Here is a 52,894-nt window from a genome sequence, read left to right as displayed (position 1 = left end):
CTGGCGTGCCCAAGGGACGCAACTCTTCACAGCGAATCGCGGCGCCTTAGACGACTGGGCCACCCGTGCACCCCGACCCATGTTTGATGGTGGTTAGAAATGAAACAAACTTTCCGATGGTGATGTATTTGCTACGGGTATCATGGGTAGTGTTTTGGACCTTAAGTATGCAGCGTTTCGGCGACAGTTCTCAGCCGAGTAACGTTTTTATAACGTTTGTAAGCTTTTGTTCAAATCCATTTTCAAGTACAGTAAACTACGGTTATAACGAACACGCTTATAACGAACTGACGGATATAACGAACTTACTTTTTGGTCCCGACTACTTGCTGTAGTCATGCTGTATATGTACTTATAACGAACTACGGTTATAACGAACTAAAAATAGTAGTCCCTTTGAGTTCGTTATAACCGTAGTTTACTGTATATTCTTTTGGATAGTTGATACATAAAGGTGTTTTTTGTATTGGGCGGAGGTTGGGGTAGGGTAGGTGCTGGTTTGCTGGTTGCTAAAAAATGATATTCAAATTAACCTTTAAAGTCATCAAGTCAAGGCTGACCTATCATTACAATTCAGCATATAAGGGCGGACCCATCCTCTCAGTTCATTATATCAGGACGCACTTATTCACCTAATTCATAAACCCGTGAAGACCCGGGTTAGAGTAAGTCTTCACTGCCCATGCTTGTCGTAAAAGGCGACTATGCTTGTCGTAACAGTCGACTAACGGGATCGGGTGGTCAGGCTCGCTGACTTGGTTGATGCATGTCATCGTACCCTAATTGCGTGGATCGATGCTCATGATGTCAATCACTGGATTGTCTGGTCCTGACTTGATTATTTACTGACCGCCGTCATATAGCTGGAATATTGCTGAGTGCGGCGTTAAACAACAAACAAACCAAACAAACAATCGTATTTATTAAATGAAGCCAGAAAAGTATTATGCTTGCATTTTCGACAGTACTTGTTTTAGCAGCACATTATTTTTCAGAAATTCAAGTATGTCCGTGAAGGCTTGTTTTTCAAATTTCAATCTAAAGTGTGTTTTTTTTCTACCAGCATGTTTGACCTGTCTGGAAAACACATAGTATACACCCCTTTGTGTCAAAGAGCGCCTAGACTGTATAGGCTTTAAGTTGCTGCTGGGGGCACGGGTGGCCCAGTCGTCTAAGGCGCCGCGATTCGCTGTGCAGAGTTGCGTCCCTTGGGCACGCCAGAAACCTATGATTGTGGGTTCGAATCCCGGTTCGCCCCAATTATGTTTCTAGGTTTGTCAGCACCATACCCGTGCTCGTGGGTTTCACCGAAGTGGTAAACGTCTGAGGCCTGCATCACTTCGGGCTTTCCTCCCACATTAAGCTGACACGCCGTGATATAACTGGAATAATGTTAAAAGCGGCGTTAAACCCAACTCACTCACTCACTCACTCAAGTTGCTGCTCTGGTAGGTGCCTGTGGACAGTGATTCTCCAAGATTCTCAACAGCGGATGGTGGTGACAACGACGACACTGACACTGCTTCATTGTAACTTTATTTTGCGACATCAACAGTTACGTGTTTACACACTGCAGGCACCCGTAAAGATCCGGGGTAGAATAGGTCTTTAGCAACCCATCCTTGCCGTAAAAGGCGACTATGCTTGTCGTAACAGGCGACTAACGGGATCGGACGGTCAGGCTCGATGACTTGGTTGATGCATGTCATCGATTCCCAAATGCGTAGATCGATGCTCATGTTGTCAATCATCGGATTGCCTGGTCCAGACTCCACTATATACAGACCGCTGTCATATAACTGGAATATTGCTGAGTGAGGCGCTGGGGTGTTGAAAGGCGAGCCGTGGTCTGTTCAGTATCCCGAGAAACCGGAAATGTGACTGGTAGGATAGGATGAAGACTTGTCCATGTCAGGGGGCTCTTTCTTCGCCAACGTCAGGGTGTCGGCATCCGGGTCTTTCGCCTTGCACGCGCCGAACGTGACAAACGATGATAACTCGATGAGCAGCTGCACGACCTCGAAAACACTGAGGACGGAGAGCCCCACCCACAGGCCTAGGGTGCCACCCACGTCAGACACAAACTGAGTCAGCTGGACAACAAACACACAGGTCTGCATTAGTGAGTGAGTTGGGTTTAATGCCAATTTAAACAATATGTCGTTGTGTGATGTTTGTTTGTTTGTTTGTTGTTTAACGCCGTACACAGCAATATTCCAGCTATATGACGGCGGTCTGTAAATAATCGAGTCTGGACCAGACAATCAAGTGATTGACATCATGAGCATCGATCCACGCAACTGGGACACGATGACATGCATCAACCAAGTCAGCGAGCCTGACCACCCGATACCGTTAGTCGCCTCTCGCAACAAGCATAGTCGCACTTTACGGCAAGCATTGGTTGTTGAGGACCTATTCTACCCGGATCCTCACGGGTCAAAACAACAAACACAAACCCATAATCCGTATATAAAAAAAAAACACTTGGGAATTCCGGGGCGGAATACGGGTACTTCATTTAGGGTGAGAATATGTAAAAATGTCACTCACTTCTTTACATTCATAGGTATGGCTATTAACAACTTCGCCCTTTACTGAAGGGTGCTGGGGCGGTCGGGTAGCCTAGTGGTTAAAGTGTTCGCTCATCACGCCGAAGACCCGGGTACAATGTGTGAAGCCCATTTCTGGTGTCCCCCGCCGTGATATTGCTGGAATATTGCTAAAAGCGGCGTAACACCATACTCACTCACTCACTGAAGGGTGCTATTTAATTTACATAACGACCATCACTTAGTCTTGCTTCCAGAGCCTCGAAAATAAATTGAGAAAGTGAACCCAGTTCAAGTATAGTGTGAGTGAGTGAGTTGGGTTTAACGCAGCTTTTAACAGTATTCCAGTTATATCAGGGCGTGTCAGCTTAATGTGGGAGGAAAGCCCGAAGTGATGCAGGTCTCAGACGTTTACCACTTCGGTGAAACCCACGAGCACGGGTATGGTGCTGACAAACCTAGAAACATAATCGGGGCGAACCAGGATTCGAACCCACAATGATAGGTTTCTGGCGTGCCCAAGGGACGCAACTCTGCACAGCGAATCGCGGCGCCTTAGACGACTGGGCCACCCGTGCCCCCAGTTCAAGTATAGAATGACTCCTGAAAGTAAGAATTGTTATGGGCTCCATATGGATTTTATTTTTTACTTTGTAGATATATACTTTTAAATATTTAACTTTATTTCTGGGACTTAATTCAGGTCTAGTGCATCCTGCTTCGTGCCGTGTAGGGTAGTCTAGTGGTTAAAGCGTTCCGTCGTCACGCCGAAGCCCGGGTTCGATTCCCAACATGGGTACAATGTATGAAGCAAATTTCTGGTGTCCCCCGCCGTGATAATGCTGGAATATTGCTAAAAGCGGCGTAAAACCACACTCACTCACTCACTCGTGCCATGTGTACCTCGTAATCAGGCTCCTCGTTGATTATTTCGTAGTTGAGGTCTTCGAAGAAGATGTTCAATTTAGCGAAGTTTAACCTAGAAATGCAAGTATTAGATAGCATAAACTCCTGTTGTTCAAACACAAGGTATGGGATAAACCACGTCTGGCGGTGTGTTCGTGCTTTAGTACGTTTTGTTTTTGATAATGTACAAGAATTTATTTAGTTTTCCAAACTTAGTGCCCTTGGCAGGCAAATTTCAAAACGTTAGTTATAAGAATATAAACTGGGAAATTCTTATTCCCTATGAGCTGCAGACTCGGGCTGAATATCGGTCTCCAGGTAGTCTAGATTAATCAGTGTAATGTACATCCGTCGGTTGTTTTTGTTTTAAGGGACTGATAAACATCAAATGCACGTGCATGCAAAACACATTCCTATAAGAAATACTGTCGGTGGTACATTTTAATTTAATATACGTGATTATATGTTGACGTTTCATTGGACAGGATTTGTCTCTAAAATAGACCTTTATCCATTTAGTTCATGAATGTTTCATGAATTCTCTACGGGGTAATATGTGAAGACAGCAGAACCTGCGTTACCTAAGAAGCCTCGGGTCGGTTGTGTAGTTGTGTTTCAGGTTTTGGCAGTCGACGGCAGACCTCGTCTCGCATAGCCTCTCCAGCAGCACCTTCTGCAACACCGGGCGTCAGTACAATCACTAGACACTCTAAGGAGGATGGAGAGCGCATCTCGTGCACGGCCAATGGCAAGGTGTGGGGGGCATTGCCGAATAGTTACCATACACACAAAGGTCTTGGGGGCGAATGTTAATGGTAAGTATATTAAAGTCATCTTGTTCATTGGGTATTAAATTCAAGGTGAATTTTGAGAACATTTAAAGCAAAAGCATATATGAGGTGTGAATACTGCACTGTGAAAAGCCTTTCTAAATATCATCATCATCATCATACCTGTCCAACGGCCATCATCATCCTCATTATCATCATCATCATCATCCTTATTATTATTATTATAATTCTTACCGCATAGCTGTCCGACGGCCATTGGCGGGAGGAAATGCTCTTCTCGTACTTTATTTCCCTAATAAGAAAAAACAAGATTTGCATGATTTAAGGGATCACGGATATTTTCAGGTATTAATTACATTTTTTTGGTGTAACATGATTATTATGTGTGGTGTTTGCAACTAATCCTTACGACGTCTTTAACTTCGATCTGATGTCTGTTTCAACCGAGAACCTACGACGCCCCCCTCACGATAACAACGAATCCCCGCGACCCTGCAGAGAGGAATCGCTTATCATGTCATGACTCGTAAGATAAACGACGTCGTTCAAATGACCCAGAATATTGTGTTCAGACAATGGAATCTCCCAGTCTATGCCATCACTTCGGGCTTTCCTCCCACATTAAGCTGACACGCCGTGATATAACTGGAATAACGTTAAAAGCGGCGTTAAACCCAACCCACTCACTCACTCACTCCCAGTCTATGCCATAGTATTGTGAGGCCTGTGCTACATATATCCAGTCGGGGCGGTCGGGTAGCCTAGTGGTTAAAGCGTTCGCTCGTCACGCCGAAGACCCGGGTTCGATTCTCCACATGGGTACAATGTGTGAAGCCCATATCTGGTGTCTCCCCTCCGTGATATTGCTGGAATATTGCTAAAAGCGGCGTAAACCTATACTCATTCACTCACTTACCTGCAAGGATTCCCACAAGTGCAGTTGAGCGCGAAGTTTTCAAATACCCACATCTGGCCAAACATACACTTAACTTCTACAAAGAAAAGGATATAAAAAACAACATTTATAGGCTTTATATATCCATCGTGCACTTGCTCTGTGCCATTCGCCGAAATTAATAATGTCAGATGTTAACAATTCCATTCTACACATGTTGCGAGACGGAGAAATCATGAAATTCTACTTTCGGTTTCAATAGATTCGAGTGATTTCTCTGGCGTTTACCATGTTATGGTTGATGTAAAATTTATCGAACATTTCGCATAGTGACTTTTATACTCAGTTATACTTGTTTAAAATACACACTCAGGACGGCCAGTGAATTCCTGGCTCAGAATCAACTGCAAGAACAATAGCATGACGTCCTCAAACAGGTTTATATGTAATGTGAATTAGTTGGTAAACATGGTGATGAATGCAGATCATTCAATGTTTATATTTGAGGCCTGGCTAATAGACCAGCATTACAACAACTCAAGGCCTTTCATTAGTCTGCTTGCTTTACGGATCCGCCGATCACTAAATCGAAAATAAATATAATCAGAATCACAAGGTGTATGTATAACACCAACGGCAAAAATCGCTTTGACTATAAAAATAAATCGTCGTTATAAGTTAAATATAAATGTGAAACCCTAATTAACTGTCACACCAACCAATCAATAAAATTAGAATGTCGCTGTCAGATTTCAGATTAATTAAGGACCCGATTCAGACAAAAAAATATTAACCTCCTGATCCAAATCAAACTTTAAGATGAATAAGTGTTTTCACTATAAAAATAAATAATCCGTAAAGCAAACATACGGAAGCGTAGTAGGGCCACGGTGAAATCTTCTTTTGTCTAAGTATCTCCTACGTGGGACTTATTATTTTCTACGTAAAACTTAGTATCTCCTACGTAGGACTTAGTATCTCCTACGTGGGACTTATTATTTTCTACGTAAAACTTAGTATCTCCTACGTAGGACTTAGTATCTCCTACGTAGGACTTAGTATGGACTGGAATAACTATCTCCTACGTAGGACTTAGTATCTCCCACGTAGGAGATAGGAAGTCCTACGTAGGAGATAATAAGTCCTACGTAGGAGATAGTGATTCTAGGCCATACTAAGTCCTACGTAAGAGATACTAAGTCCTACGTAGGAGATACTTAGACAAAATAAAATGTTCACCGTGGCCCTACTACGCTTCCGTACAAACAAGTATGTGGTTGCTGTTGACCTACGTTTCTTGGACCGGCATGCAGGGTGAGGGTTAGTGGTGTTTAGAATCAAGGTTATCTCTTCCTCTGCCACATTGTAACACTTGCACACGTTGGCGATCATTTCCTGCTCACACACAAGCTGACAAGTCTGTAGAACATAGAATATAGTACATTATTCAACACGGGGGCAGAAAATAGACAGAGACATAGGAGACACAGGTGAGGCAGGTGAGACGTGGAGACACACACGACACAGAGACATGGAGATACAGGTGACACAGGTGATACAGAGACACAGATGACGCAGTGACACAGGTGACACAGGTGAGACATGGAGACACAGGTGATACAGAGACACAGGTGATGCAGAGACACAGGTCACACAGAGACACATATGACGCAGTGACACAGGTGACACAGAGACACTTATGACGCAGTGACACAGGTGACACAGAGACACAGGTGACACAGGTGATGCAGAGACACAGGTGATGCAGAGACACAGGTGACACAGAGACACAGGTGACACAGAGACACATATGACGCAGTGACACAGATGACACAGAGACACATATGACGCAGGGACACAGGTGGCACAGAGACGCATATGACGCAGTGACACAGGTGACACAGAGACACATATGACGCAGTGACACAGGTGACACAGAGACACATATGACGCAGTGACACAGGTGACACAGAGACACATATGACGCAGTGACACAGGTGGCACAGAGACACATATGACGCAGTGACACAGGTGACACAGAGACACATATGACGCAGTGACACAGGTGACACAGGTGACACAGGTGACACAGGTGACACAGGTGACACAGGTGACAGAGACACATATGACGTAGAGACACAGGTGACACAGGTGACAGAGACACAGGTGACACAGAGACATGGAGACACAGGTAACACAGATACATAGGTGACACAGAGACACATAAGACACAGGTGACACAGGTGAGACATGGAGACAAAGGTGACACAGAGACACAGGTGACACAAGGGAGACATGGAGACACAGGTGACACACGTGACACAGGTGAGACATGGAGACACGGGTGACACTGAGACACAAATATGATAGGAAACAAATAGGAGACACAGAGACACAGAAGCCAGAGAGACACATGTGACACAGAGACACATGTGATCTAGAAACAGAGACAGGAGACGCTATAAACTATGCATCACTCATACAGTGATCTAATCGGTATGTTTCACTGTAACTGAAAAAACCCAGATAGCTCTGGGTTCGAATCCAAGATTCGACCCGATTGAGACTCGTATGTTTGTGAAGCGCCATGTGGGTACCCGGTAGTGCCACCATCAGGGTAAAATTCAAAGGCCTTTCTTGCCACATAAAGCCAACATTTTACATGCCGTAATGTAATGAAACCCAGTTCAAATATCTTTTGTTTGTTTGTTTTTTTGTTTGTTGTTTAACGCCGCACTCAGCAATATTCCAGCTATATGACGGTGGTCTGTAAATAATCGAGTCTGGAACTAGACAATCCAGTGTTTAATATCATGAGCATCGATCCACGCAATTGGGATCGATGACATGCATCAACCAAGTCAGCGAGCCTGACCACCCGATCCCGTTAGTCGCCCCTTACGACAAGCATAGTCGTCTTTTACGGCAGGCATGGGTTGCTGAAGACCTATTCTACCCCGGAATCTTCCCGGGTAGTTCAATTATCTACTCACTTTAAAAAAACAACTACGTTATAAAACCACCACCTGCACAGAGTAAGTGATGTTGTATCTGCGTTGAAACATCAGCCCATCTTCGCAATCCCATTTCGGTGGACCCAGTCGCTTGATCTGCAACTACAAACGATACACACGTGTAGTGATGGGGAATCTTATATGAATGAACGAATATAATTTACAATGTATTAACTTTTTAATGCTTCCACGGTGGAGTGGATAGAGTGTTCGCCGGGAGAGCGGAAGGTTCGATCCCCTGTCTGCGGCATATCAAAAGATGGTAAAAGATGGTACTTGATTTTGCCCTACCTTGCGTTCGACATTAAGGGCATAAAAAAGGATTTGCGGCTTAAGACTTTAGAAAGCCCATTTCACCAAACCTCTCATCACCTCACCTTCTTTAGAGCTACATTCGTTTCTTTTCCAGCATCGATGGTAAGTCCATCATGAACTGGGAGGGGCAGCACGCCGTGGGGGTTGACCACCAGTTGGAACCCGTTACCCGTCGTGATGCCTTCAAGCTGCTCAGCGTTCTCTAGGTAAAGGATCAGCTGCAGACCTGTGAAGAGATATGCCGGACACTAAATACAGGATCAGCTGCAGACCTGTGAAGAGATATGCCGGACACTAGATACAGGGTCACCTGCAGACCTGTGAAGAGATATGCCGGACACTAGATACAGGGTGACCTGCAGACCTGTGAAGAGATATGCCCGACACTAGATACAGGGTCACCTGCAGACCTGTGAAGAGATATGCCGAACACTAGATACAGGGTCACCTGCAGATCTGTGAAGAGATATTTCGGACAATAGATACAGGGTCACCTGCATATCTGTGAAGAGATATGCCGGACACTAGATACAGGGTCACCTGCAGACCTGTGAAGAGATATGCCGGACACTAGATACAGGGTCACCTGCAGACCTGTGAAGAGATATGCCGGACACTAGATACAGGGTCACCTGCAGACCTGTGAAGAGATATGCCCGACACTAGATACAGGGTCACCTGCAGACCTGTGAAGAGATATGCCCGACACTAGATACAGGGTTACCTGCAGACCTGTGAAGAGATATACCGGACACTAGATACAGGGTCACCTGCAGACCTGTGAAGAGATATACCGGACACTAGATACAGGGTCACCTGCAGACCTGTGAAGAGATATGCCCGACACTAGATACAGGGTCACCTGCAGACCTGTGAAGAGATATGCCGGGCACTAGATACAGGGTCACCTGCAGACCTGTGAAGAGATATGCCGGACACTAGATACAGGGTCACCTGCAGACCTGTGAAGAGATATACCGGACACTAGATACAGGGTCACCTGCAGACCTGTGAAGAGATATGCCGGACACTAGATACAGGGTCACCTGCAGACCTGTGAAGAGATATACCGGACACTAGATACAGGGTCACCTGCAGACCTGTGAAGAGATATGCCGGGCACTAGATACAGGGTCACCTGCAGACCTGTGAAGAGATATACCGGACACTAGATACAGGGTCACCTGCAGACCTGTGAAGAGATATGCCGGACACTAGATACAGGGTCACCTGCAGACCTGTGAAGAGATATGCCGGACACTAGATACAGGGTCACCTGCAGACCTGTGAAGAGATATGCCGGACACTAGATACAGGGTCACCTGCAGACCTGTGAAGAGATATACCGGACACTTGATACAGGGTCACCTGCAGACCTGTGAAGAGATATATTGCTGAGTGCAGCGTTAAACAAGAAATAAAAAAAACAAAAAACAAACCATTGCCGGACCCTGTATCAATGCCGGATACAGGGTCACCTGTAGATATGTTTATATATAGTATATACAGATTCATCTTGAGACATATGTCGGACACTAAATTCCATGTCATCTGCTAAATACAGATTCATGGCGGTCACCAGACACCCTCCCCGTCAGGTGGCCAGGGTCAGTAGTGTTCCTCCCCGGGGGTCGAGATGACCCTGTGTCCAGGTCCCCTAGTATCTGTTATCTGTAAATGGAGGAGTAAACTGATCACCTTTTGTTTGACCGCTCCTCTTGCTGATGAACTTGTTGTGCTCCAAGGTGTAGCAGTTGCCGAATGTAGAAGACGTTTGCATGATGAAATGCCTGATGACAAAACAATTTGAAAGCAATAATGAAGTTATTTTGTTTCATGTTGATTGAGTTTCTAGCGTACTATATGAGTGAGTGAGTGAGTGAGTGAGTAAGTGAGTGAGTGAGTGAGTGAGTGAGTGAGTGGGTGGGTGGGTGAGTGAGTGAGTGAGTGAGTGAGTGAGTGTGTAGGTGGATAAGTGAGTGGGTGGGTGAGTGAGTGAGTGAGTGAGTGGGTGAGTGAGTGGGTGAGTGAGTGAGTGAGTGGGTGGGTGGGTGGGTGAGTGAGTGAGTGAGTGGGTGGGTGGGTGGGTGGGTGGGTGAGTGAGTGAGTGGGTAGGTGGATGAGTGAGTCTGTGGGTGAGTGAGTGAGTGAGTGAGTGAGTGAGTGAGTGAGTGAGTGAGTGAGTGAGTGAGTGGGTGGGTGGGTGGGTGAGTGAGTGAGTGAGTGAGTGGGTGGGTGGGTGGGTGAGTGAGTGAGTGAGTGAGTTAGTGGGTAGGTGGATGAGTGAGTGGGTGGGTGAGTGGGTGAGTGAGTGGGTGAGTGAGTGAGTGAGTGGGTGGGTGGGTGGGTGGGTGGGTGAGTGAGTGAGTGGGTAGGTGGATGAGTGAGTCTGTGGGTGAGTGAGTGAGTGAGTGAGTGAGTGAGTGAGTGAGTGAGTGAGTGAGTGAGTGAGTGAGTGGGTGAGTGAGTGAGTGGGTAGGTGGATGAGTGAGTGGGTGGGTGAGTGAGTGAGTGAGTGAGTGAGTGAGTGAGTGAGTTATCGAACTCGGTCGTCTTGGTCTGGTAACTCTAGTTTCGTTCGTTTACGTTCGCTACCTCTCGCCGTGCCTCATATCTCTGCTGTATTTACCTGGGACTACATGTTTGGCAGGAGAAAGAACAATCCATCAGCATGTCGTCCAGTTGATGTCCAATATTTATTCTCGTCTGCCTGCAAACATTTTTCAATATATTATTTACGTGGATACAGGTAGATACATTTGTAGATAGTAAATGATCGCTACATTCATGGCCTTGTGAAGAAGTGAATAGGAGAGGTAGGTGTTACGCCATTATCCAGACACAGCATGGAGCACGAAGACTAGACTTCACATTAACAGTTTTATATGGCACCCCAAGGCCTTATTCGTCCGATTAAAAACACGATAATATTTAGTCTTATTAAGCACTTATTACGGACCCCGATCACATCACCTGTACTCGAAAAATATATACTGACCCCTTCACATGTACCGCAAATAACCTAACGTGGCTTCTTCACATGTTCAGAAGATAATCTCACCTGGCCTCCTTACCTGTCCCGCAGAGAGCCACACCCGCTCTCTTCACCTGTACCGCAAACAACTTTACCTGCTCTCTTCACATGTACCGCAGATAACCTCATCTACTCTCTTCACCTGTACCGCAAATAACTTTACCTGCTCGCTTCACCTGTACCGCAGAAAACCTCACCCACTCTCTTCACCTGTACCGCAAATAACTTTACCTGCTCTCTTCACATGTACCGCAGATAACCTCACCCGCTCTCTATACCTGTACCGCAGATAACGTTATCTACTCTCTTCACCTGTATCGCAGATAACCTCACCCACTCTCTTCACCTGTACCGCAGAAAACCTCACCCGCTCTCTTCACCTGTATCGCAGATAACCTCATCTACTCTCTTCACCTGTACCGCAGATAACCTCATCCACTCTCTTCACCTGTACCACAAATAACTTTACCTGCTCTCTTCACATTTACCGCAGATAACCTCACCCGCTCTCTATACCTGTTCCGCAGATAACGTTATCTACTCTCTTCACCTGTACCGCAGATAACAACACCAGACCTGTACCACATATAACCTCACCCGCTCCTTTCTTACCTGTACCGTAGAAAACCTCATCTAGTCTCTTCGGGTGTACCACATATAACCTCACCCGCTCTCTTTACCTGTACCGCAGTTGACATCACCAGACCTTTACCACTGTCAACCTCACCTGCTCTCTTCACCTGTACCACACTTAGCCTCACCTGCTCTCTTCACCTGTACCACACTTAGCCTCACCTGCTCTCTTCACCTGTACCACACTTAGCCTCACCTGCTCTCTTCACCTGTACCACACTTAGCCTCACCTGCTCTCTTCACCTGTACCACACTTAGCCTCACCTGCTCTCTTCACCTGTACCACACTTAGCCTCACCTGCTCTCTTCACCTGTACCACATTTAGCCACACCTGCTCTCTTCACCTGTACCGCAGACAACTCCACCTACTCTGTTCACCTGTACTCCTGTAACCTCACCTTACCTCTTTCATAAAGAGGACCTGGAATTGAAGCTGAATGGTCGCAGTGGTTGAACTTTCATTGAGACCCATTTCCCGTCCATCCTCCTGCGCCTGAACAGTAGTGATGTTCATCTGATAGTCACTGGTAGTAAAGTTTCCGTTGAACAATCCGTTCAACGCTGGTTCGCTGCCATTTATCTGAAAAAACAAACAGAAGTAGGTTACACCTGTAGACAAATCGTTCCCTTTAACCGTTAACTTAGTTCAGTTTGACGCCGCCTTTACCAACGAGAAGACAGCGAAAACATTATAACATGTGCTTGACCAACGAGAAGACAGCGAAAACATTATAACATGTGCTTTACCAACGAGGAGACAGTGAAACCATTATACCATGAACCTCACCTTCGAGAAGAAAGCGAAACTATTACAAAATGTACGTCACCAACGAAAAGACAGCGAAAATATTATAACATGTGCTTGGCCAACGAGAAGACAGTGAAACCATTATACCATGAACCTCACCTTCGAGAAGAAAGCGAAACTATTATAAAATGCACGTCACCAACGAAAAGACAGCGAAAACATTATAACTTGTTCCTTACCAACGAGAAGACAGTGAAAACATTAAACCATGTGCTTGACCAACGAGAAGGCAGTGAAACTTATAACATAAACTTTACCAACAAGAAGACAGAAAGACCATTATAACATGTACTTTACGTACGTGAAAACAGCGAAAACATTATAACATGTGCTTGACCAACGAGAAGACAGTGAAACCATTATACCATGAACCTCCCCTTCGAGAAGAAAGCGAAACTATTATAAAATGCACGTCACCAACGAAAAGACAGCGAAAACATTATAACTTGTTCCTTACCAACGAGAAGACAGTGAAAACATTATAACATGTGCTTGACCAACGAGAAGGCAGTGAAACCGTTATAACATAAACTTTACCAACAAGAAGACAGTGAAACGATTATAACATGTACTTTACGAACGTGAAAACAGCGAAAACATTATAACATGTGCTTGACCCACGAGAAGACAGTGAAAACATTTTAACATGTGCTTGTCCAACGCAAAGACAGTGAAATCATTATAACATGTGCTTGGCCAACGAGAAGACAGTGAAACCGTAATAACATAAACTTTACCAACAAGAAGACAGTGAAACGATTATAACAATGTACTTTACGAACGTGAAAACAGCGAAAACATTATAACATGTGCTTGACCCAAGAGAAGACAGTGAAAGCATTATAACATGTGCTTGGCCAACGAGAAGACAGTGAAACCATTATACCATGAACCTCACCTTCGAGAAGAAAGCGAAACTATTATAAAATGTACGTCACCAACGAAAAGACAGTGAAAACATTATAACTTGTGCTTTACCAACGAAAAGACAGCGAAAACATTATAACATGTGCTTGACCAACGAGAGGGCAGTGAAACCGTTATAACATAAACTTTACCAACAAGAAGACAGTGAAACGATTATAACATGTACTTTACGAACGTGAAAACAGCGAAAACGTTATAACATGTGCTTGACCCACGAGAAGACAGCGAAACTATTATAACATGTGCTTCACCATCGAAAAGACAGCGACACCATTATAACATACTATTTTTCCAACGAGAAGACAGTGAAACCATTATTACATGTACTTGACCAATAAAAAGACAGTGAAACCATTATAACAATGTACTTTTCCAGCGAGAAGGCAGTGAAACCATTATAACATGTACTCCATCAACGAGAAGACAGTTAAAACATTATAACATGTACTTTTCTAACGAGAAGACGGCGAAACCATTATAACACGTACTTCACCTTCGAGAAGACAGCGAAAATTATTATAACATGTACTTCACCTACGAGATGACAGTTAAACAATTATAACATATACTTTTCCAACGAGAATGCAGTGAAACCATTATAACACGCACTTTACCAACGAGAAGACAGTGAAAACATTATAACAATGTACCTCACCAACGAGAAGACAGCGAAAACATTATAACATGTGCGTGACCAACGAGAAGACATTGAAACCATTATAACAGACATTAACCAAGAACGAAGTAAAACCATTAGAACATGAAAATCACCAACAAAAAGAAAGCGAAACCATTATGGCATCAGTTTCACCCAAAACGAAGAGTGTTAAACCATTATTACATGACTTTCGCCGAGGAGAAGGAATTAACAAACAGAGTTGACCCGACCGCCCCCATTATTAAATGAAATTCACGAACAAGAAGACTTTGAAATAACTAAAACCAGAAATTCATCAAGAAGAAGGTGAAAGCGTTATTAAGTGAAGTTCACACAAGAAGAAAACAGTGGAACAATCATTACATAGACCGTCAACACGGGGAAGACAGTTGAGCCATGATAACATCAGTCTCATCAAACAACAAATGCAAAATTTATCAATTTGTTGTCATTAAAATGTAAGATATACTGAAGGGCTATTTGAGCATACACACGCTCATGTTATCTCTCATATTGCTATCCGCGATACAGCTGCTTGTATGGCTGTTAGTGTAGACATGAAAGCACAAGTACTACATGAACTTATGTATTCATCCTTCTAGGATATAAATAGTGATATACAAATTTAATAAACTTACATTCACTTTGTGCGAGTTCATTAAAGAAACAGACACGAAAGAAGGGGAGCACAAATACTTCTTGCCTGAATGTCTTACCCCCAAATTTTACAAAGATGTTATCAAAGAGGAAGTCAAACATTTCACATATTGTTTTTTTTTTTTGGCATTTGCTTTCATTTTGGACAAATTGGCCTGAACCTCTGAATACATGTATATGAAGTATATAATGAAGTTCTTCCTTAACTTTGTTTTGTGGTAAAGTGGTGTACAAAGTTGAAAAATCAAATGCTTTTTGACAGAATTGAACCTGGTTCTTTTCTGAGATGGTAGAATGTCAAACAAATCTTTTTAGTTTTTGAAAATCCACATGGTATTAATTCCACTTGTCTCAAATACTTTCTGTGAATAAAAGGAAACTCCTTCTTTGATTGTATTAAGGATTACGGTTAACCGTTGAGACAGGGATTTGGTGGTACATTTGCTGGACCCAGCAAAATCTCTCTCTTTGTATGGATTTTTATGGAGCTTTGAAATCAAGTACAAAAGTGGAATTCCGTTCCGTTCGACATTCCTGTTCACAAACATCCGTGACGGTATGTATTAATCCACAACTGACCGTTGGCATTGCCTCAGCTCATCGAGTCATGTTTCTGATTATTCCTGCTATCTTTATTCAAGATGAGATCGATCCCATGTATTCTTTTGGTCAATTTGATCAGCGAATAAAAATATATTGGTACTGAGTATGATTGAGGAAAAGGATGTGACCGAGGACCGGCAAATCAGGAACCGAAAACCTAACATTGTTACAATGGTTGTTTTGGCGAATCCAGAGAGTTTCAAACTAAAATTTTATCGTTGCGATATTATTATTCGGTGAAACAGTAAATTTCCAAAGTATGAAATTTAAAGAATTGAACTTCGTTAAACCCATCCAAGCTGACGTTCAATTCTTAAATGAACTCACACAAAGTACATAAACATTAATACACAAACTTGACCAACACATACAATATCAATTTTCTATATGTCCTTTATATTGCTATTCTATTGTACAGCTACGCACATTCACGACAGACTAACAGGATCAGGTGGTCAGGCTCGCTGACTTGGTTGATGCATGTCATCGTATCCCAACTGCGTGGATCGATGCTCATGTTATCAATCAAAGGATTGTCAGGTCCAGACTCGATTATTTACACATCGCCGTCATACAGCTGGAACATTGCTGAGTGCGTGTTAAACAACAAACAAATCATTCACGACATGAAGACAGCACAGAAGTAAAGACTCAAACCAAAGTCTGCCATTGAGCCAAATACTTTGAACCTATGATGGTTTTCAGTTAACTATATCCCTAAAAAGTCATTGATAATACATACCCTTCGCTGCTGTTGTTCCTTGACGAGAGTGGAAGGGTTGGCCTTATAGAGGAAGCTATACAGTTCGTTGGAAACGTGCCCTAGTTTACTCTGCTTCACAGGGTTGGTATTGCAGATGGTGATTGTTGGAAACGGCAAGGGGCTGAACCCCAGGCTGACGGACGTTTGTTTAGGCCAACTGTAGTAGATCTGCATCAGGTAGGTCAGGTGATAAAACAGCATTGACAAGGACGTCAGGAGGAGACAACTCCAGATTATCCTGGCATACCAGCTCCTTGAGGTACTCAGAAAAGATACACCTTGCATAGATGTTCTCTCTGCAAATCGCTTCACAATAGAGCGAAGGGACTTCCCATTGGAAACCTGGTCGCATACATCTATCGCCATTGTGTCGGACTTCAAGTTCCACTGACTCGAGCCGGCAAGCCGAAGCTGTGTCAGACACAGCGGCTTCACCCGATATCCCCGATATATATAGTACCTTTCATGCACGGATAGTGCTCGGTAAATTTATTATTCGATCTTGTAAACATAGGATCTAATACTAGTGCCAAACGTTTAATTACTTTCAATCATTGTCATTATCCAGGCATTGCTAATTGAGATCGTGTTGCTGTCGATTATCCGTGTTTGCACAATGTATAGTCTGTCACGATTATGGGGGACACATGTTGGTGTTAAACCCAGCATTGATATTCTTAACAAGGACGACGTAAATTGATTATTTACCGAGTGCTCGAATCCCGGGCTGTAATGTTCTGTTTTGGTCACACAAAAGTTTTAGACAACGAGGTACTCACCCGGCGCTATGTTTACAGCATATCCTGCTGAAGCTCTGCACCAGATATATAAACATGCATTAATGTGTTTGAATCTTACATTACATTGTTAAATATTACATTAGGCACCTCATTTATGGTTTTACGTTTACCGACAATGTGCATATTTATACAACGCTAAATCCACAACCTAAAAATTACCAAAGAGCTGAACTTTTACCCCGATCGATGGAACAATTTGCACTCGATTTCATTCTCAGCTCCATGAGCGTTATAGAAGCCAAGCTGATTATCGGGGTTTTGGGGTTAACAGCCACATTATCATCTCATCCTACCGGGTACCCACTCACTGCTGGTTGACCAAAGTCATAATTCGAATAAAGTCACTTGCCAAAGGTGACACCACATTTGCCACATGTACTTCAGCGTAGGGCAGGACCAAAGCCCAAGAAACTCTCAGGAGTCAAACACCCCAACGCAGTCACCCATCCAGCTTATCTCCATGACCTACATTGCTGAACTTCACTTGATTTGTAACCTGTGCGCTGTGCACGGGGCCACGTGCAACCACGCCATGCAGTGCAGGGCATGGTTGACGTGGTCAGCGGGGCCGGAAGACTTTCCATGATTCAAATACATAAGTATTGTGAGCGTGAGCGTGACTAAATAAAAACTGATTCATTGTCAGATATGCTCGAATGAACACTGTTTCCATTCCGTGTCAGCTTAATGGAGGAATAAAGGTAACCCAATGTATACACCACTCCAGACATAACTATAATTCATGCGTTGTTCTATACAGCTGATGTATACTCCACTCCAGGCATAACTATAATTCATACCTGGTTCTATATAGGTAATGTATACTCCACTCCAGGCATAGCTATAACTCATACCTTGTTCTATACAGGTAATGTATACTCCACTCCAGGCATAACTATAATTCATACCTTATTCTAAATAACTAATGTATACTCCACTCCAGGAATAACTATAATTCATGCCTTGTTCTATATAGCTAATGTATACTCCACTCCAGGCATAACTATAATTCATGCCTTGTTCTATATACCTAATGTATACTTCACTCCAGGCATAGCTATAATTCATACCTGGTTCTATGTGATATAGCTAATGTATGCCCCACCCCAGGAATAACTATAATTCATACCTTGTTCTATATAGCTAATGTATACTCCACTCCAGGTATAACTATAATTCATACCTTGTTCTATATGGATAATGTATACCCCACTACAGGTATAACTATAATTGATACCGTTTCTATATAGCTAATGTATACCCCACACCAGACATAACTATAATTCTACCATGACATTGATGAATGCTTGATTCTGATTGGTTTAAAAGAGGTTTCCTTTTTGCTACACAAACTTCTTTCAAATATATTAAGAATTTCACAAAAAACGTGCGTATGAATACATAGATAGCCTACATATCGATTCATAGAAAATTGCTGCCGATCGATCACCCCCATATGAACTGTAAAACATATCTATATTTCCACTAATACACGCTGGGTCTCCAATACCAGCCAGGTCTCTAATATACGCCGAGTCAAGGGCTCTCGCGAAATTAATAATGGATTAATTAATGGATTTGAAAGTCCACGAAAACAATGTCCCAGCTGAAGTGACAACTAATCAAACTTGATGAAATTCATTTCAGAACACGCACAATTAAGAAAATCATACACGATCCACTATTTCTGTGACACAAATGTTTAAGTTCTGTCACTGTTTGGCTTTTGATCCGTGAAATCTTAAATTTAATAGGCCACCCCATGCAAATTCCTCGTTTCAAAATACCCGGCTCGTCTGCAGCCTAAAAAGCGGCTGTTCAGTCATACTCAGTCACATTGGTCATAATATGGATGTACCAGCAGGCTCGATCAACCCAAGATAATCTACCTGTTAATGTTGAACCACATCATAGATCAGGGTGGTCATCTTGCTTCATTCTATAACTCGTTACGGAGAATGTAAACACAGATTGTCAGCCAATGACAGCTGTGAGGTGTGAGTAACCGTGATGTAGGTCAAGTTCTGCAACATCCAAGTTCGGGGTGGAGAGGCATTTATTTTGATTTTATTATTGGTTACTGGGGGTAATTGCTAACTAACTAATAACACTTACACATGTTAAATGTATAATAGAATGTTTATTCTTAAGTTTGCTGTAGAAATATATTCGTTGAGCACTTTAAAACCTTTTTCTATTACCTGTCACCCCTACAATAGAAATGATGGCATGTGCGATTTCCAAGAAATCACCTCTCTCACAAAATTCCGAGAAATGACCGTCAGTCCACAGTGTACAACAAAGTACAACAGTTTGGTAGAAATTAAAACATCTCTCTTTGGACTAAGTTTGGAGTGTTATTTGTCAACTTATTTTGAAAAACTATGTGTTTTGAACACTTTTTATGAACTACTCACGACTATGGTGTTTTTTAATCTTGATACCTCTTGATGTTTTTAATCTAGATACCTCTTTATTATAATTTGGAACCTCTCGCTAAAGCGCTCGGTTCAAAATTATAATAAAGAGGTATCTATTCTACACTGGGACTACATCAAATTTAAAAACACAGTAGGTTTATCTCCTATTCATACCTCGTTATATATAACTAGTGTATACCCCACGCCAGGCATAGCTATAATTCATACTTCATTCTATATAACTAATGTATACCCCACTCCAAGCATAACTATAATTCAGGCCTCGTTGTATATAGCTAATGTATAACCAACTCCAAGCATAACTATAATTCATACTTCATTCTATATAACTAATGTATTCCCCACTCCAAGCATAACTAATCCTGCTCAGGATATAACAAAATGAACTGATAGTCCAGGGAAGGGAAGTGTAAAGAGAAGTGCAAGGGGATGTGTAAAGGATGTGCAAAGAGGAGTATAAAGGGAAGTATAAGGGATGTGCAAAGGATGTGCAAAGAAGAGTGTAAAGGGAAGTGTAATGGGGATGTGTAAAGGATGTGCAAAGAAGAGTGTAAAGGGAAGTGTAATGGGGATGCGTAAAGGATGTGCAAAGAAGAGTGTAAAGGGAAGTGTAATGGGGATGCGTAAAGGATGTGCAAAGAGGAGTGTAAAGGGAAGTATAAGGGATGTGCAAAGGATGTGCAAAGAAGAGTGTAAAGGGAAGTGTGAGGGGATGTGTAAAGGATGTGCAAAGAGGAGTATAAAGGGAAGTGTGAGGGGATGTGTAAAGGATTTGCAAAGATGAGTGTAAAGGGAAGTGTAATGGGGATGTGTAAAGGATGTGCAAAGAGGAGTGTAAAGGGAAGTATAAGGGATGCGTAAAGGATTTGCAAAGAGGAGTGTAAAGGGAAGTATAAGGGATGCGTAAAGGATGTGCAAAGAAGAGTGTAAAGGGAAGTATAAGGGATGCGTAAAGGATGTGCAAAGAAGAGTGTAAAGGGAAGTGTAATGGGGATGCGTAAAGGATGTGCAAAGAGGAGTGTAAAGGGAAGTATAAGGGATGTGCAAAGGATGTGCAAAGAAGAGTGTAAAGGGAAGTGTAATGGGGATGTGTAAAGGATGTGCAAAGATGAGTGTAAAGGGAAGTGTGAGGGGATGTGTAAAGGATGTGCAAAGAGGAGTATAAAGGGAAGTGTGAGGGGATGTGTAAAGGATTTGCAAAGATGAGTGTAAAGGGAAGTTTAAGGGGATTTTAAAGGATGTGCAAAGAGGAGTGTAAAGGAATGTGTAAATTGCCGTGATATTGCTGGTATATAGTTAAAAGCCGCGTAAAACCAACTCACTTACACACTATAGCAAAGCGACCGGACTGTGATGGAAGCCAGAAGTAGATCCATACATGCGCTAAAATTGACATAAGAAATAGTCATGCAAGGCGCTCCCTGATCAGTGTGGGTTTTGTATTCAAGAAGATCTGGGGTAGAATAGGTCTTCAGCAACCCATGGTTGCCGTAAAAGGCGACTATGCTTATCGTAAGAGGCGACTAACGGGATAAGGTGGTCAGCCTCGCTGACTTGGTTGATGCATGTCATCGTATCCCAGTTGCGTAGATCGATGCCCATGATGTTAATCAATGGATTGTCTGGTCCAGACTAGATTATTTACAGACCGCCGTCATATAGCTGGGACATTGCTGAGTGCGGCGTTAAACAACAACAAACAAAGAAACAGAAACAAATCCCATTTCAGCAGCTGTAGTATTAGAAAAGTCAGCCTTCATTATCCAGTAATCTGTCAGTTTCATCAAAAATAAAAACAACAAACTGATATCGACTATTGTTCACAGACACATATTCCAAAATTTCAGAAATAAATCATCCTATTTTATTGAGAAAATGCAGGTGCCTGTTGTTCAAGTAATGGTGGCTACAAGAGACGTGATAGATGACGGGTGATGAGAACTTGCACAGCAGAATGAGACATTTTACTAACGCTTCAATGCACAGCATCCCTACAGGCTGAGAGAAATTACGATGTGGCTCGCCAAGTATTCGGAAGGGTTGACATTTGGTCAAGCTTGGGATGATGGCATTGCGTTTCAATTTGTTTAACGATTATTTCTAAACATTTTGGACTAAGAAATAGTGGTATCCGTTTAAAAATAAATAAATATGAGATGGGTGTACATTGGAGGATCAACTCTTCAGGATTTCGGGGACAACAAATCGTCGCCAGGAGAGTAGATGGTGTAAAGAGTTACCCCCCCTAATGCAATTCTCCGTTGATCAAGGTATCTTTGTCCAGGGCTTGAGTTTGGTTTCGTTCTTAGAGGTTATTGATAAACCGGGTTCTTGAAGGCTACTTTGTATGTTCTGTCTCTGAGTGAGTGAGTATGGTTTCACGCCGATTTTAGCAATATTCCAGCAATATCACGGCGGGGAACACCACAAATTGGCTTCACACGTTGTACCCATGTGTGAAATCGAACCCGGGTCTTCGGTGTGACGAGCAAACGCGGTAACCACTAGGCCAGCCCACCGCCCTTTTCTATCGGTGAAGTGCACTATACAAAGAAAGGTATTTCACGAAACATTAAACCTTTTTACTGTGCTTGACGTCTATATTGTCACAGACCCTTGAAGATCCGAGGTCTTCAGCAAAAGTCACATTTAGAGTCACAGAGCCTGACCACCAAATCAAGGAGTCATAGAGCCTGAACACCAAATCAAGTAGTAACAGAGCCTGAACACCCAATCTGGGAGTCACAGAGCCTGAACACCCAATCTAGGAGTCACAGAGGCTGACCACCAAATCTAGGAGTCACAGAGCCTGAACACCCAATATAGGAGTCACAGAGCCTGACCACCAAATCTAGGAGTCACAGAGCCTGAACACCTAATCTAGGAGTAACAGAGCCTGACCACCAAATCTAGGAGTCACACAGCCTGAACACCTAATCTAGGAGTAACGGAGCCTGAACACCCAATCTGGGAGTAACAGAGCCTGAACACCCAATCTAGGAGTCACACAGCCTGAACACCTAATCTAGGAGTAACGGAGCCTGAACACCCAATCTGGGAGTCATAGAGCCTGAACACCCAATCGAGGAGTCACAGAGCCTGATCACCAAATCTGGGAGTCACAGAGCCTGACCACCCAATCAAGGATTAACAGAGCCTGACCACCAAATCTAGGAGTCATAGAGCCTGAACACCCAATCGAGGAGTCACAGAGCCTGATCACCAAATCTGGGAGTCACAGAGCCTGACCACCTAATCTGGGAGTCACAGAGCCTGAACACCTAATATAGAAGTCACAGAGCCTGACCACCAAATCTAGAAGTCACAGAGCCTGATCACCAAATCTGGGAGTCACAGAGCCTGACCACCCAATCTAGGAGTCACAGAGCCTGACAACCCAATCAAGGAGTCACAGAGCCTGACCACCCAATCTAGGAGTCGCAGAGCCTGATCTCCAAATCTAGGAGTCACAGAGCCTGACCACTCAGTTTAGGAGTCACAGAGCCTGATCACCAAATCTAGGAGTCACAGAGTCTGACGCAGTATTAGTTTATATCTATATATCTATGTGGTGGGATGGCCTTGTGGTTAAAGTGTTTGCTCGTCACGCCGAAGACCCGGGTTCGATCCCCAATATGGGTACAAAGTGTTTAGCCCATTTCTGGTGTTCCCCGCCGTAATATTGCTGGCATTTTGCTAAAAGCGGAATAAACAGACCACGGCTTTTCATTTTATTCCACACTTACATTTTTTGGAGTTGGCGATTCGCAAACCAAATTTAGAAAACGCCTAACTATAGCCTTACGTTAAACTTACGTCCTTCGGTATCTGTGTCATATGTAGTATTGTTCTACAAGGAAACAGGCAGGTCAACTTGCATCTCTCCATGTGGATTCACTTACACCAGTCCAGGAAACACGTCAACAACATGTGTTTGTGGTGCAATGTCATGCTGTAGGCGCCACATTACACCATACGACGCAAGATACCGCGAGATGCGTTACCCGCTGAGTGAGTGAGTCGTTGTGTCGCACAACGTTATCCAAGCCATTCCCCAAAAAAACATGAAAGAATGTTAAGCAAACATGAAAATTTATTCGGGTAATTAATAATAATTAGAGACCTTTTAGACCTAGCGATATCTTCAAACAAGAAAATTATAATAATAATAATAATAATAATAATAATAATTTCCAATTGAGCTTGATTTTCCTGACAAAAGTCAGTTCACAAAAGATATATACCGGGTGATGTACATTTTAGATAGTTCAAGGGTTTCCCGTATTCACATATATATGTTAACAAAATACTTCTGGAACATAAATGCTTATTATGTAAACATATTACGATACACGGAAGACACACAAGTATGTACTCGACCGAAACCTTCCTCGTATCACTGTCCTTCACTATGAAACTGAAACACATAGGTAGAAGTATCAACGTACACATTCGGCATAAACACATATGTTGACAGTGTCTGAAGTATCACCGTACACATTCGGCAAAAACACATATGTAGACAGTGTCTGAAGTATCAACGTTCACATTCGGCATAAACATATATGTTGACAGTGTCTGAAGTATCAACGTTCACATTCGGCAAAAACACATATGTTGACAGTGTCTGAAGTATCACCGTACACATTCGGCATAAACATATATGTTGACAGTGTCTGAAGTATTAACGTACACATTCGGCATAAACATATATGTTGACAGTGTCTGCAACATCAACGTACACGTTCAGCAAAAACATATATGTTGACAGTGTCTGAAGTATCAACGTACACATTCGGCATAAACACATATGTTGACAGTGTCTGAAGAATCAACGTACACATTCGGCATAAACATATATGTTGACAGTGTCTGAAGTATCACCGTACACATTCGGCAAAAACATATATGTTGACAGTGTCTGAAGTATCAACGTTCACATTCGGCATAAACATATATGTTGACAGTGTCTGAAGTATTAACGTACACATTCGGCATAAACATATATGTTGACAGTGTCTGCAACATCAACGTACACGTTCAGCAAAAACATATATGTTGACAGTGTCTGAAGTATCAACGTACACATTCGGCATAAACACATATGTTGACAGTGTCTGAAGAATCAACGTACACATTCGGCATAAACATATATGTTGACAGTGTCTGAAGTATCACCGTACACATTCGGCAAAAACACATATGTTGACAGTGTCTGAAGTATCAACGTTCACATTCGGCATAAACATATATGTTGACAGTGTCTGTAACAGCAACGTACACGTTCAGCAAAAACATATATGTTGACAGTGTCTGAAGTATCACCGTACACATTTAGCAAAAACACATATGTTGACAGTGTCTGCAACATCAACGTACACATTCAGCAAAAACATATATGTTGACAGTGTCTGAAGAATCAACGTACACATTCGGCATAAACATATATGTTGACAGTGTCTGTAACATCAACGTACACGTTCAGCAAAAACATATATGTTGACAGTGTCTGAAGTATCAACGTACACATTCGGCATAAACATATATGTTGACAGTGTCTGCAACATCAACGTACACGTTCAGCATAAACATATATGTTGACAGTGTCTGAAGTATCACCGTACACATTCAGCAAAAACACATATGTTGACAGTGTCTGAAGTATCAACGTTCACATTCGGCATAAACATATATGTTGACAGTGTCTGTAACATCAACGTACACGTTCAGCAAAAACATATATGTTGACAGTGTCTGAAGTATCACCGTACACATTTAGCAAAAACACATATGTTGACAGTGTCTGCAACATCAACGTACACATTCAGCAAAAACATATATGTTGACAGTGTCTGAAGAATCAACGTACACATTCGGCATAAACATATATGTTGACAGTGTCTGTAACATCAACGTACACGTTCAGCAAAAACATATATGTTGACAGTGTCTGAAGTATCAACGTACACATTCGGCATAAACATATATGTTGACAGTGTCTGCAACATCAACGTACACGTTCAGCAAAAACATATATGTTGACAGTGTCTGAAGTATCAACGTACACATTCGGCATAAACACATATGTTGACAGTGTCTGAAGAATCAACGTACGCATTCGGCATAAACATATATGTTGACAGTGTCTGAAGTATCACCGTACACATTCGGCAAAAACACATATGTTGACAGTGTCTGAAGTATCAACGTTCACATTCGGCATAAACATATATGTTGACAGTGTCTGTAACATCAACGTACACGTTCAGCAAAAACATATATGTTGACAGTGTCTGAAGTATCACCGTACACATTTAGCAAAAACACATATGTTGACAGTGTCTGCAACATCAACGTACACATTCAGCAAAAACATATATGTTGACAGTGTCTGAAGAATCAACGTACACATTCGGCATAAACATATATGTTGACAGTGTCTGTAACATCAACGTACACGTTCAGCAAAAACATATATGTTGACAGTGTCTGAAGTATCAACGTACACATTCGGCATAAACATATATGTTGACAGTGTCTGCAACATCAACGTACACGTTCAGCAAAAACATATATGTTGACAGTGTCTGAAGTATTAACGTACACATTCGGCATAAACACATATATTGACAGTGTCTGAAGTATCAACGTTCACATTCGGCATAAACATATATGTTGACAGTGTCTGCAACATCAATGACGCCTCCATGACGCTATCCTGTTTTTTTAACCACGACCATTCCTGAAATACCACGACAGACACTACCATTCTTCACGATTGACCTTATCCCAATGTTTGAGACCCGTGAAGATCCGGGGTGGAATAGGTCTTCAGCACCCCATACTTGCCGTAAAAGGCGACTATGCTAGTCGTAAAAGGCGACTAAACGGGATCAGGTGGTCAGGCTCGCTGACTTGGTTGATGCATGTCATCTATCCCAATTGCGTGTATCGATGCTCATGATATCAATCACTGGATTGTCTGGTCCAGACTCGATTATTTACAAACCGCCGCCATACAGCTGGAATATTGCTGAATGATGCGTAAAACAACAAACCAACCAACAACCAACCAATGTTTGAAATCAGCCAAATCCTGAAATACCACGGTTGACGCTATACCAATGTTTAAAGAACACCCAATCTAGAAAACAATACCATGACTGACGCAATCCCACTGTTTGCAATAGGTCCAAACCTTTAAACATTACGATGAATGACACTATCCCACTGTTTGGAACAGGCCCAAAACTGAAAAAAACACTATAACTGACGCTATTCCACTTTTTAAAAGGCGTCTAATCCTGAAATACCACGATTGACGCTGACCTACAGTGTCGGTCTGGAGGTTTTCTGAGGCCCCTTTGTGAGTGATATCCAAGACTTGTTACATCCCACATACATATTGTGAAGCACTCTTTCTATTAAAACTGTCTCATTTAAGAGGATACTTGGTTGCCGTTATCCTTCTCGTAACGGGGGCTTGTGGCGGAGGGTCGTTGTGCAGAGTTGCGTCCCTTAGTTATGCCTCGATCCGCTTCAAACTCACCAAGGGTCAATGACCTTCGTCAAGGTGGACTTTCTTGGCACATGAAGCTGACACACCAGGATATAAGTGAAGCACTGTTCAAAGCAACCGTTCGACATTGCCTTATCGTAAGACTAAATATCACATTAAAACCTCGTCGACACATAACACATACCATTCATTCACTCTGTCACATTTGTATTAATATGGTCAGACTTCCACTCATGGCTCCACATTCAAATTCTATACCCTAATGGTTTTTGTGGGAAAACGTGTCTGAGATTTAATACGTTGTCAAGTACCACAACAAGCACCATAACTTCTTTCAGTGGCATTTAGAGGTTGGTGTGATGAAGTAAGACAAGTTCTATGGATGAACAACTTCTTTATTACAATAAGCGCGACGTTTCGGTGTAGATCCTAACACCTTTGTCAAGCAAGTGATCATCACACTAATTGTAATAAAGAAGTTGTTCATCCATAGAACTTGTCTTACTTCATCCAGCACCATGTCGGAATGTGAGAGGGATATATGGAAAGTGGACGCGCTATCCAGTGCTACGTGTTTGGAATCTTGTGCTTTACAAACCCTAGTGTTTTGTAATAAGAGTCATCGAATGTGGACTCTCCGTCAAGCTCACGCTGAGCCCTACTAAAGTACCACTCGTCCATGCACTGAAGGGCGGCCGGCTGGTAGTGCAGGTGAAACTTGTTGGCAAACAATTCCTTCCTCTCGGGGAACTTGGCCAGATCTCCTACCCCGAATATACAAATTTTTCGGACATACTTGCCCCGACATTCTCCACCAAATATCTTCCCCCCTTCCCACACCTTGTATCGGGCCAAGAAGGGTTTCTTGACAAGATCCGTCTCAGGTTCACCTGAAAAGAGAACGTCACACTATGTATAAAGGTTGGTAGGCGACTAATGCCGGTGGTGGAATTGTGAATGGAACGGGCAGACGGGGACAACCGAGGTCCTGGAACGAGTAACAGGGTAAAAGCAGAGATCCCAAGAAGTCGAACCAGGGTAGGGGGTGAAGTTCTTAGAATGAGAACCAGCATTGGGGAAGAGGTCCTAAGACCGAGTACCAGTATATAAGGAGAGGTCCCTGGAACGAATACAAGTATATGAGGAGAAGTCCCTGGAACGAGTGCCAGTATATCAGGGGAAGTCTCTGGAACGAGTACAAGTGTATGAGGAGATGTCCCAAGATGCAGTACCAGGGAAGGAAGAGAGGTCCTAAGACCGAGCACCAGTACAGGTGGAGAGGTCCCTGAGGTGAGGTGAAATGGGGTTTAACGTCGCGTCCAAGATTATTGCACTTATATAGCGACGTGCATGTACGTGTGTGTGTTTGTGTGGCTGCTTGTACTAGTCCGGACTGATGCCGAATTATAGTGCTAGCTCACTGAGATACCATGCCGCAGTTTAACATGCATACCCCACTCAGACACAGTATACTGACTCCGAGCCGACCAGTCCTTGTTTTAGCCCCTTAATGCCGAGCGCCAGACAGGGTAACAACAAGTTCCATCTTTAAACGACTTTTGGTATGACGCGGCCGGGGATCGAACCCCGGACCTTACGCTCTCCGGGCGGACGCCCTACCACAAGACCACGGAGGAGAGAGGTCCCTGAAGCGAGTACCAGGGTAAGAGTAGAGATTCAAAGAAGGAGTACCACGATAGGAGGTGAAGTCCTGAGAATAAGAACCAGTATAGGGGGAGGGAGGTCCTAAGACCGAGTACCAGTTTATGAGGAGAGGTCCCAAGAAGCAGTACCAGGGTAGGAAGAGAGGCCCCAAGACCGAGCACCAGTACAGGTGGAGAGGTCCCTGAAACGAGTACCAGGGTAGGACTAAAGGTCTTAAGAAGGAGGACTACGGTAGGAGCAGAGGTCCAAAGACCGAGTACAAGGATAGGAGGAGAGGTCTTAAGAGCAAGGATCAAGGTAGGAGGAGAGGTCCTAACACCGAGCACCAGTGCAGGAGAAAAGGTCCCTGGAACGGGGATCAGGGTAGGAGTTGAGGTCACAAATTATTATCAGGGTAGGAGTTGAGGTCACAAAATATTATCAGGGTAGAAGGAGAAGTCACAAAATATTATCAGGGTAGAAGGAGAGGTCACAAAATATTATCAGGGTAGGGGGAGAGGTCACAAAATATTAACAGGGTAGGGGGAGAGTTCACAAAATGTTATCAGGGTAGGAGTTGAGGTCACAAAATGTTATCAGGGTAGGGGGAGAGGTCACAAAATGTTATCAAGGTAGGGGGTGAGGTCACAAAATGTTATCAGGGTAGGGGAAGAGTTCACAAAATGTTATCAGGGTAGGGGTTGAGGTCACAAATTATTATCAGGGTAGGAGTTGAGGTCAAAAAATATTATCAGGGTAGAAGGAGAGGTCAAAAAATATTATCAGGGTAGGGGGAGAGGTCACAAAATATTATCAGAGTAGAGGGAGAGGTCACAAAATGTTATCAGGGTAGGAGTTAAGGTCACAAAATGTTATCAGGGTAGGGGGAGAGGTCACAAAATGTTATCAAGGTAGGGGGTGAGGTCACAAAATATTATCAGGGTAGGGGGAGAGGTCACAAAATGTTATCAGGGTAGGGGAAGAGGTCACAAAATGTTATCAGGGTAGGGAAAGAGGTCACAAAATGTTATTAGGGTAGGTAACTCTGACCAATATGACAATTGGTAATTTTCATGGTATTCACAGAGAATGATAATTAAATAAATAAATATATGTTCCATAGTTTCTGAGAATGTTTAGGATCTATAATATCAGGGTACATCATTATTTAATTTTAAAATAAAATAATAACAACAACAACAACAACAACAATAATAATAACCTACCTTGGTAGGTTCCTGGTATTTTTAGATGTGGATTGTGATTTAGTGTTGCAAAGAACGTCTCGTCTGGAATTGTGGTTCGTTTCAACCACGTGAGGAGGTCATTAGCTACGGGGTCATGAACGATGTACTCCACATACTGACGGTTAGCGACGATGTGTACGGCTCCCTTTACTGCCCGGATGTTGTGAGGAGGTCGTCCGGCGTTGCCCCATCGGGACTTTCGATCTGGCACTCTGGTTAAGAAGAACACACGACTGCACACTGCATGACACAGAATCTATAACACTCACGGTAAATATCTAATTCAAGACATTTGAGGCTAGAAGTGACACGGTGTTTCATTTCGTCTTGTCATGGTTGCTAAGCTCTGACATCTACCAATACATAGTAACGAGTCCCTCCTTCAATAACGTTTTATCTAGAATTTCAAATCCGTAATTTCAAGTTCCACATACTGCTGTTGGTTTGATTAATCCAAATACTGTAAACTACGTTTATAACGAACACGCTTATAACGAACTGACGGATATAACGAACATATTTTTTGGTCCCGACCATTTGCTGTTTATACATGTATATATGCTTATAACAAACTACGTTTATATTGCAATTGGTTAAAAAGTCAATCATATAAAACACATATAGTTTTAGGACCATGTTATGACCGAAGTCATTACCAACATGGTTAGAAATAACCGAGTTCATAAAAATCGTATGTGCACTAGTGAAATATCACTTCTCGCGCACCTGGACTGACGTCATTTGACAAATTGTTGTGCATTTTTCTAAAGGAGAGCTCAAACGGATTAAGACATAACGTGTAATAAGGAAATATATATTACACTCACGTGTGTGTCATACTGATTTTACGAAACATAAGAATTATGTATTACCCACGTTCTGGTTCGGGAAATACCAGAATTCTGACACTCGTTTCGTAAAATCGATATGACACACATGCACGTATAACAGTCTCTATATGGTGTCGTGTTATGGTGAGGTGAGGTGAGGTGAGGTGAAATTGGGTTTAACGTCGCGTCCAAAATTATTGCACTTATATAGCGACGTGCATGCACGTGTGTGTGTGTGTGTGTGTGTGTGTGTGTGTGTGTACTAGTCCGGACTGATGCCGATTTATAGTGCTAGCTCACTGAGATACCATGCCGCAGTTTAACATGAATACCCCACTCAGACACACTATACTGACTCCGAGCCGACCAGTCCTTGTTTTAGCTCCTTAATGCCGAGCGCCAGACAGGGTAACAACAAGTGCCATCTTTTAACGTCTTTTGGTATGACGCGGCCGGGGATCGAACCCCGGACCTTCCGCTCTTCGGGCGGACGCTCTACCACAAGTCCACGGAGGCGGCTGTGTCGTGTTATGGTATGTAACACCATGTACATTAAACTGGACTTAAGGTGTGCAATACGTTATAACTTTGTGATGTAAACCATCATACTATACAACACTGATACATGTATTTCTCCATTACCATGATAAGGGCCCAGGTTCGATTCCCAGCATGTGTACAGTGTGTGAATCGAATGGTTACCAAACCGTGATATGACTTTGGCATTGCTAAAGGCGGCGTTAAGCCCTACTCACAGCGTCACCTGCATATAAATAAACACGGCAAAACTATTTCCATAATCATATGAAATATCTCCATAAATCACTCACATAAGAGTGAGTGAGTGAGTTGTGTTCAACGCCGCTTTGAACAGTATTCCAGTTATATCACAGCTTAGATTCGGAGGAAAGCCCGAAGTGATGCAGGTCTTAGTCGTTTACCACTTTGGTGAAACCCACGAGCACGGGTATGGTGCTGACAAACCTAGAAACATAATCGGGGCGAACCGGGATTCGAACCTACAATCATAGGTTTCTGGCGTGCCCAAGGGACGCAATTCTGCAGAGCGAATCGCGGCGCCTTGGACAACTGGGCCACTAAGGTTCCCAAAACTGTAAAGTGTCAATATTGTCTTACCTTTTAACGGTCCCTTCAATGTCATTGGCGCCATCGTACGCCTTGAGAATCTGGACTAGCTCCATGTTGGTCTTGAGAGGGAACTCCTGCCCAGTGAGGTTGATAAGATAACGCCACTTGTGTTTCAGCAGATCCTGCATGCACACCAGCTCTGGTTCCAGTACAGTGAACTTTCCCCACCTCACAGCCACCGACCGGGACGACAGGAAGACGTTGGGCAGACACGTGGCCAGTGACGTCACTGAGTCACGAACCCCCGACGAGGACTTGGCATCGACGTGGATGCAGTACACGTTGTGAGGACGGTAGATCGCTCGAAGTAAGCGTTCGAACTGCTCGAAGTCTTTGTACATGAGAACAGTAAATGCTATGGGGAATTCAGCCTCGGCTTTCGACACCTCTTGTATATAGAGCCTCTTGGATAGGAAGTCATTGCAGTTTGTACCGAGAAGTGAATATTGTTGCTCGGTTTCATTACTTCTTGTAACCAGTTTCGCTCTTGCTATTTCTTCTTTGTCACCTTTGAACAACCTGCTGCAGTTGACCCTTCCCGGACTCATTACGGTGACCAGCCTCGGTGGTGGGAGGATATCCCAGACCGACAGTCCGTATATTAGGAACACACAAAATGATGACGTCAGTGATGCCAGAAGGAGACGTCTGAATATTCCCCCCGGACCCATCTGTGATCTGCAAGAGGCAAAGGAATTTGGATCAATGTGTTGTCTGGCGCATGTTGCTTGAGCCCGCACGGCAACAGGTGTGGTCATTGTTACTCGTACTTCGACACACGGAACTTGAAACAAAAACTGCTTGTAATACTTTACTTCACCACTATTTGGCTAGGAATTAAAAATGATATTGCCGTGTTGAGTCACATGATCATATTCATTTCGTATTACATATGTCTCCTGGTGATGTCTTCCTGCTCTTGTTTGCATATATATTTCTCTTCTCAGTTTCGAGACGGTGGGGTAGCCTAGTGGTTAAAGCGTTCGCTCATCACGCCAGAGACCCGGATTCGATTCCCGACATGGGTACAACGTGTGAAGCCCATTTCTGGTGACCCCCGCCGTGGTATTGCTGGAATATTGTTAGGGCGTAAAAGCATATACTCACTCACAAACTTCTCAGATTCGGTATCACGCCGTAGAACGTTCCTGTGACAAATGGTTCTCAATACTCAGGTTTTTGTAAAATGGTGTGGAATTGGTCAAAGTATAAGGCTGAACGTGTTACTCTAGAAGCATGACCTCTTTATAACAGCGGCAGAATATACAAAACTGCTGAGAAATAATTATGCTTTCAGGTTGTAAATATTTCTATATAACACACACACTAGCACAAACACACACAAATCAACAACCAAACACACACGAACACGCACACAAATAAACACGAACACACGCACACGCGCGCGCGCGCGCTCACACACACACACACACACACACACACACACACACACACACACACACACACACACACACACACACACACACACACAACAAACGTCTCTAAGTGCAATCATTATGATCGCGATATTAAAGGGCAAGTTCACACGGAAATGAACCTATTTTTCTTGTACTTTTTCCACATTAAAAGTGTTAACATAGAAGTGTCATAGACAAAAATATAAAAATATCACAATTAATTAACATATTTTTCGCATTAAAACGATTTATATTTTTCACATTTACCAAGTGTTCTATTTCCACAACAAAAACACCATGGCTTATGCCCCTTGCAATATGACGTCATTGGTGCCAATTGGTAAACATTATGACGTCATCATGCTTTGTTAGAGCCGCTTCACGTGGTGTAGGTCCAGGTGTGTGATTCTAGCGTCTCAGATGCCAGCCAGCATAGTGTTATGCTGAGTCACCACTGCGCCGGAGTGTGTCGTAGGCCATGTTGTTTTACCGCAAACTGGTACTTGATATCTTTTGCGTTGAGAATAGACAGGGACCCAGTTGAATTGGCACCAATTACGTCATAATCTAAGGGGGATAACTCAGGCCTGTTTAGCTCGAAAAACGAAGGCCTCATAACGGCATATCATTTTCACACTATTGTGAGCTTCCTACGTTCACTGTGAAAGAAATGAGTGTATATTTTCAAACACAGATACTAATTAATTCTAAAATTGCGTTTTGTTTAGAGAAAGAAAGAAAGTGATTTTTGCGTGTACACTTCCCCTTTAAACCCCATTTCTCTCACCTGACCTCAGAATGTCGTGGCATCGGTAGCCAACTTTCATTGGTTGTCGTTGCTCCTGCTGAGAGCTGATGGTGACCGCAGTCAAGATGCGCGTTTTCTATAACTACAAAAATGCTATCTTCCCTTAAACTTCATCAAGTTATGATCTATGCATAAGTTATAAAAATCAACAAATTGTAGTTTGCTTGAAACTACGTCCTACCTCACGCTCTGTCAAAAGTAAATATACTCAAGAACATGAAGTGTAAGGAAGCCTTTTAGGACCACTTGTTTTTTTTGTTTTTTTTATCTTGAAATTTTCACATAGCATCTTGAAATTTCAACTTACTATGTTGAAATTTCAAGATGCTATGTTGAAATTTCAAGATAAATACGTTGAAATTTCAAGTTAAAATCTTAAAATTTCAACTTATTATCTTGAAATTTCATGACCATTATCTTGAAATTTCAACTTAGTATCATGAAATTAATATCTTAGCATCTTGAAATTTCAATTTAGCATCTGGAAATTTCCATATAGCATCTTGAAATTTCAACTTACTATGTTGAAATTTCAAGATGCTATGTTGAATTTTCAAGATAAATTTTCAAGTTAAAATCTTAAAATTTCAACTTATTATTTTGAAATTTCATGACCATCACTTGAAATTTCAACTTGGTATATATATTGAAATTTCAACTTAGTATCATGAAATTTCAACTTTGGATAAATTTCAACTTAACATCTTCAACTTTCAACATAGCATCTTGAAATTTTAACTTAGTACAGTCGTGCCTCGTTTATACGGACACTTGCGTCATTTTTCAATTCGTCCTTCCCTTTAATTATGCAACTCATGACAGATGACAGAGCAAACAGATACATCCACTCAATCTTTATTCAAGACATAAACCTTTAAAAAATCTGTCATGGTAGTTTGAACTTTACCACATTTTGAGATTTGAATTTTAAACAATGATTCCAAATTGTCCAGATCGCCTGTGTTCTCCTAATATGTAATCAAGGTCTCTATACAAGCACAAACTTCCTTGTGAGTGACTGTAAATAAACAATAAACAAGCTCGTCTCAAACGTAACTCAGTGTCACTTGGTTAATTGACTTCTCACGAATCAAAGGATTACCACCAGCGGAAGTGTATTGTCCGGTAAGTGAGACAATTTTGTGTGCATTTCAGTGTTTTGTGTATGAACATGACCATCCGGTTCCGGAAACTAAATTTCCGTATATACGGGTAAATTCATATAGAAATTATTTCCTTTTGAATGAAAATCGTCCGGGAACCGAGGTTTCCGGATATCTGAAGTCCGTATAAGCGGGGCATGACTGTATCTTGAAATTTCAAGGTAGTAAGTTGAAAATTCAAGATAATAAGTTAAAATTTTAAGATACAAACGTTGAAATTTCAAGTTATATTCTTAACATTTCAACTTATTTTCTTGAAATTTCAACTTACTACCTTTAAATTTCAAGGTAAAAAATATAACAACAAATGGCCCTTAAAGGTTTCCGTATGGTGCAGATGTAAAAGCTGAAAACCAATACCGATCACAATGGTATGGAGAATATGCCAAAGCAAGACTAGCTTAATGATGTATTATGCATATTAGAGTATGAAGAAAGTGACACCTCATATGGTCTTATCAGTTTATCTCTTTTAGGCAATGAAAATAATTGAACTTCACAATAACCTGTGTGAATAGCACAACAGCTGATAGGCAGAATTTTGAATTTGTTTCAATTTTATTTTTTTAAAGCAACACAAGGAAATTCTGTATTCAAATGTTTTAAGTTGGTACACGGGCTCGAGGTCACGGGGACCCTTTGAAAACTTTTGATAACACACAGTTTGTAATTATGAACAAATATATGTACACCAAAAGCTTTCAGCGTATGTCGGTATGAAGCTGTTAGCAATATGAACACAGCCTGGGCGTAACGAGCCACATGTTTTTAGGTTGAAGAAAGTCCCCGGTGTGCACATGAACAACAAAGCCAATACCGTTGATGCAAACATAAGAATATTGTGAATATTAATATCATTAACTATAAAAGGAACATAAATAGGATGGACATCCGAGAGAGATGAGGAGAAGGTGACAGGTATGTGGTAGAGACTGGAGGAGAAGGAGACAGGTATGTGGTAGAGACTGGAGGAGAAGGAGACAGGTATGTGGTAGAGAGGGGAGGAGAAGGAGACAGGTATGTGGTAGAGAGATAAAGAGAAGTGACAGGTATGTGGTAGAGAGGTGAGGAGGAGGAGACAGGTATGTATTAGAGAGGTGAGGAGAAGGTGACAGGTATGTGGTAGAGAGGTGAGGAGAAGGTGACAGGTGTGTAGTAGAGAGGTGAGGAGAAGGGGACAGGTATGTGGTAGAGAGATAAAGAGAAAGGGACATGCATGTGGTAGAGAGGGGAGGAGAAGGAGACAGGTATGTGGTAGAGAGATAAAGATAAGTGACAGGTGTGTGGTAGAGAGGTGAGGAGAAGGAGACAGGTATGTAGTAGAGACGTGAGGAGAAGGAGACAGGTGTGTAGTAGAGACGTGAGGAGAAGGGGACAGGTACGTAGTAGAGAGGTGAGGAGAAGGTGACAGGTGTGTAGAAGGGAGGTGAGGAGAAGGGGACAGGTATGTGGTAGAGAGATAAAGAGAAGTGACAGGTATGTGGTAGAGACGTGAGGAGGAGGAGACAGGTATGTAGTAGAGAGGTGAGGAGAAGGGGACAGGTATGTGGTAGAGAGATAAAGAGAAGTGACAGGTGTGTGGTAGATACGTGAGGAGGAGGTGACAGGTATGTGGTAGAGAGGGGAGGAGAAGGAGACAGGTATGTAGTAGAGAGATAAAGAGAAGGGGAAATTCCTGTGGAAGAGAGGTGAGGAGAAGGGGACATGCATGTGGTAGAGAGGTGAGGAGAAGGAGATAGGTATGTGGTAGAGAGGTGAGTAGAAGGAGATAGGTATGTGGTAGAGAGGTGAGGAGAAGGAGACAGGTATGTAGTAGAGACGTGAGGAGAAGGAGACAGGTGTGTAGTAGAGACGTGAGGAGAAGGGGACAGGTATGTAGTAGAGAGGTGAGGAGAAGGTGACAGGTGTGTAGAAGGGAGGTGAGGAGAAGGGGACAGGTATGTGGTAGAGAGATAAAGAGAAGTGACAGGTATGTGGTAGAGACGTGAGGAGGAGGAGACAGGTATGTAGTAGAGACGTGAGGAGAAGGTGACAGGTGTGTAGTAGAGAGGTGAGGAGAAGGGGACAGGCATGTGGTAGAGAGGTGAGGAGAAGGAGGTAGGTATGTCGTAGAGAGGTGAGGAGAAGGGGACATGTATGTTGTAGAGAGGTGAGGAGAATGAGACAGGTATGTGGTAGAGAGGTGAGGAGAAGGAGACATGCATGTGGTAGAGAGGTGAGGAGAAGGAGATAGGTATGTGGTAGAGAGATGAGGAGAAGGAGACAGGTATATGGTGGAGAGGTGAGTAGAAGGGGACAGGTATGCGGTTGAGAGGTGAGGAGAAGGAGACAGGCATGTGGTAGAGAGGTGAGGAGAAGGGGACAGGTATGTGGTAGAGAGGTGAGGAGAAGGGGACAGGTATGTAGTAGAGAGGTGAGGAGAATGAGACAGGTATGTGGTAGAGAGGTGAGGAGAAGGAGATAGGTATGTGGTAGAGAGATGAGGAGAAGGGGACAGGTATGTGGTAGAGAGGTGAGGAGAAGGGGACAGGTATGTAGTAGAGAGGTGAGGAGAATGAGACAGGTATGTGGTAGAGAGGTGAGGAGAAGGAGACAGGCATGTGGTAGAGAGGTGAGGAGAAGGAGATAGGTATGTGGTAGAGAGATGAGGAGAAGGAGACAGGTATATGGTGGAGAGGTGAGTAGAAGGGGACAGGTATGCGGTTGAGAGGTGAGGAGAAGGAGATAGGTATGTGGTAGAGAGGTGAGGAGAAGGAGACAGGTATATGGTGGAGAGGTGAGGAGAAGGGGACAGGTATGTTGTAGAGAGGTGAGTAGAAGGGGACAGGTATGTAGTAGAGAGATAAAGAGAAGGGGACAGGTATGTGGTAGAAGGATGAGAAGAACGAGACAGTCATGTGGTACACAGGTGACGAGATTGTTACAGACATCAGAGGATGAGGAATAGACTCACCAAATGATGGTACACTTGTGAACGTGTGTGAATGCTCAGAAACTCCACTTTAATGTATGAAAAGGCAGAGTACCACAAGCACATCACGTCTCGCAGTCGGAAAATCCAAAACCACGGGGAGAGCCAGGCATCTACTTAAATACATTACCGCACGAGCGGCAGGGTAAGGGTCGAATCGGTATAGTAATAGCAGATGCTATGGAGAGGGGAGGGGAGTGATGATGCGGCAGATGTAGCCATCATTTATTTAACGGTGGGGGATAACGATAAGATTTAATATTCAAGTCGATATTTTATTGAAAAAAACACCTTCAAGGGGCGGGGATAAAAATCTATATTACAAATATAACATATCTGACATAACTCATCATAGTTGGACAATTATACACAGTGCATAATATGGTATAATTAATAACAGCATTTATATGTATAAAGTAATTTGTAATGGACAAGTAATTGAGGCCTTGGGCTTTTATCGATATAAATATATTGTTGCAGATATTTCTTGAAAAAAAATATTTGTGTTTCGAACTATTGAATCATGGCACAAAAAATACAGATTTTTCTTTTAAAATAAACATATTTAGAGTATTAGCTTTGTGTCAGGGATTGGGTGTACGGAGCCGATGTGTCAGGGGTGGGGGTAGGGAGTTGATGTGTCAGGGGTTGGGGTACATAGCCGATGTGTCAGGGGTGGGGGTACATAGCCGATGTGTGAGGGGTGGGAGTACAGAGCCGATGTGACAGGGGTGGGGGTACAGAGCCGATGTGACAGGGGTGGGGGTACAGAGCCGATGTGTCAGGGGTGGGGGTACAGAGCCGATGTGTCAGGGGTAGGGGTACACAGCCGATGTGTCAGGGATGGGGGAACGGAGTTGATGTGTCAGAGGTGGGGGTAGGGAGTTGATGTGTCAGGAATGGGGGTACACAGCAGATGTGTCAGAGGTAGGGGTACACAGCCGATGTGTCAGGGATGGGGGAACGGAGTTGATGTGTCAGGGGTTGGGGCACAGAGCTGATGTGTCAGGGGTTGGGGTAAACAGCCGTTGTGTCAGGGGTGGGGGTGTACAGCCGATGTAGCAGGGATGGGGGATACACAGCCGATGTGTCAGGGGTGGGGGTACACAGCCGATGTGTCAGGGGTTGGGGTACACAGCCGATGTGTCAGGGGTAGGGGTACACAGCCGATGTGTCAGGGATGGGGGAACGGAGTTGATGTGTCAGGGGTGGGGGTACAGAGCCGATGTGTAGGGGGTGAAGCTACGGAGCTAATGTGGGCGGGCCGGTTTGTATCCCATGTTCATGTAAACTATATATTTTTTTGTTACGTGTGCCTGTGGCCACATTAACAGGATAAACTGCATGTATATCACATAATCCCTGAAGAAAGACACGTTCGGGTTCGAATCTCGTTCGTTGCGTTACTTGAGCACAAAAACACATCATGTTTAATGTTTGAAAACATGATTATGCGTTTTCATTGTGTCTCAGTGTATAACAGGTATTAATTTGCCCCTAAGCATCCAAACCAACAATCAAAACACAAAGCCAACTTACCTAAAATAAACTAAACACAAAGCCAACTAAACTAAATAGCTAAATATATTTTACATACACAAAAAATATTGCCGTGTATTATTTAAAAAAAAAATCCAACTTGCTCAAATATTGTTGGAACTGTAAACGGCAATGTTTGACATTGTCACATTGAAGAAATACATGTGTCAAATTTTCTCTTTGTTTTTCTTAAAATGTCTTGGGTTAGTATCCACTTATTCAATCTTCAATATGTAATTTCTAGTGTAAACTGTTCAGTGTATCTACATGAATTGAAATTGTAACAACTTAACATGTTTTACACATTTTCTATTCTGTGGGAAGAATTTCCCCCAAGTAAAAGAATAACACTAAATGTTTTTTGTCGCTCATCAGAAACGGCTGATCATGAGCTGCCATTAGCTGCCACCGGGTTATCAGAACAACTTTTAGATGCATAATTATACTAAAGACATTATTGTTAATTCCTGCGTCATAAATATTGCCAGCACACACAGTCAGCGACCATTCAGCCACTGAATAGTTGGTTGGTTGGTTTGTTGTTTAACGCCGCACTCAGCAATATTCCAGCTATATGAGGGCGGTCTGTATACAATCGAGTCTGGGCCAGACAATCCAGTGATTGACATCATGAGCATCGATCCACGCAATTGGGATCGATGACGTGCATCAACAAGTCAGCGAGCCTGACCACCCGATCCCGTTAGTCGCCTCCTATGGCCACTGAATTGAAGTCCGACAACTGGTAGCCTTGATCACGTACTTTGTGTACTAAGCTCGTTAGTGTGGCGATAAGGTACTTTACTCTGAGCGTGGGGGTTCGAGTCCCCGATGGGACTCCTCCAAAAAAGTACAAGAATTTGTACTTTACTAAGAAAGTATCATCCCTAAAATAACATATGTAACACAACTCAATTAAGGGATTGTCTGGTTGATAGTTCTTTTATTTAGAATGTGTAGCAGTGCTAAATTTAGGTCCTCTGCGACCTGGGGTAGCGTCTCACGTGAACACAAACTACAGGGTGTGAGGCTGATGTCGTTTACAGAGCATATGGGTGTTGACAGTATGTATGTACGTCAGCCAGATTTGGTTAAACCCGTGCTGGTAACACCCCTGGTGTACTACGACACACACACACGTACGCACGCAAGCACACACGCACGCACGCACGCACGCACGCACTCACACAAATACATAAACACACACACATACATATACGCACGCACGCACGCACGCACGCACACAAATACATATACACACACAAATACATATACGCACGCACGCACGCACGCACGCACACAAATACATATACACACACAAATACATATACGCACGCACACACGCACGCACGCACGCACGCACACAAATACATATACACACACAAATACATATACGCATGCACGCACGCACGCACGCACGCACGCAAATACATATACGCACGCACGAACAAACGAACGAACGCACGCACACAGACGCACACATACACAAATACATACACACATACACACTCGGCAAGCGTTGGCAGTGACATATCTCATGTATCCATTGATATCTCACATGTCTCTCTAAACCCCCATATGATGACACACTCAAGGAAGTCCACAACAGATACTTGGAACTGAAGGTATCCGTCCTCAGGAAATAACACTCACGTGAAGCTGTGTCAAAGAGATAATAGATTGGACCAGGGACGCGCTGGGGCAAAGAGTGCCGTGACACAATGCAGTGTGACAAATACCATATCATCATCATCATCATCATCATCATCATCATAATAACAACAACAACAACAACAACAACAATAATAATAATAATAGTAGTAATAATAATAATAATAATAATAATAATTATAAATGGTATTTAACTAAATGAAAGGCAACAAGGTCATACAACCTTACTCAGTAACTAATGAAGAACTAATCTCAATTAAACGGCATGTCCATATTCAAAACTATATCATCCTGCCACATATGTAAAGTGAGTGAGTGAGTGAGTATGGTTTTACGCCGCTTTTAGCAATATTCCAGCAATATCGCGACGGGGGACACCGGAAATGGGCTTCACACATTGTACCCATGTCGGGAATCGAACCCGGGTCTTCGACGTGACGAGCGAACGCTTTAACCACAAGGCGACTCGACTGCCCACACATATGTAAAGACATACAAGGCGTGATTAAATGTAAGCATGTTTTGGATGTGTTTAAGCCCTTAACGGAATAGACCGCCTCCGTGGTTTTGAGGTCCGGGGTTCGATCCCCGGCCGCGTCATACCAAAAGACGTTAAAAGATGGTACTTGTTGTTACCCTGTCTGGCGCTCGGCATTAAGTTGCTAAAACAAGGACTGGTCGGCTCTTCAGGTGTAATGTAAACTTTAACTTACGTTGTAGTCCTAGGCGACGCACAACAGAAGTATTTGTGGCGTCATAATGCCTATGATGTAATTATTCCCAAAAAATAAGTGAAGACTGCTAAATACAATGTTTATTCCTAATACAGGATATTTACCATCCTCAAACACACTCACGTGATAACCTCTCTCTATATATATATATATTGAAAATGTTCATGCGGCAAGAGTGGTCTGATTAACCTGGTAGAATTAATGATTCATAAGTTAAATAAAACAGAGTAGCAATAGAAAGTATATCGAGTTTGATTTTTATGCGAATTGTGGAGAGCGCAATGAGCTTGTAGGGACCTGGTTGGTGGGTGACGTTGACGTTTCTGGGACGTGTGTGCCATCTGACGGTAGACTGTGGAGAGGTTACAGCCTCGAGTGACGGGGGCCCTACCGTGGGGGGGGGGGGGGGGGGGGGGGTGTAGTGTTATGCCGGGTAGCTCCCCCGTACACACAGTGGGTCGCATCTGGCGGGGCCTAACGACATGTGCAGGGACCGTCTGACCGCAGGAGGGGAAGTATGGACGTCATTAGCCCCGCCAACACACCATGTGTTAATGCGTGTCGAAGTGTATGTACATTAGTATGGGGGCTGAAATCCTGCTTATGTTCAAGCAGTTTAGCGTATTATTAAAAATACAATTTCGGAAACATATTGACCACCCGTCGTTATTGACCACATAAATGTAACGACCAAAGTAAATTTTAATACCTACATACATAGATAAATAATTATTTAAAAAGGTATGTCTTCCGTGAGCTCTCTCTCTCTCTCTCTCTCTCTCTCTCTCTCTCTCTCTCTCTCTCTCTCTCTCTCTCTCTTTCTCTCTCTCTCTCTCTCTCTTCATACATATTTCTACGATTCATTAAGTCAGTTAAAGCGTTATTTAATGTCAAAGTCTGTTGTCATTTTGTTTACATTTCGTAGTTTATCGGAAACCACGCGAAGTAATAATTATTTAAACTTGAGCAACAAATACAAACTCTTCCGTGCGCGAAATACACATATGTCGGAATACGCGCACGTTAAATTCCCAATTTAAGTAAGTACAAACTCTGCGTGACACACATATGTGTCTGGTCAACACATATGTCTTGTCACTGCCAGGCTGCCTCTGAACTTTCTCAGCTATTTTGTTGAAACTATTTACAGATAAAACACGCAAAATTTAAATGTCATTTTGTGGTATTCGAGGGGAAACGTGCAGGTCAAAGGTCCTAACATGCTCGGGGGCACGGGTGGCCCAGTCGTCTAAGGCGCCGCGATTCGCTGTGCAGAGTTGCGTCCCTTCGGCACGCCAGAAACCTATTATTGTGGGTTCGAATCCCGGTTCGCCCCGATTATGTTTCTAGGTTTGTCAGCACCATACCCGTGCTCGTGGGTTTCACCGAAGTGGTAAACATCTGAGACCTGCATCACTTCGGGCTTTCCTCCCACACTAAGCTGACACGCCTTGATATAACTGGAATACTTTTTAAAGCGGCGTTAAACCCAACTCACTCACTCACCTAACATGCTCAGCAAAGAGACCATATAATCTATTATATGGTCTCTGTCAGCAACAAGCAGCTTGCTGTTATTCATCATGATTCTTCAGTGATTGAATACTTTCATCATCGCTTTTCCTTGTAACCAGAACAGTATACATTCGTGATACTTTGCCAGGTCACTGAGTGAGGTCGACAAGCGCATCAATTTATATTTTGTTCTTCAACGTATATGCATTTTCAGGGCATACTATACTGAGGTGAAAAAAAATATTCCGAGTTTTGTTTCATGTAATTGAAAATCGAATGAACTGTTAAATTCGAATATGTCTAGTTATTCATCATCCATACCTACAACAGTTTGTAAAGAGTAATCTGTGGCTGGGTAATTTTATGTAAAAATAATTGACGACTGTATTTGTAACTACATGACCCCTACTTTGTTTGAAATGCTGTAAATTTGTACCGAAAAAAGCAAATTTATTGATTTCTATTGTCCAAGATACCCACCAGTAGTTGTGTATTATGCAATGTGTAAAAAATAATTTTTTTAAACAAATTGTATTTAAAAAAATAAAAACCATGGAGACATTCTTGGGGTGCTGACTAAATTCCAGAACAGTTCATTTTATGAATATAACTACGGCCTGTTTAGCTCGCAAAACGAAGGCCTCATAACGTTTTCGCACTTAATGTCAGTTTCCTCCTTTAATTGTGAGAATAAATGCGTGTATATTTTCAAACACTGATATTATAATAAACTAATTCTAAAATTGCGTTTTGTTTCAAAGTAGAAAGAAAATGATTTTTGCGTGTACACTTATCCCCTTTCAGATATTTTCAATTGATAATCAAACATATGATAAAATTAATTGAGAGGTGACAACAACAACAACAACAACAACAATAATAATAATAATAATATTATTATTATTAATGAAAATAATAATAATAATAATTTGGGTGACATAATATTAAGCGTGTCGTCCAGTTACCTTCGCTGTATGTAATACTGCGAAACGCCAATATTGAACCTCGCACTGTGAACACCGCCCACTCACCCCCACCCGCACACCCACAATCATCACAAACAGCGCAAATTTTAGCAAAATGTACTAATTTATCAACAGCATATGTGGCATACACACATATCATACCTATTCGTAGGAGACAGAGTGTTAAAAAGTAAAGTCTTGTATAGTCTAAAATGTCACTTAAAATATGTTTCTGTTAAATACAGGTTGTTTTACTTACCAAGTCTTTAAAATGTCTCGTGAACGAGTGTAAAGGAACAGCATTCGAACAGTGAGCAAATCACTGGAGGGTCCTCCAGAGTTAGGAAGTGTTGACGGTACCGACATACGCCGCACAGCTGCTGGCTGCTGATGAATGTCAAATGGGAAGGAAACCTAACTGATTTGTCAGCATAACACCGGACTTTACAGCAACAGGTTTTGTGATAATCCCTTGCTCAGTGTGATGTCCTAGGGATCATATCTGACAGCTGAGATAAAGGCTCCTACTTGAGTCCGCTGTGGGTGTATCACAGTTTTGAACAATATTTCAGTCATATCATGTCGTGTCGCTAATACTCGCGAGCGCGTGCATGGTGATACGAAAGAATGGATCAGCAGATCCTGGCATGACAAGGGATGCAACTTATACGACTTGATCGAATAAAAACTAATAAATTCACGTAGAAAACGACATCATTCTGCTCTGAACCCAACCCTCCTTCTCACACACTCGTCTACACAGGGACAACAACCTCGTCATAACCAGTACAAACACCAAATTCCTCTCCAATGACACCACCCTCCTGTGCATTGACACCAGCCTCCTGCACACTGACACCACCCTCTCCTACACTGACACCAGCCTCATGCACACTGACACCACCCTCTCCTACACTGACACCATCCTCCTGTACACTAACACCAGCCTCCTGCACACTGACACCACCCTCTCCTACACTGACACCACCCTCTCCTACACTGACACCAGCCTCCTGCACACCGACACCACCCTCTCCTACACTGACACCATCCTCCTGCACACTGACACCACCCTCCTGTACACTGACACCACCCTCCTGCACACTGACACCACCCTCCTGTACACTGACACCAGCCTCCTGCACACTGACACCACCCTCCTGTACACTGACACCACCCTCCTGCACACTGACACCACCCTCCTGTACACTGACACCACCCTCCTGCACACTGACACCACCCTCCTGTACACTGACACCACCCTCCTGTACACTGACACCACCCTCCTGCACACTGACACCACCCTCCTGTACACTGACACCAGCCTCCTGCACACTGACACCACCCTCCTGCACACTGACACCACCCTCTCCTACAATGACACCAGCCTCCTGCACACTGACACCAGCCTCCTGCACACTGACACCACCCTCCTGTACACTGACACCACCCTCCTGTACACTGACACCACCCTCCTGCACACTGACACCACCCTCCTGCACACTGACACCACCCTCTCCTACACTGACACCGTCCTCCTGCACACTGACACCACCCTCTCCTACAATGACACCAGCCTCCTGCACACTGACACCAGCCTCCTGCACACTGACACCACCCTCCTGTACACTGACACCACCCTCCTGTACACTGACACCACCCTCCTGCACACTGACACCACCCTCCTGTACACTGACACCACCCTCCTGCACACTGACACCAGCCTCCTGCACACTGACACCACCCTCCTGTACACTGACACCACCCTCCTGCACACTGACACCATCCTCCTGTACACTGACACCACCCTCCTGTACACTGACACCAGCCTCCTGCACACTGACACCACCCTCCTGTACACTGACACCACCCTCCTGCACACTGACACCATCCTCCTGTACACTGACACCATCCTCCTGTACACTGACACCATCCTCTCCTACACTGACACCATCCTCCTGCACACTGACACCACCCTCCTGTACACTGACACCAGCCTCCTGCACACTGACACCACCCTCCTGTACACTGACACCAGCCTCCTGTACACTGACACCAGCCTCCTGCACACTGACACCACCCTCATGTAAACTGACACCACCCTCCTGTACACTGACACCAGCCTCCTGCACACTGACACCACCCTCCTGTACACTGACACCACCCTCCTGTACACTGACACCAGCCTCCTGCACACTGACACCACCCTCCTGTACACTGACACCACCCTCCTGTACACTGACACCACCCTCTCCTACACTGACACCATCCTCCTGTACACTGACACCAGCCTCCTGCACACTGACACCACCCTCTCCTACACTGACACCACCCTCTCCTACACTGACACCAGCCTCCTGCACACTGACACCACCCTCTCCTACACTGACACCATCCTCCTGCACACTGACACCACCCTCCCCTACACTGACACCATCCTCCTGCACACTGACACCACCCTCCTGTACACTGACACCACCCTCCTGTACACTGACACCACCCTCCTGTACACTGACACCACCCTCCTGCACACTGACACCAGCCTCCTGCACACTGACACCACCCTCCTGTACACTGACACCAGCCTCCTGCACACTGACACCACCCTCCTGCACACTGACACCACCCTCTCCTACAATGACACCATCCTCCTGCACACTGACACCATCCTCCTGCACACTGACACCACCCTCCTGTACACTGACACCACCCTCCTGTACACTGACACCACCCTCCTGCACACTGACACCACCCTCTCCTACACTGACACCGTCCTCCTGCACACTGACACCACCCTCCCCTACACTGACACCATCCTCCTGCACACTGACACCACCCTCCTGTACACTGACACCACCCTCCTGTACACTGACACCACCCTCCTGTACACTGACACCACCCTCCTGCACACTGACACCAGCCTCCTGCACACTGACACCACCCTCCTGTACACTGACACCAGCCTCCTGCACACTGACACCACCCTCCTGCACACTGACACCACCCTCTCCTACACTGACACCATCCTCCTGCACACTGACACCAGCCTCCTGCACACTGACACCACCCTCCTGTACACTGACACCACCCTCCTGTACACTGACACCACCCTCCTGCACACTGACACCACCCTCCTGCACACTGACACCACCCTCTCCTACACTGACACCGTCCTCCTGCACACTGACACCACCCTCTCCTACAATGACACCAGCCTCCTGCACACTGACACCACCCTCCTGCACACTGACACCACCCTCCTGTACACTGACACCACCCTCCTGTACACTGACACCACCCTCCTGCACACTGACACCACCCTCCTGTACACTGACACCACCCTCCTGCACACTGACACCAGCCTCCTGCACACTGACACCACCCTCCTGTACACTGACACCACCCTCCTGCACACTGACACCATCCTCCTGTACACTGACACCACCCTCCTGTACACTGACACCAGCCTCCTGCACACTGACACCACCCTCCTGTACACTGACACCACCCTCCTGCACACTGACACCATCCTCCTGTACACTGACACCATCCTCCTGTACACTGACACCATCCTCTCCTACACTGACACCATCCTCCTGCACACTGACACCACCCTCCTGTACACTGACACCAGCCTCCTGCACACTGACACCACCCTCCTGTACACTGACACCAGCCTCCTGCACATTGACACCAGCCTCCTGTACACTGACACCAGCCTCCTGCACACTGACACCACCCTCCTGTACACTGACACCAGCCTCCTGTACACTGACACCAGCCTCCTGCACACTGACACCACCCTCTCCTACACTGACACCACCCTCCTGTACACTGACACCAGCCTCCTGCACACTGACACCACCCTCCTGTACACTGACACCACCCTCCTGTACACTGACACCAGCCTCCTGCACACTGACACCACCCTCATGTACACTGACACCACCCTCCTGTACACTGACACCAGCCTCCTGCACACTGATACCACCCTCCTGTACACTGACACCAGCCTCCTGCACACTGACACCACCCTCCTGTACACTGACACCACCCTCCTGCACACTGACACCAGCCTCCTGTACACTGACACCAGCCTCCTGCACACTGACACCACCCTCCTGTACACTGACACCAGCCTCCTGTACACTGACACCAGCCTCCTGCACACTGACACCACCCTCTCCTACACTGACACCAGCCTCCTGTACACTGACACCAGCCTCCTGCACACTGACACCACCCTCCTGTACACTGACACCAGCCTCATGTACACTGACACCAGCCTCCTGCACACTGACACCACCCTCTCCTACACTGACACCACCCTCTCCTACACTGACACCAGCCTCCTGCACACTGACACCACCCTCTCCTACAATGACAGCAGCCTCCTGCACACTGACACCACCCTCCCCTACACTGACACCATCCTCCCCTACACTGACACCACCCTCTCCTTCACTGACACCATCCTCCTGTACACTGACACCAGCCTCCTGCACACTGACACCACCCTCTCCTACACTGACACCATCCTCCTGCACACTGACACCACCCTCTCCTACAATGACACCAGCCTCCTGCACACTGACACCACCCTCTCCTACAATGACACCAGCCTCCTGCACACTGACACCACCCTCCCCTACACTGACACCATCCTCCCCTACACTGACACCATCCTCCTGCACACTGACACCACCCTCTCCTACACTGACACCATCCTCCTGCACACTGACACCACCCTCTCCTACACTGACACCATCCTCCTGCACACTGACACCACCCTCTCCTACAATGACACCAGCCTCCTGCACACTGACACCACCCTCCCCTACACTGACACCACCCTCTCCTACACTGACACCACCCTCTCCTACACTGACACCAGCCTCCTGCACACTGACACCACCCTCTCCTACACTGACACCACCCTCTCCTACACTGACACCATCCTCCTGCACACTGACACCACCCTCTCCTACACTGACACCATCCTCCTGCACACTGACACCACCCTCTCCTACAATGACACCAGCCTCCTGCACACTGACACCACCCTCTCCTACACTGACACCACCCTCTCCTACACTGACACCAGCCTCCTGCACACTGACTACACCCTCTCCTACACTGACACCATCCTCCTGCACACTGACACCACCCTCCTGTACAATGACACCAGCCTCCTGCACACTGACACCACCCTCCCCTACACTGACACCATCCTCCCCTACACTGACACCACCCTCTCCTACACTGACACCATCCTCCCCTACACTGACACCACCCTCTCCTACAATGACACCAGCCTCCTGCACACTGACACCACCCTCTCCTACACTGACACCAGCCTCCTGCACACTGACACCAGCCTCTCCTACACTGACACCAGCCTCCTGCACACTGACACCAGCCTCCCCTACACTGACACCACCCTCTCCTACAATGACACCATCCTCCTGTACACCGACACCATCCTCACCTACACTGACACCATCCCCCCGTACACTGACACCACCCTCTCCTACAATGACACCATCCTCCTTTACAATGACACCGCCCTCCCCTACACTGACACAACTCCCCCCTACACTGACAGTACCCCATCCCCCCCCCCCCCCCTCCTTACACTGAAACAACCCTCCCCAACACTGACATTACCCTCCCCTATACTAACACCATCCTCCTGTACACCGACATCACCCTCCCCTACACTGACACCATCCCCCCGTACACTGACACCTTCCTCCTGTACACTGACACCATCCTCCCCCACACTGACACCATCCTCCCCTACACTGACACCACTCCCCCCTACACTGACACCCCCCGCCCCTACACTGACACCACCCTCCCCTACACTGACACCACCCTCCTGCACACTGACACCATCCTCCCCTACACTAATACAATCCTCCTGTACACTGACACTATCCTCCCCTACACTGACACCACCCTCCCCTACACAGACACCACCCTCCCCTACACTGACACCACCCTCCCCTACACTGACACCACCCTCCCCTACACAGACACCATCCTCCCCTACACAGACACCACCCTCCCCTACACAGACACCATCCTACACTCCTACCATCCTACACAACTCCCCCCTACACTGACAGTACCCCATCCCACCCCCCCCCCCCCTTACACTGAAACAACCCTCCCCAACACTGACATTACCCTCCCCTATACTAACACCATCCTCCTGTACACCGACACCACCCTCCCCTACAATGACACCATCCCCCCGTACACTGACACCTTCCTCCTGTACACTGACACCATCCTCCTGTACACTGACACCATGCTCCCCTACACTGACACCACTCCCCCCTACACTGACACCCCCCGCCCCTACACTGACACCACCCTCCCCTACACTGACACCACCCTCCCCTACACTAACACCACCCTCCCCTACACTGACACCACCCTCCCCTACACAGACACCACCCTCCCCTACACTGACACCACCTTCCCCTACACTGACACCACCCTCCCCTACACAGACACCATCCTCCCCTACACAGACACCACCCTCCCCTACACAGACACCACCCTCCCCTACACTGACACCACCTTCCCCTACACAGACACCACCCTCCCCTACACAGACACCACCCTCCCCTACACTGACACCACCCTCCCCTACACAGACACCACCCTCCCCTACACAGACACCACCCTCCCCTACACATACACCACCTTCCCCTACACTAACCCCACCCTCCCCTACACAGACACCACCCTCCCCTACACAGACACCACCCTCCCCTACACAGACACCACCCTCCCCTACACAGACACCACCCTCCAAACACTGACACCACCCTCCCCTACACTGACACCATCCTCCCCTACACTGACACCACCCTCTCCTACACTGACACCATCCTCCCCTACATCGACACCACCTTCCCCTACACTGACACCATCCTCGCGTACACTGACACCACCTTCCCCTACACTGACACCACCCTCCAAACACTGACACCACCCTCCCCTACACTGAGACCATCCTTCCCCTACACTGACACCACCCTCCCCTACACTGACACTACCTTCCCCTACACCGAAACTTTGCCTTTACACTGAGCCCCTTCCTCTACACTGCCTTCTTCATCTCTCATCTTACTACAGCCACGAGTATCACTGAACATGCTACTACCCACCTCTGCACTGTCTCCATCTTCATCTCCGACCATGCTGCCTCCAGATTTCTCCTTTCTCACCCTCAAGATGCTGGAGGCGGGACGTGCCTTAGGTCTGCCTGTGTAGTATTCAATCCACAACTACACAAGGAGTCACAATGACCTTATGCTGTTACAGTATCATCCCATTCAGCATGAATATTTGTGTTATCTGCTCGCTCATTTCCATATCAGTCATTTAACGCTCACACTATCTTTTGAAGGGCAGGTTTCCTCAATGTTCTAGATATGGAACAATACTAGCAAAGACAGATGTCGTTTTGACAGCGTCGGACACACACACCCACCAGTTTCCTGCAACTGCTTGGCCATTTGTCGACATCTCAGCATGTTGGAGTTGGTTAAATGAGTTGCTGCTTTCCCGAAATCAATATCTTTATGTCCATGGGTTCCCCAATGAACCATTATCGATCTGCGTGTTCTCCCCGGCGTGGATCTTCCCGGCTCAAAACGCGTCATTCGCCAGCAAGGTGCAGTGATGTCCAAACTCAAAGAACAGGACGTCTTCGTCACCGCGACTTGTGCAAAGCTTTTCGTGGTTTCTTCCGCCATCTCGCCATCGGGTCATCGCGGCTTACGCCTTGCAGTTTTGTTCGCTATTACCCTGGAATCTTAGTTAGATGTGTAATTACCAAATACTTTCCCGTCTCATTACATGCCTGATTACGCTACCTAGTTTCATGTCTAATTATCAAATAAG

General features: G+C 44.6%; 2 protein-coding genes across 4 annotated transcripts; both read right to left on the bottom strand.

The window, feature by feature from the left end:
- Positions 1-1,696: 1,696 nt before the first annotated feature.
- On the bottom strand, positions 1,697-17,001 carry LOC124142191 (degenerin-like protein unc-105). The gene is made up of 12 exons (XM_046510499.2): positions 16,537-17,001; positions 12,540-12,721; positions 11,103-11,183; positions 10,172-10,263; positions 8,536-8,699; positions 8,171-8,260; positions 6,437-6,563; positions 5,166-5,241; positions 4,484-4,541; positions 4,040-4,131; positions 3,456-3,531; positions 1,697-2,093 (listed from the first exon to the last, which is right to left on the bottom strand). Exons 1-12 carry the CDS (start codon positions 16,921-16,923, stop codon positions 1,854-1,856), a joined length of 1,665 nt encoding a protein of 554 aa, XP_046366455.2. The 5' UTR covers positions 16,924-17,001; the 3' UTR covers positions 1,697-1,853.
- Positions 17,002-26,751: 9,750 nt separating this feature from the next.
- Positions 26,752-52,685, bottom strand: LOC124142190 (beta-1,3-galactosyl-O-glycosyl-glycoprotein beta-1,6-N-acetylglucosaminyltransferase-like). Of its 3 annotated transcripts, none has more exons than XM_046510496.2 (4): positions 52,156-52,685; positions 32,176-32,865; positions 30,188-30,420; positions 26,752-28,207 (listed from the first exon to the last, which is right to left on the bottom strand). In XM_046510496.2, the coding sequence occupies exons 1-4, from the start codon at positions 52,176-52,178 to the stop codon at positions 27,885-27,887; spliced, it is 1,269 nt and encodes a 422-aa protein (XP_046366452.2). In that variant the 5' UTR covers positions 52,179-52,685; the 3' UTR covers positions 26,752-27,884. The 3 variants fall into 3 exon arrangements, with proteins under 3 accessions (XP_046366452.2, XP_046366453.2, XP_046366454.2); XM_046510497.2 differs by lacking the exon at positions 52,156-52,685 and adding an exon at positions 45,231-45,692; XM_046510498.2 differs by lacking the exon at positions 52,156-52,685 and adding an exon at positions 38,530-38,636.
- Between the last annotated feature and the right edge of the window lie 209 nt (positions 52,686-52,894).

Source organism: Haliotis rufescens, unplaced genomic scaffold, assembly GCF_023055435.1.
Source record: "Haliotis rufescens isolate VD_foot unplaced genomic scaffold, xgHalRufe1.0.p SCAF_2, whole genome shotgun sequence".
Classification (NCBI taxonomy): domain Eukaryota; kingdom Metazoa; phylum Mollusca; class Gastropoda; order Lepetellida; family Haliotidae; genus Haliotis; species Haliotis rufescens.
This window is presented reverse-complemented; position numbering and strand designations above follow the sequence as displayed.

Bases quoted from the DNA above. Each gene is read 5' to 3' on its own strand.
- LOC124142191 (XM_046510499.2), bottom strand. From the start codon at position 16,923: ATGGCGATAGATGTATGCGACCAGGTTTCCAATGGGAAGTCCCTTCGC. The intron at 8,700-10,171 runs GTGATCAGTTTA...ATCTCTTCACAG, and splicing joins GAGGAGCGGTCAAACAAAAG to GTCTGCAGCTGATCCTTTAC. The intron at 8,261-8,535 runs GTGAGGTGATGA...TATCGTTTGTAG, and splicing joins CGAATGTAGCTCTAAAGAAG to TTGCAGATCAAGCGACTGGG.
- LOC124142190 (XM_046510496.2), bottom strand. From the start codon at position 52,178: ATGAAGATGGAGACAGTGCAGAG. The intron at 32,866-52,155 runs GTGGGTAGTAGC...TGCCTCTTGCAG, and splicing joins AAGATGGAGACAGTGCAGAG to ATCACAGATGGGTCCGGGGG. The intron at 30,421-32,175 runs GTAAGACAATAT...CTTCTTAACCAG, and splicing joins ATTGAAGGGACCGTTAAAAG to AGTGCCAGATCGAAAGTCCC.